This window comes from Rhipicephalus microplus, chromosome 1, assembly GCF_043290135.1.
Source record: "Rhipicephalus microplus isolate Deutch F79 chromosome 1, USDA_Rmic, whole genome shotgun sequence".
NCBI lineage: Eukaryota > Metazoa > Arthropoda > Arachnida > Ixodida > Ixodidae > Rhipicephalus > Rhipicephalus microplus.
The window spans coordinates 39,971,014-40,043,102 of NC_134700.1; the positions used below are offsets into that span (position 1 = coordinate 39,971,014).

General features: G+C 42.2%; 4 non-coding genes across 4 annotated transcripts; all 4 read left to right on the plus strand.

The window, feature by feature from the left end:
- Positions 1-8,101: 8,101 nt before the first annotated feature.
- Positions 8,102-8,174, plus strand: TRNAT-CGU (transfer RNA threonine (anticodon CGU)). The gene has a single exon. It is a non-coding gene; the product is annotated as a tRNA-Thr (tRNA).
- A 12,810-nt stretch (positions 8,175-20,984) lies between these two features.
- TRNAT-CGU (transfer RNA threonine (anticodon CGU)) lies at positions 20,985-21,057 on the plus strand. Its single transcript has one exon. It is a non-coding gene; the product is annotated as a tRNA-Thr (tRNA).
- A 15,239-nt stretch (positions 21,058-36,296) lies between these two features.
- Positions 36,297-36,369, plus strand: TRNAT-CGU (transfer RNA threonine (anticodon CGU)). The gene has a single exon. It is a non-coding gene; the product is annotated as a tRNA-Thr (tRNA).
- An 8,227-nt stretch (positions 36,370-44,596) lies between these two features.
- Positions 44,597-44,669, plus strand: TRNAT-CGU (transfer RNA threonine (anticodon CGU)). The gene has a single exon. It is a non-coding gene; the product is annotated as a tRNA-Thr (tRNA).
- Positions 44,670-72,089: the final 27,420 nt, after the last annotated feature.

Below are 72,089 nucleotides of genomic sequence, written 5' to 3' on the forward strand. Positions count from 1 at the left end.
CTGTTAGATCTCATTAATAATGTGTTAAAACACGAAAAAACGAGCCCTTAAGTATACACTTCTTTCCCTTATTTCATTGAACGAGGGTCTCGTACAGGCAGACTTAGTGTGTTTAGGTTGTATAAGAGGGACAATTATTCAGCTGCCCGCTCATAATAAGTTCACGTGCTACGTGACGCCAAACATGCGAATAAGAGTGTTTTTACACTCGTTTTTTGGCTTATAAATGGCGCTGACTGTCACTTCTACTTCTAAATTCACATATAAACCCAAAAAAGTGGATGGAGGGAAGGCCGTTGTGATAGCTCATAGGTTAGAGCATCGAACGCGTTATTCAAAGGTCGTAGGTTCGATTCCTGCTCACGGTTGGTTATTTTTTCTTCCACTTTTCTTTCTTCTTATTTACATTCCATTGGTTCTAATAAATTCCCCTGTACATTCCCTGGCATTACTGTTTGTTAGATCTCATTAATATTGTGTTAAAGCACGGAAAAACGAGCCCATAGGTATATACTTCTTCCTTTTATTTCATTGAACGAGGGTCTCGTACTGGCAGGTTTGGTGTGTTTAGGTTGTATAAGAGGGACAATTATTCAGCTGCCCGCTCATAATAAGTTCACGTGATACGTGACGCCAAACATGCGAATAAGAGTGTTTTCACACTCATTCTTTGGCCTATAGATGGCGCTGACTGTCACTGCTACTTCTAAATTCACATATAAACCAAAAACATTAGATGGAGGGAAGGCCGCTGTGATAGCTCAGTGGTTAGAGTATCGAACGCGTTATTCGAAAGTCGTAGGTTCAATTCCTGCTCACGGCTGGTTATTTTTTATCCACTTTTCTTTCTTCTTTCTTCTTATTTAAATTCCAATGGTTCTAATAACTTCCCCTGTACACTCCCTGGCATTACTGTCTCTTAGATCTCATTAATAATGTGTTAAAACACGAAAAAACGAGCCCTTAAGTATACACTTCTTTCCCTTATTTCATTGAACGAGGGTCTCGTACAGGCAGACTTGGTGTGTTTAGGTTGTATAAGAGGGACAATTATTCAGCTGCCCGCTCATAATAAGTTCACGTGCTACGTGACGCCAAACATGCGAATAAGAGTGTTTTCACACTCGTTTTTTGGCTTATAGATGGCGCTGACTGTCACTTCTACTTCTAAATTCACATATAAACCCAAAAAAGTGGATGGAGGGAAGGCCGTTGTGATAGCTCAGTGGTTAGAGCATGGAACGCGTTATTCGAAGGTCGTAGGTTCAATTCCTGCTCACGGCTTGTTATTTTTTTATCAACTTTTCTTTTTTCTTTCTTCTTATTTAAATTCCAATGGTTCTAATAACTTCCCCTGTATATTCCCTGGCATTACTGTCTGTTAGATCTCATTATAATGTGTTAAAACACGAAAAAACGAGCCCTTAAGTATACACTTCTTTTCCTTATTTCATTGAACGAGGGTCTCGTACAGGCAGACTTGGTGTGTTTAGGTTGTATAAGAGGGACAATTATTCAGCTGCCCGCTCATAATAAGTTCACGTGCTACGTGACGCCAAACATGCGAATAAGAGTGTTTTTACACTCGTTTTTTGGCTTATAGATGGCGCTGACTGTCACTTCTACTTCTAAATTCACATATAAACCCAAAAAAGTGGATGGAGGGAAGGCCGTTGTGATAGCTCATAGGTTAGAGCATCGAACGCGTTATTCAAAGGTCGTAGGTTCGATTCCTGCTCACGGTTGGTTATTTTTTCTTCCACTTTTCTTTCTTCTTATTTACATTCCATTGGTTCTAATAACTTCCCCTGTACATTCCCTGGCATTACTGTTTGTTAGATCTCATTATTATTGTGTTAAAGCACGGAAAAACGAGCCCTTAGGTATACACTTCTTCCTTTTATTTCATTGAACGAGGGTCTCGTACTGGCAGACTTGGTGTGTTTAGGTTGTATAGAAGGTACAATTATTCACCTGCCCGCTCATAATAAGTTCACGTTCTACGTGACGCTATACATGCGAATAAGAGTGTTTTCACACTCGTTCTTTGGCTTATAGATGGCGCTGACTGTCACTCCTACTTCTAAATTCACATTTAAACCAAAAAAGTGGATAGAGGGAAGGCCGCTGTGATAGCTCAGTGGTTAAAGTATCGAACGCGTAAATCGAAGGTCGTAGGTTCGATTCCTGCTCACGGCGGGTTATTTTTTCATCCACTTTTCTTTCTTCTTTCTTCTTTTTACATTCCATTGGTTCTAATAACTTCCCCTGTACATTCCCTGGCATTACTGTCTGTTAGATCTCATTGATATTGTGTTAAAACACGGAAAAACGAGCCCTTAGGTATGCACTTCTTTCGCTTATTTCATTGAACGAGGGCCTCGTACTGGAAGACTTGGTGTGTTTAGGAAGAAGGACAATTATTCAGCTGCCCGCTCATAATAGGTTCACGTGCTACGTAACGCCAAACATTCGAATAAGAGTGTTTTCACACTCGTTCTTTGGCTTATAGATGGCGCTGACTGTCACTCCTACTTCTAAATTCACATATAAACACAAAAAAGTGGATGGAGGGAAGGCCGCTGTGATTGCTCAGTGGTTAGAGCATTGAACGCGTTATTCGAAGGTCGTAGTTGCGATTCCTGCTCACGGCTGGTTATTTTTTCATCCACTTTTCTTTCTTCTTTCTTCTTATTTACATTCCATTGGTTCTAATAACTTCCCCTGTACATTCCCTGGCATTACTGTCTGTTAGATCTCATTGATATTGTGTTAAAACACGGAAAAACGAGCCCTTAGGTATGCACTTCTTTCGTTTATTTCATTGAACGAGGGCCTCGTACTGGAAGACTTGGTGTGTTTAGGAAGAAGGACAATTATTCAGCTGCCCGCTCATAATAGGTTCACGTGCTACGTAACGCCAAACATGCGAATAACAGTGTTTTCACACTCGTTCTTTGGCTTATAGATGGCGCTCACTGTCACTCCTACTTCTAAATTCACATTTAAACCAAAAAAGTGGATAGAGGGAAGGCCGCTGTGATAGCTCAGTGGTTAAAGTAGCGAACGCGTAATTCGAAGGTCGTAGGTTCGATTCCTGCTCACGGCGGGTTATTTTTTCATCCACTTTTCTTTCTTCTTTCTTCTTATTTACATTCCATTGGTTCTCTTAACTTCTCCTGTACATTTCCTGGCATTACTGTCTGTTAGATCTCATTATTATTGTGTTAAAACACGGAAAAACGAGCCCTTGGGTATACACTTCTTTCCCTTATTTCGATGAACGAGGGTCTCGTACAGGCGGACTTGGTGTGTTTAAGTTGTATAAGAGGGACAATTATTCGGCTGCCCGCTCATAATAAGTTCACGTGCTACGTGACGCCAAACATGCGAATAAGAGTGTTTTCACACTCGTTCTTTGGCTTATAGATGGCGCTGACTGTGACTCCTACTTCTGAATTCACATATAAACCCAAAAAAGTAGATGCAGGCAAGGCCGCTGTGATAGCTCAGTGGCTAGAGCATCGAACGCGTTCTTCGAAGGTCGTAGGTGCGATTCCTCCTCACGGCTGGTTATTTTTTCATCCACTTTTCTTTCTTCTTTCTTCTTATTTACATTCCATTGGTTCTAATACCTTGCCCTGTACATTCCCTGGCATTACTGTCTGTTAGATCTTATTATAATTGTGTTAAAACACGGAAAAACGAGTCGTTAGGTATACACTTCTTTTCCTGATTTCATTGAACGGGGGTCTCGTACAGGCAGACTTGGTGTGTTTAAGTTGTATAAGAGGGACAATTATTCAGCTGCCCGCTCATAATAAGTTCACGTGCTACGTGACGCCAAACATGCGAATAAGAGTGTTTTCACACTCGTTCTTTGGCTTATAGATGGCGCTGACTGTCACTTATACTTCTAAATTCACATATAAACCCAAAAAAGTGGATGAGAGAAGGCCCTTGTGATAGCTTAGTGGTTAGAGCATCGAACGCGTTATTCGAAGGTCGTTGGTTCGATTCCTGCTCACGGCTGGTAATTTTCTCATCCACTTTTCTTTCTTCTTTCTTCCTATTTACATTCCATTGGTTCTAATAACTTCCCCTGTACATTCCCTGGCATTACTGTCTGTTAGATCTCATTATTATTGTGTTAAAACACGGAAAAACGAGCCCTTAGGTATACACTTCTTTCCCTTATTTCATTGAACGAGGGTCTCGTACTGGCAGACTTGGTGTGTTTAGGTTCTATAAGAGGGACAATTATTCTGCTGCCGGCTCATAATAAGTTCACGTGCTACGTGACGCCAAACATGCGAATAAGAGTGTTTTCACACTCGTTCTTTGGCTTATAGATGGCGCTGACTGTCACTCCTACTTCTAAATTCACATATAAACCCAAAAAAGTGGATGGAGGGAAGGCCGTTGTAGTAGCTCTGTGATTAAAGCATCGAACGCGTTATTCGAAGGTCGTAGGTTCGATTCCTGCTCACGGCGGGTTATTTTTTCATCCACTTTTCTTTCTTCTTTCTTTTTATTTACATTCCATTGGTTCTAATAACTTCTCCTGTACATTTCCTGGCATTACTGTCTGTTAGATCTCATTATTAATGTGTTCAAAACACGAAAAAAACGAGCCCTTAGGTATACACCTCTTTCCCTTATTTCATTGAACGAGGGTCTCGTACAGGCGGACGTGGTGTGTTTAAGTTGTATAAGAGGGACAATTATTCAGCTGCCCGCTCATAATAAGTTCACGTGCTACGTGACGCCAAACATGCGAATAAGAGTGTTTTCACACTCGTTCTTTGGCTTATAGACGGCGCTGACTGTCACTCTTACTTCTAAATTCACATATAAACCCAAAAAGTGGATGGAGGGAAGGCCGTTGTGATAGCTCAGTGGTTAGCGCATGGAACGCGTTATTCGAATGTCGTAGGTTCGATTCCTGCTCACGGCTGTTTATTTTTTCATCCACTTTTCTTTCTTCTTTCTTCTTATTTACATTCAATTGGTTCTAATAACTTCCCCTGTACATTCCCTGGCATTACTGTCTGTTAGATCTCATTATTATTGTGTTAAAACACGGAAAAACGAGCCCTTAGGTATACACTTCTTTCCCTTATTTCATTGAACGAGGGTCTCGTACTGGCAGACTTGGTGTGTTTAGGTTCTATAAGAGGGACAATTATTCTGCTGCCGGCTCATAATAGGTTCACGTGCTACGTGACGCCAAACATGCGAATAAGAGTGTTTTCACACTCGTTCTTTGGCTTATAGATGGCGCTGACTGTCACTCCTACTTCTAAATTCACATATAAACCCAAAAAAGTGGATGGAGGGAAGGCCGCTGTGATTGCTCAGTGGTTAGAGCATTGAACGCGTTATTCGAAGGTCGTAGTTGCGATTCCTGCTCACGGCTGGTTATTTTTTCATCCACTTTTCTTTCTTCTTTCTTCTTATTTACATTCCATTGGTTCTCTTAACTTCTCCTGTACATTTCCTGGCATTACTGTCTGTTAGATCTCATTATTATTGTGTTAAAACACGGAAAAACGAGCCCTTGGGTATACACTTCTTTCCCTTATTTCGATGAACGAGGGTCTCGTACAGGCGGACTTGGTGTGTTTAAGTTGTATAAGAGGGACAATTATTCGGCTGCCCGCTCATAATAAGTTCACGTGCTACGTGACGCCAAACATGCGAATAAGAGTGTTTTCACACTCGTTCTTTGGCTTATAGATGGCGCTGACTGTGACTCCTACTTCTGAATTCACATATAAACCCAAAAAAGTAGATGCAGGCAAGGCCGCTGTGATAGCTCAGTGGCTAGAGCATCGAACGCGTTCTTCGAAGGTCGTAGGTGCGATTCCTCCTCACGGCTGGTTATTTTTTCATCCACTTTTCTTTCTTCTTTCTTCTTATTTACATTCCATTGGTTCTAATACCTTGCCCTGTACATTCCCTGGCATTACTGTCTGTTAGATCTTATTATAATTGTGTTAAAACACGGAAAAACGAGTCGTTAGGTATACACTTCTTTTCCTGATTTCATTGAACGGGGGTCTCGTACAGGCAGACTTGGTGTGTTTAAGTTGTATAAGAGGGACAATTATTCAGCTGCCCGCTCATAATAAGTTCACGTGCTACGTGACGCCAAACATGCGAATAAGAGTGTTTTCACACTCGTTCTTTGGCTTATAGATGGCGCTGACTGTCACTTATACTTCTAAATTCACATATAAACCCAAAAAAGTGGATGAGAGAAGGCCCTTGTGATAGCTTAGTGGTTAGAGCATCGAACGCGTTATTCGAAGGTCGTTGGTTCGATTCCTGCTCACGGCTGGTAATTTTCTCATCCACTTTTCTTTCTTCTTTCTTCCTATTTACATTCCATTGGTTCTAATAACTTCCCCTGTACATTCCCTGGCATTACTGTCTGTTAGATCTCATTATTATTGTGTTAAAACACGGAAAAACGAGCCCTTAGGTATACACTTCTTTCCCTTATTTCATTGAACGAGGGTCTCGTACTGGCAGACTTGGTGTGTTTAGGTTCTATAAGAGGGACAATTATTCTGCTGCCGGCTCATAATAGGTTCACGTGCTACGTGACGCCAAACATGCGAATAAGAGTGTTTTCACACTCGTTCTTTGGCTTATAGATGGCGCTGACTGTCACTCCTACTTCTAAATTCACATATAAACCCAAAAAAGTGGATGGAGGGAAGGCCGCTGTGATTGCTCAGTGGTTAGAGCATTGAACGCGTTATTCGAAGGTCGTAGGTTCAATTCCTGCTCACGGCTTGTTATTTTTTTATCAACTTTTCTTTTTTCTTTCTTCTTATTTAAATTCCAATGGTTCTAATAACTTCCCCTGTATATTCCCTGGCATTACTGTCTGTTAGATCTCATTATAATGTGTTAAAACACGAAAAAACGAGCCCTTAAGTATACACTTCTTTTCCTTATTTCATTGAACGAGGGTCTCGTACAGGCAGACTTGGTGTGTTTAGGTTGTATAAGAGGGACAATTATTCAGCTGCCCGCTCATAATAAGTTCACGTGCTACGTGACGCCAAACATGCGAATAAGAGTGTTTTTACACTCGTTTTTTGGCTTATAGATGGCGCTGACTGTCACTTCTACTTCTAAATTCACATATAAACCCAAAAAAGTGGATGGAGGGAAGGCCGTTGTGATAGCTCATAGGTTAGAGCATCGAACGCGTTATTCAAAGGTCGTAGGTTCGATTCCTGCTCACGGTTGGTTATTTTTTCTTCCACTTTTCTTTCTTCTTATTTACATTCCATTGGTTCTAATAACTTCCCCTGTACATTCCCTGGCATTACTGTTTGTTAGATCTCATTATTATTGTGTTAAAGCACGGAAAAACGAGCCCTTAGGTATACACTTCTTCCTTTTATTTCATTGAACGAGGGTCTCGTACTGGCAGACTTGGTGTGTTTAGGTTGTATAGAAGGTACAATTATTCACCTGCCCGCTCATAATAAGTTCACGTTCTACGTGACGCTATACATGCGAATAAGAGTGTTTTCACACTCGTTCTTTGGCTTATAGATGGCGCTGACTGTCACTCCTACTTCTAAATTCACATTTAAACCAAAAAAGTGGATAGAGGGAAGGCCGCTGTGATAGCTCAGTGGTTAGAGCATCGAACGCGTTATTCGAAGGTCGTAGGTTCGATTCCTGCTCACGGCTGTTTATTTTTTCATCCACTTTTCTTTCTTCTTTCTTCTTATTTACATTCAATTGGTTCTAATAACTTCCCCTGTACATTCCCTGGCATTACTGTCTGTTAGATCTCATTGATATTGTGTTAAAACACGGAAAAACGAGCCCTTAGGTATGCGCTTCTTTCGCTTATTTCATTGAACGAGGGCCTCGTACTGGCAGACTTGGTGTGTTTAGGAAGAAGGACAATTATTCAGCTGCCCGCTCATAATGAGTTCACGTGCTACGTAACGCCAAACATGCGAATAACAGTGTTTTCACACTCGTTCTTTGGCTTATAGATGGCGCTGACTGTCACTCCTACTTCTAAATTCACATTTAAACCAAAAAAGTGGATAGAGGGAAGGCCGCTGTGATAGCTCAGTGGTTAAAGTATCGAACGCGTAATTCGAAGGTCGCAGGTTCGATTCCTGCTCACGGCGGGTTATTTTTTCATCCACTTTTCTTTCTTCTTTCTTCTTATTTACATTCCATTGGTTCTCTTAACTTCTCCTGTACATTTCCTGGCATTACTGTCTGTTAGATTCTATTATAATTGTGTTAAAACACGGAAAAACGAGTCGTTAGGTATACACTTCTTTTCCTGATTTCATTGAACGGGGGTCTCGTACAGGCAGACTTGGTGTGTTTAAGTTGTATAAGAGGGACAATTATTCAGCTGCCCGCTCATAATAAGTTCACGTGCTACGTGACGCCAAACATGCGAATAAGAGTTTTCACACTCGTTCTTTTGCTTATAGATGGCGCTGACTGTCACTTATACTTCTAAATTCACATATAAACCCAACAAAGTGGATGAGGGAAGGCCCTTGTGATAGCTTAGTGGTTAGAGCATCGAACGCGTTATTCGAAGGTCGTAGGTTCGATTCCTGCTCACGGCTGGTAATTTTCTCATCCACTTTTCTTTCTTCTTTCTTCCTATTTACATTCCATTGGTTCTAATAACTTCCCCTGTACATTCCCTGGCATTACTGTCTGTTAGATCTCATTATTATTGTGTTAAAACACGGAAAAACGAGCCCTTAGGTATACACTTCTTCTCTTATTTCATTGAACGAGGGTCTCGTACTGGCAGACTTGGTGTGTTTAGGTTCTATAAGAGGGACAATTATTCTGCTGCCGGCTCATAATAAGTTCACGTGCTACGTGACGCCAAACATGCGAATAAGAGTGTTTTCACACTCGTTCTTTGGCTTATAGATGGCGCTGACTGTCACTCCTACTTCTAAAGTCACATATAAACCCAAAAAAGTGAATGAAGGGAAGGCCGTTGTAATAGCTCTGTGGTTAAAGCATCGAACGCGTTATTTTAAGGTCGTAGGTTCGATTCCTGCTCACGGCGGGTTATTTTTTCATCCACTTTTCTTTCTTCTTTCTTTTTATTTACATTCCATTGGTTCTAATAACTTCTCCTGTACATTTCCTGGCATTACTGTCTGTTAGATCTCATTATTATTGTGTTCAAAACACGAAAAAACGAGCCCTTAGGTATACACTTCTTTCCCTTATTTCATTGAACGAGGGTCTCGTACAGGCGGACTTGGTGTGTTTAAGTTGTATAAGAGGGACAATTATTCGGCTGCCCGCTCATAATAAGTTCACGTGCTACGTGACGCCAAACATGCGAATAAGAGTGTTTTCACACTCGTTCCTTGGCTTATAGATGGCGCTGACTGTCACTCCTACTTTTAAATTCACATATAAACCCAAAAAAGTGGATGGAGGGAAGGCCGCTGTGATTGCTCAGTGGTTAGAGCATCGAACGCGTTATTCGAAGGTCGTAGTTGCGATTCCTGCTCACGGCTGGTTATTTTTTCATCCACTTTTCTTTCTTCTTTCTTCCTATTTACATTCCATTGGTTTTAATAACTTCCCCTGTACATTGCCTGGCATTACTGTCTGTTAGATCTCATTGATATTGTGTTAAAACACGGAAAAACGAGCCCTTAGGTATACACTTCTCTTATTTCATTGAACGAGGGTCTCGTACTGGCAGACTTGGTGTGTTTAGGTTCTATAAGAGGGACAATTATTCTGCTGCCGGCTCATAATAAGTTCACGTGCTACGTGACGCCAAACATGCGAATAAGAGTGTTTTCACCCTTGTTCTTTGGCTTATAAATGGCGCTGACTGTCACTCCTACTTCTAAAGTCACATATAAACCCAAAAAAGTGGATGGAGGGAAGGCCGTTGTAATAGCTCTGTGGTTAAAGCATCGAACGCGTTATTCGAAGGTCGTAGGTTCGATTCCTGCTCACGGCGGGTTATTTTTTCATCCACTTTTCTTTCTTCTTTCTTTTTATTTACATTCCATTGGTTCTAATAACTTCTCCTGTACATTTCCTGGCATTACTGTCTCTTAGATCTCATTATTATTGTGTTCAAAACACGAAAAAACGAGCCCTTAGGTATACACTTCTTTCCCTTATTTCATTGAACGAGGGTCTCGTACAGGCGGACTTGGTGTGTTTAAGTTGTATAAGAGGGACAATTATCGGCTGCCCGCTCATAATAAGTTCACGTGCTACGTGACGCCAAACATGCGAATAAGAGTGTTTTCACACTCGTTCTTTGGCCTATAGATGGCGCTGACTGTCACTCCTACTTCTAGATTCACATATAAACCCAAAATAGTGAATGGAGGGAAGGCCGCTGTGATAGCTCAGTGGTTAGAGCATCGAACGCGTTATTCGAAGGTGGTAGGTGCGATTCCTGCTCACAGCTGGTTATTTTTTCATCCACTTTTCTTTCTTCTTTCTTCCTATTTACATTCCATTGGTTCTGATAAATTTCCTGTACATTCCCTGGCATTACTGTCTGTTAGATCTTATTATTATTGTGTTAAAACACGGAAAAACGAGCCTTTAGGTATACACTTCTTTCCCTTATTTCATTTAACGAGGGTCTTGTACAGGCAGACTTGGTGTGTTTAGGTTGTAAAAGAGGGACAATTATTCAGCTGCATGCTCATATTGAGTTCACGTGCTACGTGACGCCAAACATGCGAATAAGAGTGTTTTCACACTCGTTCTTTGGCTTATAGACGGCGCTGACTGTCACTCTTACTTCTAAATTCACATATAAACCCAAAAAGTGGATGGAGGGAAGGCCGTTGTGATAGCTCAGTGGTTAGCGCATCGAACGCGTTATTCGAAGGTCGTAGGTTCGATTCCTGCTCACGGCTGTTTATTTTTTCATCCACTTTTCTTTCTTCTTTCTTCTTATTTACAATCAATTGGTTCTAATAACTTCCCCTGTACATTCCCTGGCATTACTGTCTGTTAGATCTCATTAATATTGTGTTAAAACACGGAAAAACAAGCCCTTAGGTACACACTTCTTTCCCTTATTTCATAGAACGAGGGTCTCGTACTAGCAGACTTGGTGTGTTTAGGTTCTATAAGAGGGACAATTATTCAGCTGCCCGCTCATAATATGTTCACGTGCTACGTGACGCCAAACATTCGAATAAGAGTGTTTTCACACTCGTTCCTTGGCTTATAGATGGCGCTGACTGTCACTCCTACTTCTAAATTCACATATAAACCCAAAAAAGTGGATGGAGGGAAGGCCGCTGTGATTGCTCAGTGGTTAGAGCATCGAACGCGTTATTCGAAGGTCGTAGTTGCGATTCCTGCTCAAGGCTGGTTATTTTTTCATCCACTTTTCTTTCTTCTTTCTTCCTATTTACATTCCATTGGTTCTAATAACTTCCCCTGTACATTGCCTGGCATTACTGTCTGTTAGATCTCATTGATATTGTGTTAAAACACGGAAAAACGAGCCCTTTGGTATGCACTTCTTTCGCTTATTTCATTGAACGAGGGCCTCGTACTGGCAGACTTGGTGTGTTTAGGAAGAAGGACAATTATTCAGCTGCCCGCTCATAATAAGTTCACGTGCTACGTGACGCCAAACATTCAAATAAGAGTGTTTTCACACTCAATTCCTTGGCTTATAGATGGCGCTGACTGTCACTCCTACTTTTAAATTCACATATAAACCCAAAAAAGTGGATGGAGGGAAGGCCGCTGTGATTGCTCAGTGGTTAAAGTATCGAACGCGTTATTCGAAGGTCGTAGGTTCGATTCCTGCTCACGGCGGGTTATTTTTTCATCCACTTTTCTTTCTTCTTTTTATTTATTTACATTCCATTGGTTCTCTTAACTTCTCCTGTACATTTCCTGGCATTACTGTCTGTTAGATCTCATTATTATTGTGTTCAAAACACGAAAAAACGAGCCCTTAGGTATACACTTCTTTCCCTTATTTCGTTGAACGAGGGTCTCGTACTGGCAGACTTGGTGTGTTTAGGTTGTATAAGAGGGACAATTATTCAGCTGCCCGCTCATACTAGGTTCACGTGCTACGTGACGCCAACCATGCGAATAAGAGTGTTTTCACACTCGTTCTTTGGCTTATATATGGCGCTGACTGTGACTCCTACTTCTGAATTCACATATAAACCCAAAAAAGTGGATGCAGGCAAGGCCGCTGTGATAGCTGAGTGGCTAGAGCATCGAACGCGTTCTTCGAAGGTCGTAGGTGCGATTCCTGCTCACGGCTGGTTATTTTTTTATCCACTTTTTTTCTTCTTTCTTCTTATTTACATTCCATTGGTTCTAATACCTTGCCCTGTACATTCCCTGGCATTACTGTCTGTTAGATCTTATTATATTTGTGTTAAAACACGGAAAAACGAGTCGTTAGGTATACACTTCTTTTCCTGATTTCATTGAACGGGGGTCTCGTACAGGCAGACTTGGTGTGTTTAAGTTGTATAAGAGGGACAATTATTCAGCTGCCCGCTCATAATAAGTTCACGTGCTACGTGACGCCAAACATGCGAATAAGAGTGTTTTCACACTCGTTCTTTGGCCTATAGATGGCGCTGACTGTCACTTATACTTCTAAATTCACATATAAACCCAAAAAAGTGGATGAGGGAAGGCCCTTGTGATAGCTTAGTGGTTAGAGCATCGAACGCGTTATTCGAAGGTCGTAGGTTCGATTCCTGCTCACGGCGGGTTATTTTTTCATCCACTTTTCTTTCTTCTTTCTTTTTATTTACATTCCATTGGTTCTAATAACTTCTCCTGTACATTTCCTGGCATTACTGTCTGTTAGATCTCATTGATAATGTGTTCAAAACACGAAAAAATGAGCCCCTAGGTATACACTTCTTTCCCTTATTTCATTGAACGAGGGTCTCGTACAGGCGGACTTGGTGTGTTTAAGTTGTATAAGAGGGACAATTATTCGGCTGCCCGCTCATAATAAGTTCACGTGCTACGTGACGCCAAACATGCGAATAAGAGTGTTTTCACACTCGTTCTTTGGCTTATAGATGGCGCTGACTGTCACTCCTACTTCTAAATTCACATATAAACCCAAAATAGTGAATGGAGGGAAGGCCGCTGTGATAGCTCAGTGGTTAAAGCATCGAACGCATTATTCGAAGGTCGTAGGTGCGATTCCTGCTCACAGCTGGTTATTTTTTCATCCACTTTTCTTTCTTCTTTCTTCCTATTTACATTCCATTGGTTCTGATAACTTCCCCTGTACATTCCCTGGCATTACTGTCTGTTAGATCTTATTATTATTGTGTTAAAACACGGAAAAACGAGCCCTTAGGTATACACTTCTTGCCCTTATTTCATTTAACGAAGGTCTTGTACAGGCAGACTTGGTGTGTTTAGGTTGTAAAAGAGGGACAATTATTCAGCTGCACGCTCATATTGAGTTCACGTGCTACGTGACGCCAAACATGCGAATAACAGTGTTTTCACACTCGTTCTTTGGCTTATAGGCGGCGCTGACTGTCACTCTTACTTCTAAATTCACATATAAACCCAAAAAGTGGATGGAGGGAAGGCCGTTGTGATAGCTCAGTGGTTAGCGCATCGAACGCGTTATTCGAAGGTCGTAGGTTCGATTCCTGCTCACGGCTGTTTATTTTTTCATCCACTTTTCTTTCTTCTTTCTTCTTATTTACATTCAATTGGTTCTAATAACTTCCCCTGTACATTCCCAGGCATTACTGTCTGTTAGATCTCATTAATTTTGTGTTAAAACACGGAAAAACAAGCCCTTAGGTATACACTTCTTTCCCTTTTTCATAGAACGAGGGTCTCGTACTGGCAGACTTGGTGTGTTTAGGTTGTATAAAGGGGACAATTATTCAGCTGCCCGCTCATAATTAGTTCACGTGCTACGTGACGCCAAACATGCGAATAAGAGTGTTTTCACAATCGTTCTTTGGCTTATAGATGGCGCTGACTGTCACTCCTACTTCTAAATTCACATATAAACCCAAAAAAGTGGATGGAGGGAAGGCCGTTGTAATAGCTCTGTGGTTAAAGCATCGAACGCGTTATTCGAAGGTCGTAGGTTTGATTCCTGCTCACGGCGGGTTATTTTTTCATCCACTTTTCTTTCTTCTTTCTTTTTATTTACAATCCATTGGTTTGAATAACTTCTCCTGTACATTTCCTGGCATTACTGTCTGTTAGATCTCATTACTAATGTGTTCAAAACACGAAAAAACGAGCCCCTAGGTACACACTTCTTTCCCTTATTTCATTGAACGAGGGTCTCGTACTGGCAGACTTGGTGTGTTTAGGTTGTATAAGAGGGACAATTATTCAGCTGCCCGCTCATAATAAGTTCACGTGCTACGTGACGCCAAACATGCGAATAAGAGTGTTTTCACACTCGTTCTTTGGCTTATAGACGGCGCTGACTGTCACTCTTACTTCTAAATTCACATATAAACCCAAAAAGTGGATGGAGCGAAGGCCGTTGTGATAGCTCAGTGGTTAGCGCATCGAACGCGTTATTCGAAGGTTGTAGGTTCGATTCCTGCTCACGGCTGTTTATTTTTTCATCCTCTTTTCTTTCTTCTTTCTTCTTATTTACATTCAATTGGTTCTAATAACTTCCCCTGTACATTCCCTGGCATTACTGTCTGTTATATCTCATTAATATTGTGTTAAAACACGGAAAAACAAGCCCTTAGGTACACACTTCTTTCCCTTATTTCATAGAACGAGGGTCTCGTACTAGCAGACTTGGTGTGTTTAGGTTCTATAGGAGGGACAATTATTCAGCTGCCCGCTCATAATATGTTCACGTGCTACGTGACGCCAAACATTCGAATAAGAGTGTTTTCACACTCGTTCTTTGGCTTATAGATGGCGCTGACTGTCACTCCTACTTCTAAATTCACATATAAACCCAAAAAAGTGGATGGAGGGAAGGCCGCTGTGATTGCTCAGTGGTTAGAGCATCGAACGCGTTATTCGAAGGTCGTAGTGGCGATTCCTGCTCACGGCTGGTTATTTTTTCATCCACTTTTCTTTCTTCTTTCTTCCTATATACATTCCATTGGTTTTAATAACTTCCCCTGTACATTGCCTGGCATTACTGTCTGTTAGATCTCATTGATATTGTGTTAAAACACGGAAAAACGAGCCCTTAGGTATGCACTTCTTTCGCTTATTTCATTGAACGAGGGCCTCGTACTGGCAGACTTGGTGTGTTTAGGAAGAAGGACAATTATTCAGCTGCCCGCTCATAATGAGTTCACGTGCTACGTAACGCCAAACATGCGAATAACAGTGTTTTCACACTAGTTCTTTGGCTTATAGATGGCGCTGACTGTCACTCCTACTTCTAAATTCACATTTAAACCAAAAAAGTGGATAGAGGGAAGGCCGTTGTGATAGCTCAGTGGTTAAAGTATCGAACGCGTAATTCGAAGGTCGCAGGTTCGATTCCTGCTGACGGCGGGTTATTTTTTCATCCACTTTTCTTTCTTCTTTCTTCTTATTTACATTCCATTGGTTCTCTTAACTTCTCCTGTACATTTCCTGGCATTACTGTCTGTTAGATCCTATTATAATTGTGTTAAAACACGGAAAAACGAGTCGTTAGGTATACACTTCTTTTCCTGATTTCATTGAACGGGGGTCTCGTACAGGCAGACTTGGTGTGTTTAAGTTGTATAAGAGGGACAATTATTCAGCTGCCCGCTCATAATAAGTTCACGTGCTACGTGACGCCAAACATGCGAATAAGAGTTTTCACACTCGTTCTTTTGCTTATAGATGGCGCTGACTGTCACTTATACTTCTAAATTCACATATAAACCCAACAAAGTGGATGAGGGAAGGCCCTTGTGATAGCTAAGTGGTTAGAGCATCGAACGCGTTATTCGAAGGTCGTAGGTTCGATTCCTGCTCACGGCTGGTAATTTTCTCATCCACTTTTCTTTCTTCTTTCTTCCTATTTACATTCCATTGGTTCTAATAACTTCCCCTGTACATTCCCTGGCATTACTGTCTGTTAGATCTCATTATTATTGTGTTAAAACACGGAAAAACGAGCCCTTAGGTATACACTTCTCTTATTTCATTGAACGAGGGTCTCGTACTGGCAGACTTGGTGTGTTTAGGTTCTCTAAGAGGGACAATTATTCTGCTGCCGGCTCATAATAAGTTCACGTGCTACGTGACGCCAAACATGCGAATAAGAGTGTTTTCACCCTTGTTCTTTGGCTTATAGATGGCGCTGACTGTCACTCCTACTTCTAAAGTCACATATAAACCCAAAAAAGTGGATGGAGGGAAGGCCGTTGTAATAGCTCTGTGGTTAAAGCATCGAACGCGTTATTCGAAGGTCGTAGGTTCGATTCCTGCTCACGGCGGGTTATTTTTTCATCCACTTTTCTTTCTTCTTTCTTTTTATTTACATTCCATTGGTTCTAATAACTTCTCCTGTACATTTCCTGGCATTACTGTCTCTTAGATCTCATTATTATTGTGTTCAAAACACGAAAAAACGAGCCCTTAGGTATACACTTCTTTCCCTTATTTCATTGAACGAGGGTCTCGTACAGGCGGACTTGGTGTGTTTAAGTTGTATAAGAGGGACAATTATTCGGCTGCCCGCTCATAATAGGTTCACGTGCTACGTGACGCCAAACATGCGAATAAGAGTGTTTTCACACTCGTTCTTTGGCCTATAGATGGCGCTGACTGTCACTCTTACTTCTAGATTCACATATAAACCCAAAATAGTGAATGGAGGGAAGGCCGCTGTGATTGCTCAGTGGTTAGAGCATCGAACGCGTTATTCGAAGGTCGTAGTTGCGATTCCTGCTCACGGCTGGTTATTTTTTCATCCACTTTTCTTTCTTCTTTCTTCCTATTTACATTCCATTGGTTTTAATAACTTCCCCTGTACATTGCCTGGCATTACTGTCTGTTATATCTCATTGATATTGTGTTAAAACACGGAAAAACGAGCCCTTAGGTATGCAATTCTTTCGCTTATTTCATTGAACGAGGGCCTCGTACTGGCAGACTTGGTGTGTTTAGGAAGAAGGACAAATATTCAGCTGCCCGCTCATAATGAGTTCACGTGCTACGTAACGCCAAACATGCGAATAACAGTGTTTTCACACTCGTTCTTTGGCTTATAGACGGCGCTGACTGTCACTCTTACTTCTAAATTCACATATAAACCCAAAAAGTGGATGGAGGGAAGGCCGTTGTGAAAGCTCAGTGGTTAGCGCATCGAAAGCGTTATTCGAAGGTCGTAGGTTCGATTCCTGCTCATGGTTGGTTATTTTTTCATCCACTTTTCTCTCTTCTTTCTTTTTATTTACAATCCATTGGTTTGAATAACTTCTCCTGTACATTTCCTGGCATTACTGTCTGTTAGATCTCATTACTAATGTGTTCAAAACACGAAAAAACGAGCCCCTAGGTACACACTTCTTTCCCTTATTTCATTGAACGAGGGTCTCGTACTGGCAGACTTGGTGTGTTTAGGTTGTATAAGAGGGACAATTATTCAGCTGCCCGCTCATAATAAGTTCACGTGCTACGTGACGCCAAACATGCGAATAAGAGTGTTTTCACACTTGTTTTTTGGCTTATAGATGGCGCTGACTGTCAATTCTACTTCTAACTTCACATATAAACCCAAAAAAGTGGATGGAGGGAGGGCCGTTGTGATAGCTCGGTGGTTAGAGCATCGAACGCGTTATTCCAAGGTCGTAGGTTCGATTCCTGCTCACGGCGGGTTATTTTTTCATCCACTTTTCTTTCTTCTTTCTTTTTATTTACATTCCATTGGTTCTAATAACTTCTCCTGTACATTTCCTGGCATTACTGTCTGTTAGATCTCATTATTAATGTGTTCAAAACACGAAAAAACGAGCCCTTAGGTATACACTTATTTCCCTTATTTCATTGAACGAGGGTCTCGTACAGGCGGACTTGGTGTGTTTGAGTTGTATAAGAGGGACAATTATTCGGCTGCCCGCTCATAATAAGTTCACGTGCTACGTGACGCCAAACATGCGAATAAGAGTGTTTTCACACTCGTTCTTTGGCTTATAGACGGCGCTGACTGTCACTCTTACTTCTAAATTCACATATAAACCCAAAAAGTGGATGGAGCGAAGGCCGTTGTGATAGCTCAGTGGTTAGCGCATCGAACGCGTTATTCGAAGGTCGTAGGTTCGATTCCTGCTCACGGCTGTTTATTTTTTCATCCTCTTTTCTTTCTTCTTTCTTCTTATTTACATTCAATTGGTTCTAATAACTTCCCCTGTACATTCCCTGGCATTACTGTCTGTTAGATATCATTAATATTGTGTTAAAACACGGAAAAACAAGCCCTTAGGTACACACTTCTTTCCCTTATTTCATAGAACGAGGGTCTCGTACTAGCAGACTTGGTGTGTTTAGGTTCTATAGGAGGGACAATTATTCAGCTGCCCGCTCATAATATGTTCACGTGCTACGTGACGCAAAACATTCGAATAAGAGTGTTTTCACACTCGTTCTTTGGCTTATAGATGGCGCTGACTGTCACTCCTACTTCTAAATTCACATATAAACCCAAAAAAGTGGATGGAGGGAAGGCCGCTGTGATTGCTCAGTGGTTAGAGCATCGAACGCGTTATTCGAAGGTCGTAGTGGCGATTCCTGCTCACGACTGGTTATTTTTTCATCCACTTTTCTTTCTTCTTTCTTCTTATTTACATTCCATTGGTTCTAATAACTTCCCCTGTACATTCCCTGGCATTACTGTCTGTTAGATCTCATTGATATTGTGTTAAAACACGGAAAAACGAGCCCTTAGGTATGCACTTCTTTCGCTTATTTCATTGAACGAGGGCCTCGTACTGGCAGACTTGGTGTTTAAGGAAGAAGGACAATTATTCAGCTGCCCGCTCATAATGAGTTCACGTGCTAGGTAACGCCAAACATGCGAATAACAGTGTTTTCACACTCGTTCTTTGGCTTATAGATGGCGCTGACTGTCACTCCTACTTCTAAATTCACATTTAAACCAAAAAAGTGGATAGAGGGAAGGCCGCTGTGATAGCTCAGTGGTTAAAGTATCGAACGCGTAATTCGAAGGTCGTAGGTTCGATTCCTGCTCACGGCGGGTTATTTTTTCATCCACTTATCTTTCTTCTTTCTTCTTATTTACATTCCATTGGTTCTCTTAATTTCTCCTGTACATTTCCTGGCATTACTGTCTGTTAGATTCTATTATAATTGTGTTAAAACACGGAAAAACGGGTCGTTAGGTATACACTTCTTCTCCTGATTTCATTGAACGGGGGTCTCGTACAGGCAGACTTGGTGTGTTTAAGTTGTATAAGAGGGACAGTTATTCAGCTGCCCGCTCATAATAAGTTCACGTGCTACGTGACGCCAAACATGCGAATAAGAGTTTTCCCACTCGTTCTTCGGCTTATAGATGGCGCTGACTGTCACTTATACTTCTAAATTCACATATAAACCCAACAAAGTGGATGAGGGAAGGCCCTTGTGATAGCTTAGTGGTTAGATCATCGAACGCGTTATTCGAAGGTCGTAGGTTCGATTCCTGCTCACGGCTGGTAATTTTCTCATCCACTTTATTTCTTCTTTCTTCCTATTTACATTCCATTGGTTCTAATAACTTCCCCTGTACATTCCCTGGCATTACTGTCTGTTAGATCTCATTATTATTGTGTTAAAACACGGAAAAACGAGCCCTTAGGTATACACTTCTTTCCCTTATTTCATTGAACGAGGGTCTTGTACTGGCAGACTTGGTGTGTTTAGGTTCTATAAGAGGGACAATTATTCTGCTGCTGGCTCATAATAAGTTCACGTGCTACGTGACGCCAAACATGCGAATAAGAGTGTTTACACACTCGTTCTTTGGCTTATAGATGGCGCTGACTGTCACTCCTACTTCTAAAGTCACATATAAACCCAAAAAAGTGGAGGGAGGGAAGGCCGTTGTAATAGCTCTGTGGTTAAAGCATCGAACGCGTTATTCGAAGGTCGTAGGTTCGATTCCTGCTCACGGTGGGTTATTTTTTCATCCACTTTTCTTTCTTCTTTCTTTTTATTTACATTCTATTGGTTCTAATAACTTCTCCTGTACATTTCCTGGCATTACTGTCTGTTAGATCTCATTATTATTGTGTTCAAAACACGAAAAAACGAGCCCTTAGGTATACACTTCTTTCCCTTATTTCATTGAACGAGGGTCTCGTACAGGCGGACTTGGTGTGTTTAAGTTGTATAAGAGGGACAATTATTCGGCTGGCCGCTCATAATAAGTTCACGTGCTACGTGACGCCAAACATGCGAATAAGAGTGTTTTCACACTCGTTCTTTGGCTTATAGATGGCGCTGACTGTCACTCCTACTTCTAAATTCACATATAAACCCAAAATAGTGAATGGAGGGAAGGCCGCTCTGATAGCTCAGTGGTTAGAGCATCGAACGCGTTATTCGAAGGTCGTAGTGGCGATTCCTGCTCACGGCTGGTTATTTTTTCATCCACTTTTCTTTCTTCTTTCTTCCTATTTACATTCCATTGGTTTTAATAACTTCCCCTGTACATTGCGTGGCATTACTGTCTGTTAGATCTCATTGATATTGTGTTAAAACACGGAAAAACGAGCCCTTAGGTATGCACTTCTTTCGCTTATTTCATTGAACGAGGGCCTCGTACTGGCAGACTTGGTGTGTTTAGGAAGAAGGACAATTATTCAGCTGCCCGCTCATAATGAGTTCACGTGCTACGTAACGCCAAACATGCGAATAACAGTGTTTTCACACTAGTTCTTTGGCTTATAGATGGCGCTGACTGTCACTCCTACTTCTAAATTCACATTTAAACCAAAAAAGTGGATAGAGGGAAGGCCGCTGTGATAGCTCAGTGGTTAAAGTATCGAACGCGTAATTCGAAGGTCGCAGGTTCGATTCCTGCTCACGGCGGGTTATTTTTTCATCCACTTTTCTTTCTTCTTTCTTCTTATTTACATTCCATTGGTTCTCTTAACTTCTCCTGTACATTTCCTGGCATTACTGTCTGTTAGATCCTATTATAATTGTGTTAAAACACGGAAAAACGAGTCGTTAGGTATACACTTCTTTTCCTGATTTCATTGAACGGGGGTCTCGTACAGGCAGACTTGGTGTGTTTAAGTTGTATAAGAGGGACAATTATTCAGCTGCCCGCTCATAATAAGTTCACGTGCTACGTGACGCCAAACATGCGAATAAGAGTTTTCACACTCGTTCTTTTGCTTATAGATGGCGCTGACTGTCACTTATACTTCTAAATTCACATATAAACCCAACAAAGTGGATGAGGGAAGGCCCTTGTGATAGCTAAGTGGTTAGAGCATCGAACGCGTTATTCGAAGGTCGTAGGTTCGATTCCTGCTCACGGCTGGTAATTTTCTCATCCACTTTTCTTTCTTCTTTCTTCCTATTTACATTCCATTGGTTCTAATAACTTCCCCTGTACATTCCCTGGCATTACTGTCTGTTAGATCTCATTATTATTGTGTTAAAACACGGAAAAACGAGCCCTTAGGTATACACTTCTCTTATTTCATTGAACGAGGGTCTCGTACTGGCAGACTTGGTGTGTTTAGGTTCTCTAAGAGGGACAATTATTCTGCTGCCGGCTCATAATAAGTTCACGTGCTACGTGACGCCAAACATGCGAATAAGAGTGTTTTCACCCTTGTTCTTTGGCTTATAGATGGCGCTGACTGTCACTCCTACTTCTAAAGTCACATATAAACCCAAAAAAGTGGATGGAGGGAAGGCCGTTGTAATAGCTCTGTGGTTAAAGCATCGGACGCGTTATTCGAAGGTCGTAGGTTCGATTCCTGCTCACGGCGGGTTATTTTTTCATCCACTTTTCTTTCTTCTTTCTTTTTATTTACATTCCATTGGTTCTAATAACTTCTCCTGTACATTTCCTGGCATTACTGTCTCTTAGATCTCATTATTATTGTGTTCAAAACACGAAAAAACGAGCCCTTAGGTATACACTTCTTTCCCTTATTTCATTGAACGAGGGTCTCGTACAGGCGGACTTGGTGTGTTTAAGTTGTATAAGAGGGACAATTATTCGGCTGCCCGCTCATAATAGGTTCACGTGCTACGTGACGCCAAACATGCGAATAAGAGTGTTTTCACACTCGTTCTTTGGCCTATAGATGGCGCTGACTGTCACTCTTACTTCTAGATTCACATATAAACCCAAAATAGTGAATGGAGGGAAGGCCGCTGTGATTGCTCAGTGGTTAGAGCATCGAACGCGTTATTCGAAGGTCGTAGTTGCGATTCCTGCTCACGGCTGGTTATTTTTTCATCCACTTTTCTTTCTTCTTTCTTCCTATTTACATTCCATTGGTTTTAATAACTTCCCCTGTACATTGCCTGGCATTACTGTCTGTTAGATCTCATTGATATTGTGTTAAAACACGGAAAAACGAGCCCTTAGGTATGCACTTCTTTCGCTTATTTCATTGAACGAGGGCCTCGTACTGGCAGACTTGGTGTGTTTAGGAAGAAGGACAATTATTCAGCTGCCCGCTCATAATGAGTTCACGTGCTACGTAACGCCAAACATGCGAATAACAGTGTTTTCACACTCGTTCTTTGGCTTATAGACGGCGCTGACTGTCACTCTTACTTCTAAATTCACATATAAACCCAAAAAGTGGATGGAGGGAAGGCCGTTGTGATAGCTCAGTGGTTAGCGCATCGAACGCGTTATTCGAAGGTCGTAGGTTCGATTCCTGCTCATGGTTGGTTATTTTTTCATCCACTTTTCTCTCTTCTTTCTTTTTATTTACAATCCATTGGTTTGAATAACTTCTCCTGTACATTTCCTGGCATTACTGTCTGTTAGATCTCATTACTAATGTGTTCAAAACACGAAAAAACGAGCCCCTAGGTACACACTTCTTTCCCTTATTTCATTGAACGAGGGTCTCGTACTGGCAGACTTGGTGTGTTTAGGTTGTATAAGAGAGACAATTATTCAGCTGCCCGCTCATAATAAGTTCACGTGCTACGTGACGCCAAACATGCGAATAAGAGTGTTTTCACACTTGTTTTTTGGCTTATAGATGGCGCTGACTGTCAATTCTACTTCTAACTTCACATATAAACCCAAAAAAGTGGATGGAGGGAGGGCCGTTGTGATAGCTCGGTGGTTAGAGCATCGAACGCGTTATTCCAAGGTCGTAGGTTCGATTCCTGCTCACGGCGGGTTATTTTTTCATCCACTTTTCTTTCTTCTTTCTTTTTATTTACATTCCATTGGTTCTAATAACTTCTCCTGTACATTTCCTGGCATTACTGTCTGTTAGATCTCATTATTAATGTGTTCAAAACACGAAAAAACGAGCCCTTAGGTATACACTTGTTTCCCTTATTTCATTGAACGAGGGTCTCGTACAGGCGGACTTGGTGTGTTTGAGTTGTATAAGAGGGACAATTATTCGGCTGCCCGCTCATAATAAGTTCACGTGCTACGTGACGCCAAACATGCGAATAAGAGTGTTTTCACACTCGTTCTTTGGCTTATAGACGGCGCTGACTGTCACTCTTACTTCTAAATTCACATATAAACCCAAAAAGTGGATGGAGCGAAGGCCGTTGTGATAGCTCAGTGGTTAGCGCATCGAACGCGTTATTCGAAGGTCGTAGGTTCGATTCCTGCTCACGGCTGTTTATTTTTTCATCCTCTTTTCTTTCTTCTTTCTTCTTATTTACATTCAATTGGTTCTAATAACTTCCCCTGTACATTCCCTGGCATTACTGTCTGTTAGATCTCATTAATATTGTGTTAAAACACGGAAAAACAAGCCCTTAGGTACACACTTCTTTCCCTTATTTCATAGAACGAGGGTCTCGTACTAGCAGACTTGGTGTGTTTAGGTTCTATAGGAGGGACAATTATTCAGCTGCCCGCTCATAATATTGCCACGAGGAATTGTTAAGGCGCAGTACAACGCAGACGTTGTTAAAAGAGGAACGCTGACGGCATCGCTACGACTCATGAAGCCCGCCGGAAGGCACGAGCCGGCCCAGCCTGTGCACGAGCTGCTACCGAGCAGCGGAAAAGAAGAGAAGAAGAGGACGACGAGCGTTCGCTGCTTTCTCCCAGCTACTGTGTAGTTCTTTTGGCTTTGGGCACAAGTTCGCCCTTATTAAACCTTGTAAATAGGACGTCCCGGTTGTGAGGTTGTTATATCCGTTACATTTTCTGGTGGAGGTGCGGGGTACATGATTCCGAGCCCCACGCAAGAGCGAAGTCCAAGCACTGACCAGCCGCAACCAGTGGAGCTTACACCGGTGCACCAACGAGTCAGCCGCCGTATCCGAGGAGAGTTGCCAGAATTTGGGCCACTCCCTTCTGTATCAAGGGCATCGGTGACGGAGACAAGCGCCGCCACCACCATGACGAGCCAAGTTACGCCGGCACAACTCATCGTAAGCCAACCGGTCATCCCAAAGGTGTTTCATGGTGACCCATACGAGGACGCCGAAGACTGGTTAGAGCATTTCGAGAGAGTGGGAAATCTAAATCAGTGGAACGAGGAAGGCAAGCTGCGTAACGTCTACATTGCGTTGGAAGACTCTGCACGAGTGTGGTACGAAAACCACGAGGCATCTCTGACGTCGTGGCAAGAGTTTCGGCGGCAGCTACTGAGTACGTTCGCCAACAGTGATCGCCGGGAAAAGGCGGAAGCAGCTCTCCGCACACGGATTCAACGAACGAACGAAACTGTCGCGATGTACATCGAAGACATGTCCCGCCTTTTCAAGCGAGCTGATCCTGGCATGACGGAAGACAAGAAAGTGCGCCACCTCATGCACGGGGTAAAGCAAGAATTGTTCGCGGGACTCATCCGCAATCCGCCCCGTACTGTTGCTGAGTTTCGGTCGGAAGCAACAACCATCGAAACGACGCTTCAGCAGAGAGCCCGACAGTACAACCGCGACGTAGCCGGTGCATCCGCAGGAGTCTACTCAGCAGGCGTCGTGGATAATCTTGACACATTGCGCGAGCTCGTCCGGTCTGTTGTCAGGGAAGAATTAAGGAAACTGCAGTCACCTGATGTCACCCCCGAGCTGTCTCTTGCTGAAGTTGTCCGAGACGAAATTCGACAGGCCATGCGGGAGCCGCGGAGTGATGTGCCGGCGACACGACGGGCGGTAACGTACTCCGAGGTGCTCAGGCGACCTACTCTGCACTGTTCGCCGATCGAGACACCAAGTACTTATGTGCAGACAATGCGCAGCCCGCCTGAAATCGTAGAGGCAACACGCACTCCACCTCGTGCGAGAGAGATGATGCCACGGAAGAGCGATGTGTGGCGAGATGCCACACGTAGGCCCTTGTGTTTCCACTGTGGAGAGGCTGGCCACCTGTACCGATTCTGCCGATATCGTCAAGCTGGTCTTAGGGGATTCGCCATCAATGCACCGTGTCCGCGAAACGGCGAAAGACCTTCCGAGATTGAAGAATACCTATGCTCACGTCGGGAATTTGACCCGCCTCGTCGTCATCAACCACGCTCACCATCCCCTATGCGCTACCGCTCGTCTAGCCCACGTCCCTTCCCAAGCACGTCTAGGCAGCGTTCGCCTAGCCCAAATCCGGGAAACTGAAGAGGGCGACCTGTGGAGGTGAGGCCGCTGGCGACTTGGGATGTGAAGATCCTCCACTGCGGTACGAGCCTGATAACGACGACTGTTTCCAGGTAAAGGAGTGCAGTACAGAGAAAATTACTTCAGACTTGCCGTTGGTGATTGACGGACTAGAGCTCAATGCTTTGATCGATACTGGTGCGGATTATTCTGTGATAAGTTACGAATTAGCGAAGCGACTCAAGAAAGTTCTGACCGAATGGGGTGGACCTCAAGTACGTACTGCAGGTGGTCACCTCATAACCCCTTCCGGCCGATGTACCGCAAGGGTCATGATACGGGGCTTCACTTACGTCGGTGACTTTGTCGTCCTGCCTGTGTGCTCGAGGGAAGTGATACTGGGAATGGATTTCCTACAAGCTAATGGTGCGATTATCAATTTACAGAGGTCGAGCGTGTCCTTTTCGACGGAGCAAGCTTTAAAGGTAGCACGATCAGATGAACGATGTACCACTCCACTGCGCGTCGTCGACGATGATGTGACTGTACCGCCACGGAGCAGTATAATGGTTCTCGTGCATAATGATGCATTCAGCGACTACGAGGGTGTGGCGGAGAGCAACGTGGATGTTTTCTTGAAAAGAGGCGTTTGTGTGGCACGAGGGATTATCCAGCTGCGAAACGGGTGCACAGACATCCTCTTGACGAATTTCGGTAACGAATTCCAGCACATCGCAAAAGGGACGGCAATAGCGTTTCTTCATGAGTTCTGTGAAGTGACAGAAATATGCAGTCTTGAAACGACGTCACCGAATGTGAAACTTCCATCTGATGCCTGCGACACAATATACGTAAATCCTAATCTTTCAGAGATTCAACGTCAACAGCTATACGACCTCGTGCGGGAATTTGGCAGCTGTTTCTCCAACAGTTCAAAGGTACGGCGCACGAGCATTACAAAACACAGGATCATAACGGACGAGACAACCAGGCCGGTATGCCAGCACCCGTATCGTGTTTCCCCTAAGGAAAGGGAAGTCATCAAGAAGCAGGTACGAGAAATGCTTGAAGATGATGTTATCCAGCCTTCTAACAGCCCGTGGTCATCTCCCGTGGTGCTTGTCAAGAAGAAGGATAACACGCTACGGTTTTGTGTCGACTACAGGAAACTGAATGCTGTGACTAAACGGGATGTATATCCCCTTCCACGCATCGACGACACGTTAGATCGACTTCGGTGTGCCAAGTTCTTCTCATCACTAGATCTGAAAAGTGGATACTGGCAGATCGAGGTTGATGAACGTGATCGCGAAAAGACTGCTTTTGTTACCCCGGACGGACTTTACGAATTTAAGGCTCTCCCGTTTGGTCTCTGTTGTGCGCCGGCAACGTTCCAACGCATGATGGACACTGTGCTTTCCGGATTGAAGTGGCAGTGTTGCCTAGTGTACCTAGACGACGTGGTCATCTTCGCGGCTACATTTGAGGAGCACATCAAGCGCCTTCGGTCAGTGTTAGAGGCAATCCGTTCGGCAGATTTGACAATCAAGCCAGAGAAGTGCCGATTAGCTTTCGAAGAGCTTCGTTTTCTTGGGCATGTCGTCAGCGCCCAAGGTGTTCGCCCTGATCCTGATAAGACGGCCGCCGTCGCAAGGTTTCCGGTGCCAACAGACAAAAAGTCAGTACGGAGATTTCTAGGTCTATGTGCGTACTATAGACGATTTGTGAGAAATTTTTCAAAGATCGCAGAACCCTTAACGAGACTTACGAGAGAAGATGTGCCTTTCCAGTGGCAAAACGAGCAACAAAGCGCCTTCAACGAATTGAGAAAGAGGTTAGAAAACCCCCCGATTCTTTCTCACTTTGATGAGACAGCCGACACGGAAATACACACAGATGCCAGTAACATCGGCCTTGGATGCGTTCTAATACAGTGGCAGAAAGGTGAAGAAAAAGTGATAGCTTATGCCAGTCGGACTCTAACAAAAGCAGAGACAAACTATTCGGCCACGGAAAAAGAATGCCTTGCCGTCGTCTGGGCCATCAGTAAATTTCGGCCGTACCTATATGGTAGACCATTCAAGGCAGTCAGCGATCACCATGCGCTTTGCTGGCTGGCGAACATAAAGGAACCATCTGGACGACTAGCAAGGTGGAGCCTCAGACTGCAAGAATACGATATAACCGTCGTATACCGATCTGGCAAAAAACATACCGATGCCGACTGTTTGTCACGGGCTCCTACAGACACACCACTATCAGAAGAAGACGACTTTCCGTTCGTAGGAATTGTCGAGACCACTCAAATAGCCGAACTCCAACGTACAGACAAAGAATTACTCCCGCTTATCGAACACCTGCAAGGAATTGACGTACAAGTACCCCGTATATTTTCTCGAAGCCTCGCATTGTTCTGCCTCCGAGGAAACGTTCTCTACAAGAGAAACTTCAAGCCCAACCGCGAAAAGTTCCTGCTTGTCGTTCCAGCAACTATGCGACAAGAAATACTTCGAGCGTGTCACGATGAGCCCACATCTGGACATTTGGGTGTGACGCGAACGCTTGCAACGATCAGTCTCCATTATTATTGGCCCAAGCTACTAGCTTCAGTGCAACACTACGTCAAAACATGCCGCGAGTGCCAAAGACGAAAAACACCACGTTCTAAACCAGCGGGCCTTCTACAACCTATAGATCCACCGAAAGCGCCTTTCCGCCAAGTTGGAATGGACCTCCTTGGACCCTTCCCGACATCTTTACTCGGCAAGAAATGGATCGTTGTGGCCACTGATTATTTAACTAGATACGCCGAAACAGACTCTTTGGAACGAGGAACGGCAGCAGAAGTGGCCCAATTCTTCGTACACAAAATAGTCCTGCGACATGGCGCTCCAACGGTTGTAATCACCGATCGCGGAACGGCTTTCACGGCGCAACTTTTGAAGTGCCTGCTCAACATGACTCACACTGTTCATAGGAAAACCACTGCATATCATCCTCAATGCAATGGCCTGACCGAACGCCTTAACAGAACTTTAGCGGACATGATATCCATGTATGTGGATGTCGAGCACAAAAAGTGGGACGAAATTTTACCATACGTCACTTTCGCCTACAATACGGCTGTGCAAGAGACCACCAAAATCACCCCATTTGAACTAGTTTACGGTCGTGCTGTTACCACAACACTGGATGCTATGTTACCAATAGACCAAGATGACTACCCCCCCGATCTTGACGACTTTCTACAAAGAGCGGAAGAAGCCCGCCAGTTAGCAAGATACCGAATACGCCACCAACACCGCATCGATGCCGACCGCTACAACCGAGGAAGACTTGACACGCGATATGACGTTGGCGACAAAGTGTGGATATGGACTCCAGTACGACGACGAGGCCTCTCCGAAAAACTCATTTCACGGTATTTTGGCCCCTACGAGATCGTACAGCGACACAATGACCTCGTCTACGAAGTCAAGCCTGCAGGCCACCTGCATTCGAGGCGACGCAATCCCACGGAGCGTGTACACATTGTACGGATGAAACCGTACTACGACCGATTCCAAACCTAGCCACCCCAATACCTTGACGTACTGCAACCTCATTTTTACAAACTTGCACACACAAAAAAAAAACAGCCTCATCGCAAGCATCGGGGCGATGCCGCTTGAGAGGGGGGATAATGCCACGAGGAATTGTTAAGGCGCAGTACAACGCAGACGTTGTTAAAAGAGGAACGCTGACGGCATCGCTACGACTCATGAAGCCCGCCGGAAGGCACGAGCCGGCCCAGCCTGTGCACGAGCTGCTACCGAGCAGCGGAAAAGAAGAGAAGAAGAGGACGACGAGCGTTCGCTGCTTTCTCCCAGCTACTGTGTAGTTCTTTTGGCTTTGGGCACAAGTTCGCCCTTATTAAACCTTGTAAATAGGACGTCCCGGTTGTGAGGTTGTTATATCCGTTACAATATGTTCACGTGCTACGTGACGCCAAACATTCGAATAAGAGTGTTTTCACACTCGTTCTTTGGCTTATAGATGGCGCTGACTGTCACTCCTACTTCTAAATTCACATATAAACCCAAAAAAGTGGATGGAGGGAAGGCCGCTGTGATTGCTCAGTGGTTAGAGCATCGAACGCGTTATTCGAAGGTCGTAGTGGCGATTCCTGCTCACGGCTGGTTATTTTTTCATCCACTTTTCTTTCTTCTTTCTTCTTATTTACATTCCATTGGTTCTAATAACTTCCCCTGTACATTCCCTGGCATTACTGTCTGTTAGATCTCATTGATATTGTGTTAAAACACGGAAAAACGAGCCCTTAGGTATGCACTTCTTTCGCTTATTTCATTGAACGAGGGCCTCGTACTGGCAGACTTGGTGTGTTTAGGAAGAAGGACAATTATTCAGCTGCCCGCTCATAATGAGTTCACGTGCTAGGTAACGCCAAACATGCGAATAACAGTGTTTTCACACTCGTTCTTTGGCTTATAGATGGCGCTGACTGTCACTCCTACTTCTAAATTCACATTTAAACCAAAAAAGTGGATAGAGGGAAGGCCGCTGTGATAGCTCAGTGGTTAAAGTATCGAACGCGTAATTCGAAGGTCGTAGGTTCGATTCCTGCTCACGGCGGGTTATTTTTTCATCCACTTATCTTTCTTCTTTCTTCTTATTTACATTCCATTGGTTCTCTTAACTTCTCCTGTACATTTCCTGGCATTACTGTCTGTTAGATTCTATTATAATTGTGTTAAAACACGGAAAAACGGGTCGTTAGGTATACACTTCTTTTCCTGATTTCATTGAACGGGGGTCTCGTACAGGCAGACTTGGTGTGTTTAAGTTGTATAAGAGGGACAGTTATTCAGCTGCCCGCTCATAATAAGTTCACGTGCTACGTGACGCCAAACATGCGAATAAGAGTTTTCCCACTCGTACTTCGGCTTATAGATGGCGCTGACTGTCACTTATACTTCTAAATTCACATATAAACCCAACAAAGTGGATGAGGGAAGGCCCTTGTGATAGCTTAGTGGTTAGATCATCGAACGCGTTATTCGAAGGTCGTAGGTTCGATTCCTGCTCACGGCTGGTAATTTTCTCATCCACTTTTATTTCTTCTTTCTTCCTATTTACATTCCATTGGTTCTAATAACTTCCCCTGTACATTCCCTGGCATTACTGTCTGTTAGATCTCATTATTATTGTGTTAAAACACGGAAAAACGAGCCCTTAGGTATACACTTCTTTCCCTTATTTCATTGAACGAGGGTCTTGTACTGGCAGACTTGGTGTGTTTAGGTTCTATAAGAGGGACAATTATTCTGCTGCTGGCTCATAATAAGTTCACGTGCTACGTGACGCCAAACATGCGAATAAGAGTGTTTACACACTCGTTCTTTGGCTTATAGATGGCGCTGACTGTCACTCCTACTTCTGAAGTCACATATAAACCCAAAAAAGTGGAGGGAGGGAAGGCCGTTGTAATAGCTCTGTGGTTAAAGCATCGAACGCGTTATTCGAAGGTCGTAGGTTCGATTCCTGCTCACGGCGGGTTATTTTTTCATCCACTTTTCTTTCTTCTTTCTTTTTATTTACATTCTATTGGTTCTAATAACTTCTCCTGTACATTTCCTGGCATTACTGTCTGTTAGATCTCATTATTATTGTGTTCAAAACACGAAAAAACGAGCCCTTAGGTATACACTTCTTTCCCTTATTTCATTGAACGAGGGTCTCGTACAGGCGGACTTGGTGTGTTTAAGTTGTATAAGAGGGACAATTATTCGGCTGGCCGCTCATAATAAGTTCACGTGCTACGTGACGCCAAACATGCGAATAAGAGTGTTTTCACACTCGTTCTTTGGCTTATAGATGGCGCTGACTGTCACTCCTACTTCTAAATTCACATATAAACCCAAAATAGTGAATGGAGGGAAGGCCGCTCTGATAGCTCAGTGGTTAGAGCATCGAACGCGTTATTCGAAGGTCGTAGGTGCGATTCCTGCTCACAGCTGGTTATTTTTTCATCCACTTTTCTTTCTTATTTCTTCCTATTTACATTCCATTGGTTCTGATAACTTCCCCTGTACATTCCCTGGCATTACTGTCTGTTAGATCTTATTATTATTGTGTTAAAACACGGAAAAACGAGCCCTTAGGTATACACTTCTTTCCCTTATTTCATTTAACGAGGGTCTTGTACAGGCAGACTTGGTGTGTTTAGGTTGTAAAAGAGGGACAATTATTCAGCTGCACGCTCATATTGAGTTCACGTGCTACGTGACGCCAAACATGCGAATAAGTGTGTTTTCACACTCGTTCTTTGGCTTATAGACGGCGCTGACTGTCACTCTTACTTCTAAATTCACATATAAACCCAAAAAGTGAATGGAGGGAAGGCCGTTGTGATAGCTCAGTGGTTAGCGCATCGAACGCGTTATTCGAAGGTCCTAGGTTCGATTCCTGCTCACGGCTGTTTATTTTTTCATCCACTTTTCTTTCTTCTTTCTTCTTGTTTACAATCAATTGGTTCTAATAACTTCCCCTGTACATTCCCTGGCATTACTGTCTGTTAGATCTCATTAATATTGTGTTAAAACACGGAAAAACAAGCCCTTAGGTACACACTTCTTTCCCTTATTTCATAGAACGAGGGTCTCGTACTAGCAGACTTGGTGTGTTTAGGTTGTATGAGAGGGACAATTATTCAGCTGCCCGTACCTAATAAGTTCACGTGATACGTGACGCCAAACATGCGAATAAGAGTGTTTTCACACTCGTTCTTTGGCTTATAGATGGCGCTGACTGCGACTCCTACTTCTGAATTCACATATAAACCCAAAAAAGTAGATGCAGGCAAGGCCGCTGTGATAGCTCAGTGGCTAGAGCATCGAACGCGTTCTTCGAAGGTCGTAGGTGCGATTCCTGCTCACGGCTGGTTATTTTTTCATCCACTTTTCTTTCTTCTTTCTTCTTATTTACATTCCATTGGTTCTAATACCTTGCCCTGTACATTCCCTGGCATTACTGTCTGCTAGATCTTATTATAATTGTGTTAAAACACGGAAAAACGAGTCGTTAGGTATACACTTCTTTTCCTGATTTCATTGAACGGGGGTCTCGTACAGGCAGACTTGGTGTGTTTAAGTTGTATAAGAGGGACAATTATTCAGCTGCCCGCTCATAATAAGTTCACGTGCTACGTGACGCCAAACATGCGAATAAGAGTGTTTTCACACTCGTTCTTTGGCTTATAGATGGCGCTGACTGTCACTTATACTTCTAAATTCACATATAAACCCAAAAAAGTGGATGAGGGAAGGCCCTTGTGATAGCTTAGTGGTTAGAGCATCGAACGCGTTATTCGAAGGTCGTAGGTTCGATTCCTGCTCACGGCTGGTAATTTTCTCATCCACTTTTCTTTCTTCTTTTTTCCTATTTACATTCCATTGGTTCTAATAACTTCCCCTGTACATTCCCTGGCATTACTGTCTGTTAGATCTCATTATTATTGTGTTAAAACACGGAAAAACGAGCCCTTAGGTATACACTTCTTTCCCTTATTTCATTGAACGAGGGTCTCGTACTGGCAGACTTGGTGTGTTTAGGTTCTATAAGAGGGACAATTATTCTGCTGCTGGCTCATAATAAGTTCACGTGCTACGTGACGCCAAACATGCGAATAAGAGTGTTTACACACTCGTTCTTTGGCTTATAGATGGCGCTGACTGTCACTCCTACTTCTAAAGTCACATATAAACCCAAAAAAGTGGAGGGAGGGAAGGCCGTTGTAATAGCTCTGTGGTTAAAACATCGAACGCGTTATTCGAAGGTCGTAGATTCGATTCCTGCTCACGGCGGGTTATTTTTTCATCCACTTTTCTTTCTTCTTTCTTTTTATTTACATTCTATTGGTTCTAATAACTTCTCCTGTACATTTCCTGGCATTACTGTCTGTTAGATCTCATTATTATTGTGTTCAAAACACGAAAAAACGAGCCCTTAGGTATACACTTCTTTCCCTTATTTCATTGAACGAGGGTCTCGTACAGGCGGACTTGGTGTGTTTAAGTTGTATAAGAGGGACAATTATTCGGCTGGCCGCTCATAATAAGTTCACGTGCTACGTGACGCCAAACATGCGAATAAGAGTGTTTTCACACTCGTTCTTTGGCTTATAGATGGCGCTGACTGTCACTCCTACTTCTAAATTCACATATAAACCCAAAATAGTGAATGGAGGGAAGGCCGCTCTGATAGCTCAGTGGTTAGAGCATCGAACGCGTTATTCGAAGGTCGTAGGTGCGATTCCTGCTCACAGCTGGTTATTTTTTCATCCACTTTTCTTTCTTATTTCTTCCTATTTACATTCCATTGGTTCTGATAACTTCCCCTGTAGATTCCCTGGCATTACTGTCTGTTAGATCTTATTATTATTGTGTTAAAACACGGAAAAACGAGCCCTTAGGTATACACTTCTTTCCCTTATTTCATTTAACGAGGGTCTTGTACAGGCAGACTTGGTGTGTTTAGGTTGTAAAAGAGGGACAATTATTCAGCTGCACGCTCATATTGAGTTCACGTGCTACGTGACGCCAAACATGCGAATAAGTGTGTTTTCACACTCGTTCTTTGGCTTATAGACGGCGCTGACTGTCACTCTTACTTCTAAATTCACATATAAACCCAAAAAGTGAATGGAGGGAAGGCCGTTGTGATAGCTCAGTGGTTAGCGCATCGAACGCGTTATTCGAAGGTCCTAGGTTCGATTCCTGCTCACGGCTGTTTATTTTTTCGTCCACTTTTCTTTCTTCTTTCTTCTTGTTTACAATCAATTGGTTCTAATAACTTCCCCTGTACATTCCCTGGTATTACTGTCTGTTAGATCTCATTAATATTGTGTTAAAACACGGAAAAACAAGCCCTTAGGTACACACTTCTTTCCCTTATTTCATAGAACGAGGGTCTCGTACTAGCAGACTTGGTGTGTTTAGGTTGTATAAGAGGGACAATTATTCAGCTGCCCGTACCTAATAAGTTCACGTGATACGTGACGCCAAACATGCGAATAAGAGTGTTTTCACACTCGTTCTTTGGCTTATAGATGGCGCTGACTGCGACTCCTACTTCTGAATTCACATATAAACCCAAAAAAGTAGATGCAGGCAAGGCCGCTGTGATAGCTCAGTGGCTAGAGCATCGAACGCGTTCTTCGAAGGTCGTAGGTGCGATTCCTGCTCACGGCTGGTTATTTTTTCATCCACTTTTCTTTCTTCTTTCTTCTTATTTACATTCCATTGGTTCTAATACCTTGCCCTGTACATTCCCTGGCATTACTGTCTGTTAGATCTTATTATAATTGTGTTAAAACACGGAAAAACGAGTCGTTAGGTATACACTTCTTTTCCTGATTTCATTGAACGGGGGTCTCGTACAGGCAGACTTGGTGTGTTTAAGTTGTATAAGAGGGACAATTATTCAGCTGCCCGCTCATAATAAGTTCACGTGCTACGTGACGCCAAACATGCGAATAAGAGTGTTTTCACACTCGTTCTTTGGCCCATAGATGGCGCTGACTGTCACTTATACTTCTAAATTCACATATAAACCCAAAAAAGTGGATGAGGGAAGGCCCTTGTGATAGCTTAGTGGTTAGAGCATCGAACGCGTTATTCGAAGGTCGTAGGTTCGATTCCTGCTCACGGCTGGTAATTTTCTCATCCACTTTTCTTTCTTCTTTCTTCCTATTTACATTCCATTGGTTCTAATAACTTCCCCTGTACATTCCCTGGCATTACTGTCTGTTAGATCTCATTATTATTGTGTTAAAACACGGAAAAACGAGCCCTTAGGTATACACTTCTTTCCCTTATTTCATTGAACGAGGGTCTCGTACTGGCAGACTTGGTGTGTTTAGGTTCTATAAGAGGGACAATTATTCTGCTGCCGGCTCATAATAAGTTCACGTGCTACGTGACGCCAAACATGCGAATAAGAGTGTTTTCACACTCGTTCTTTGGCTTATAGATGGCGCTGACTGTCACTCCTACTTCTAAATTCACATATAAACCCAAAAAAGTGGATGGAGGGAAGGCCGTTGTGATAGCTCAGTGGTTAGAGCATCGAACGCGTTATTCGAAGGTCGTAGGTTCGATTCCTGCTCACGGCTGTTTATTTTTTCATCCACTTTTCTTTCTTCTTTCTTCTTATTTACATTCAATTGGTTCTAATAACTTCCCCTGTACATTCCCTGGCATTACTGTCTGTTAGATCTCATTGATATTGTGTTAAAACACGGAAAAACGAGCCCTTAGGTATGCGCTTCTTTCGCTTATTTCATTGAACGAGGGCCTCGTACTGGCAGACTTGGTGTGTTTAGGAAGAAGGACAATTATTCAGCTGCCCGCTCATAATGAGTTCACGTGCTACGTAACGCCAAACATGCGAATAACAGTGTTTTCAAACTCGTTCTTTGGCTTATAGATGGCGCTGACTGTCACTCCTACTTCTAAATTCACATTTAAACCAAAAAAGTGGATAGAGGGAAGGCCGCTGTGATAGCTCAGTGGTTAAAGTATCGAACGCGTAATTCGAAGGTCGCAGGTTCGATTCCTGCTCACGGCGGGTTATTTTTTCATCCACTTTTCTTTCTTCTTTCTTCTTATTTACATTCCATTGGTTCTCTTAACTTCTCCTGTACATTTCCTGGCTTTACTGTCTGTTAGATTCTATTATAATTGTGTTAAAACACGGAAAAACGAGTCGTTAGGTATACACTTCTTTTCCTGATTTCATTGAACGGGGGTCTCGTACAGGCAGACTTGGTGTGTTTAAGTTGTATAAGAGGGACAATTATTCAGCTGCCCGCTCATAATAAGTTCACGTGCTACGTGACGCCAAAGATGCGAATAAGAGTTTTCACACTCGTTCTTTTGCTTATAGATGGCGCTGACTGTCACTTATACTTCTAAATTCACATATAAACCCAACAAAGTGGATGAGGGAAGGCCCTTGTGATAGCTTAGTGGTTAGAGCATCGAACGCGTTATTCGAAGGTCGTAGGTTCGATTCCTGCTCACGGCTGGTAATTTTCTCATCCACTTTTATTTCTTCTTTCTTCCTATTTACATTCCATTGGTTCTAATAACTTCCCCTGTACATTCCCTGGCATTACTGTCTGTTAGATCTCATTATTATTGTGTTAAAACACGGAAAAACGAGCCCTTAGGTATACACTTCTTCTCTTATTTCATTGAACGAGGGTCTCGTACTGGCAGACTTGGTGTATTTAGGTTCTATAAGAGGGACAATTATTCTGCTGCCGGCTCATAATAAGTTCACGTGCTACGTGACGCCAAACATGCGAATAAGAGTGTTTTCACACTCGTTCTTTGGCTTATAGATGGCGCTGACTGTCACTCCTACTTCTAAAGTCACATATAAACCCAAAAAAGTGAATGAAGGGAAGGCCGTTGTAATAGCTCTGTGGTTAAAGCATCGAACGCGTTATTTTAAGGTCGTAGGTTCGATTCCTGCTCACGGCGGGTTATTTTTTCATCCACTTTTCTTTCTTCTTTCTTTTTATTTACATTCCATTGGTTCTAATAACTTCTCCTGTACATTTCCTGGCATTACTATCTGTTAGATCTCATTATTATTCTGTTCAAAACACGAAAAAACGAGCCCTTAGGTATACACTTCTTTCCCTTATTTCATTGAACGAGGGTCTCGTACAGGCGGACTTGGTGTGTTTAAGTTGTATAAGAGGGACAATTATTCGGCTGCCCGCTCATAATAAGTTCACGTGCTACGTGACGCCAAACATGCGATAAAGAGTGTTTTCACACTCGTTCTTTGGCCTATAGATGGCGCTGACTGTCACTCCTACTTCTAGATTCACATATAAACCCAAAATAGTGAATGGAGGGAAGGCCGCTGTGATAGCTCAGTGGTTAGAGCATCGAACGCGTTATTCGAAGGTGGTAGGTGCGATTCCTGCTCACAGCTGGTTATTTTTTCATCCACTTTTCTTTCTTCTTTCTTCTTATTTACATTTCATTGGTTCTGATAAATTTCCTGTACATTCCCTGGCATTACTGTCTGTTAGATCTTATTATTATTGTGTTAAAACACGGAAAAACGAGCCCTTAGGTATACACTTCTTTCCCTTATTTCATTTAACGAGGGTCTTGTACAGGCAGACTTGGCGTGTTTAGGTTGTAAAAGAGGGACAATTATTCAGCTGCACGCTCATATTGAGTTCACGTGCTACGTGACGCCAAATATGCGAATAAGAGTGTTTTCACACTCGTTCTTTGGCTTATAGACGGCGCTGACTGTCACTCTTACTTCTAAATTCACATATAAACCCAAAAAGTGGATGGAGGGAAGGCCGTTGTGATAGCTCAGTGGTTAGCGCATCGAACGCGTTATTCGAAGGTCGTAGGTTCGATTCCTGCTCACGGCTGTTTATTTTTTCATCCACTTTTCTTTCTTCTTTCTTCTTATTTACAATCAATTGGTTCTAATAACTTCCCCTGTACATTCCCTGGCATTACTGTCTGTTAGATCTCATTAATATTGTGTTAAAACACGGAAAAACAAGCCCTTAGGTACACACTTCTTTCCCTTATTTCATAGAACGAGGGTCTCGTACTAGCAGACTTGGTGTGTTTAGGTTCTATAAGAGGGACAATTATTCAGCTGCCCGCTCATAATATGTTCACGTGCTACGTGACGCCAAACATTCGAATAAGAGTGTTTTCACACTCGTTCCTTGGCCTATAGATGGCGCTGACTGTCACTCCTACTTCTAAATTCACATATAAACCCAAAAAAGTGGATGGAGGGAAGGCCGCTGTGATTGCTCAGTGGTTAGAGCATCGAACGCGTTATTCGAAGGTCGTAGGTTCGATTCCTGCTCACGGCGGGTTATTTTTTCATCCACTTTTCTTTCTTCTTTCTATTTATTTACATTCCATTGGTTCTCTTAACTTCTCCTGTACATTTCCTGGCATTACTGTCTGTTAGATCTCATTATTATTGTGTTCAAAACACGAAAAAACGAGCCCTTAGGTATACACTTCTTTCCCTTATTTCGTTGAACGAGGGTCTCGTACTGGCAGACTTGGTGTGTTTAGGTTGTATAAGAGGGACAATTATTCAGCTGCCCGCTCATACTAGGTTCACGTGCTACGTGACGCCAACCATGCGAATAAGAGTGTTTTCACACTCGTTCTTTGGCTTATATATGGCGCTGACTGTGACTCCTACTTCTGAATTCACATATAAACCCAAAAAAGTGGATGCAGGCAAGGCCGCTGTGATAGCTGAGTGGCTAGAGCATCGAACGCGTTCTTCGAAGGTCGTAGGTGCGATTCCTGCTCACGGCTGGTTATTTTTTCATCCACTTTTTTTTCTTCTTTCTTCTTATTTACATTCCATTGGTTCTAATACCTTGCCCTGTACATTCCCTGGCATTATTGTCTGTTAGATCTTATTATATTTGTGTTAAAACACGGAAAAACGAGTCGTTAGGTATACACTTCTTTTCCTGATTTCATTGAACGGGGGTCTCGTACTGGCAGACTTGGTGTGTTTAGGTTGTATAAAGGGGACAATTATTCAGCTGCCCGCTCATAATTAGTTCACGTGCTACGTGACGCCAAACATGCGAATAAGAGTGTTTTCACAATCGTTCTTTGGCTTATAGATGGCGCTGACTGTCACTCCTACTTCTAAATTCACATATAAACCCAAAAAAGTGGATGGAGGGAAGGCCGTTGTAATAGCTCTGTGGTTAAAGCATCGAACGCGTTATTCGAAGGTCGTAGGTTTGATTCCTGCTCACGGCGGGTTATTTTTTCATCCACTTTTCTTTCTTCTTTCTTTTTATTTACAATCCATTGGTTTGAATAACTTCTCCTGTACATTTCCTGGCATTACTGTCTGTTAGATCTCATTACTAATGTGTTCAAAACACGAAAAAACGAGCCCCTAGGTACACACTTCTTTCCCTTATTTCATTGAACGAGGGTCTCGTACTGGCAGACTTGGTGTGTTTAGGTTGTATAAGAGGGACAATTATTCAGCTGCCCGCTCATAATAAGTTCACGTGCTACGTGACGCCAAACATGCGAATAAGAGTGTTTTCACACTTGTTTTTTGGCTTATAGATGGCGCTGACTGTCAATTCTACTTCTAACTTCACATATAAACCCAAAAAAGTGGATGGAGGGAGGGCCGTTGTGATAGCTCGGTGGTTAGAGCATCGAACGCGTTATTCGAAGGTCGTAGGTTCGATTCCTGCTCACGGCGGGTTATTTTTTCATCCACTTTTCTTTCTTCTTTCTTTTTATTTACATTCCATTGGTTCTAATAACTTCTCCTGTACATTTCCTGGCATTACTGTCTGTTAGATCTCATTATTAATGTGTTCAAAACACGAAAAAACGAGCCCTTAGGTATACACTTCTTTCCCTTATTTCATTGAACGAGGGTCTCGTACAGGCGGACTTGGTGTGTTTGAGTTGTATAAGAGGGACAATTATTCGGCTGCCCGCTCATAATAAGTTCACGTGCTACGTGACGCCAAACATGCGAATAAGAGTGTTTTCACACTCGTTCTTTGGCTTATAGACGGCGCTGACTGTCACTCTTACTTCTAAATTCACATATAAACCCAAAAAGTGGATGGAGCGAAGGCCGTTGTGATAGCTCAGTGGTTAGCGCATCGAACGCGTTATTCGAAGGTCGTAGGTTCGATTCCTGCTCACGGCTGTTTATTTTTTCATCCTCTTTTCTTTCTTCTTTCTTCTTATTTACATTCAATTGGTTCTAATAACTTCCCCTGTACATTCCCTGGCATTACTGTCTGTTAGATCTCATTAATATTGTGTTAAAACACGGAAAAACAAGCCCTTAGGTACACACTTCTTTCCCTTATTTCATAGAACGAGGGTCTCGTACTAGCAGACTTGGTGTGTTTAGGTTCTATAGGAGGGACAATTATTCAGCTGCCCGCTCATAATATGTTCACGTGCTACGTGACGCCAAACATTCGAATAAGAGTGTTTTCACACTCGTTCTTTGGCTTATAGATGGCGCTGACTGTCACTCCTACTTCTAAATTCACATTTAAACCAAAAAAGTGGATAGAGGGAAGGCCGCTGTGATAGCTCAGTGGTTAAAGTATCGAACGCGTAATTCGAAGGTCGTAGGTTCGATTCCTGCTCACGGCGGGTTATTTTTTCATCCACTTATCTTTCTTCTTTCTTCTTATTTACATTCCATTGGTTCTCTTAACTTCTCCTGTACATTTCCTGGCATTACTGTCTGTTAGAGTCTATTATAATTGTGTTAAAACACGGAAAAACGAGTCGTTAGGTATACACTTCTTTTCCTGATTTCATTGAACGGGGGTCTCGTACAGGCAGACTTGGTGTGTTTAAGTTGTATAAGAGGGACAGTTTTTCAGCTGCCCGCTCATAATAAGTTCACGTGCTACGTGACGCCAAACATGCGAATAAGAGTTTTCCCACTCGTTCTTCGGCTTATAGATGGCGCTGACTGTCACTTATACTTCTAAATTCACATATAAACCCAACAAAGTGGATGAGGGAAGGCCCTTGTGATAGCTTAGTGGTTAGATCATCGAACGCGTTATTCGAAGGTCGTAGGTTCGATTCCTGCTCACGGCTGGTAATTTTCTCATCCACTTTTCTTTCTTCTTTCTTCCTATTTACATTCCATTGGTTCTAATAACTTCCCCTGTACATTCCCTGGCATTACTGTCTGTTAGATCTCATTATTATTGTGTTAAAACACGGAAAAACGAGCCCTTAGGTATACACTTCTTTCCCTTATTTCATTGAACGAGGGTCTCGTACTGGCAGACTTGGTGTGTTTAGGTTCTATAAGAGGGACAATTATTCTGCTGCCGGCTCATAATAAGTTCACGTGCTACGTGACGCCAAACATGCGAATAAGAGTGTTTACACACTCGTTCTTTGGCTTATAGATGGCGCTGACTGTCACTCCTACTTCTAAAGTCACATATAAACCCAAAAAGTGGAGGGAGGGAAGGCCGTTGTAATAGCTCTGTGGTTAAAGCATCGAACGCGTTATTCGAAGGTCGTAGGTTCGATTCCTGCTCACGGCGGGTTATTTTTTCATCCACTTTTCTTTCTTCTTTCTTTTTATTTACATTCTATTGGTTCTAATAACTTCTCCTGTACATTTCCTGGCATTACTGTCTGTTAGATCTCATTATTATTGTGTTCAAAACACGAAAAAACGAGCCCTTAGGTATACACTTCTTTCCCTTATTTCATTGAACGAGGGTCTCGTACAGGCGGACTTGGTGTGTTTAAGTTGTATAAGAGGGACAATTATTCGGCTGGCCGCTCATAATAAGTTCACGTGCTACGTGACGCCAAACATGCGAATAAGAGTGTTTTCACACTCGTTCTTTGGCTTATAGATGGCGCTGACTGTCACTCCTACTTCTAAATTCACATATAAACCCAAAATAGTGAATGGAGGGAAGGCCGCTCTGATAGCTCAGTGGTTAGAGCATCGAACGCGTTATTCGAAGGTCGTAGGTGCGATTCCTGCTCACAGCTGGTTATTTTTTCATCCACTTTTCTTTCTTCTTTCTTCCTATTTACATTCCATTGGTTCTGATAACTTCCCCTGTACATTCCCTGGCATTACTGTCTGTTAGATCTTATTATTATTGTGTTAAAACACGGAAAAACGAGCCCTTAGGTATACACTTCTTTCCCTTATTTCATTTAACGAGGGTCTTGTACAGGCAGACTTGGTGTGTTTAGGTTGTAAAAGAGGGACAATTATTCAGCTGCACGCTCATATTGAGTTCACGTGCTACGTGACGCCAAACATGCGAATAAGTGTGTTTTCACACTCGTTCTTTGGCTTATAGACGGCGCTGACTGTCACTCTTACTTCTAAATTCACATATAAACCCAAAAAGTGAATGGAGGGAAGGCCGTTTTGATAGCTCAGTGGTTAGCGCATCGAACGCGTTATTCGAAGGTCGTAGGTTCTATTCCTGCTCACGGCTGTTTATTTTTTCATCCACTTTTCTTTCTTCTTTCTTCTTGTTTACAATCAATTGGTTCTAATAACTTCCCCTGTACATTCCCTGGCATTACTGTCTGTTAGATCTCATTAATATTGTGTTAAAACACGGAAAAACAAGCCCTTAGGTACACACTTCTTTCCCTTATTTCATAGAACGAGGGTCTCGTACTAGCAGACTTGGTGTGTTTAGGTTCTATAAGAGGGACAATTATTCAGCTGCCCGCTCATAATATGTTCACGTGCTACGTGACGCCAAACATTCGAATAAGAGTGTTTTCACACTCGTTCTTTGGCTTATAGATGGCGCTGACTGTCACTCCTACTTCTAAATTCACATATAAACCCAAAAAAGTGGATGGAGGGAAGGCCGCTGTGATTTCTCAGTGGTTAGAGCATCGAACGCGTTATTCGAAGGTCGTAGGTTCGATTCCTGCTCACGGCTGGTTATTTTTTCATCCACTTTTCTCTCTTCTTTCTTCTTATTTACAATCCATTGGTTCTAATACCTTGCCCTGTACATTCCCTGGCATTACTGTCTGTTAGATCTTATTATAATTGTGTTAAAACACGGAAAAACGAGTCGTTAGGTATACACTTCTTTTCCTGATTTCATTGAACGGGGGTCTCGTACAGGCAGACTTGGTGTGTTTAAGTTGTATAAGAGGGACAATTATTCAGCTGCCCGCTCATAATAAGTTCACGTGCTACGTGACGCCAAACATGCGAATAAGAGTGTTTTCACACTCGTTCTTTGGCCCATAGATGGCGCTGACTGTCACTTATACTTCTAAATTCACATATAAACCCAAAAAAGTGGATAAGGGAAGGCCCTTGTGATAGCTTAGTGGTTAGAGCATCGAACGCGTTATTCGAAGGTCGTAGGTTCGATTCCTGCTCACGGCTGGTAATTTTCTCATCCACTTTTTTTTCTTCTTTCTTCCTATTTACATTCCATTGGTTCTAATAACTTCCCCTGTACATTCCCTGGCATTACTGTCTGTTAGATCTCATTATTATTGTGTTAAAACACGGAAAAACGAGCCCTTAGGTATACACTTCTTTCCCTTATTTCATTGAACGAGGGTCTCGTACTGGCAGACTTGGTGTGTTTAGGTTCTATAAGAGGGACAATTATTCTGCTGCCGGCTCATAATAAGTTCACGTGCTACGTGACGCCAAACATGCGAATAAGAGTGTTTTCACACTCGTTCTTTGGCTTATAGATGGCGCTGACTGTCACTCCTACTTCTAAATTCACATATAAACCCAAAAAAGTGGATGGAGGGAAGGCCGTTGTGATAGCTCAGTGGTTAGAGCATCGAACGCGTTATTCGAAGGTCGTAGGTTCGATTCCTGCTCACGGCTGTTTATTTTTTCATCCACTTTTCTTTCTTCTTTCTTCTTATTTACATTCAATTGGTTCTAATAACTTCCCCTGTACATTCCCTGGCATTACTGTCTGTTAGATCTCATTGATATTGTGTTAAAACACGGAAAAACGAGCCCTTAGGTATGCGCTTCTTTCGCTTATTTCATTGAACGAGGGCCTCGTACTGGCAGACTTGGTGTGTTTAGGAAGAAGGACAATTATTCAGCTGCCCGCTCATAATGAGTTCACGTGCTACGTAACGCCAAACATGCGAATAACAGTGTTTTCACACTCGTTCTTTGGCTTATAGATGGCGCTGACTGTCACTCCTACTTCTAAATTCACATTTAAACCAAAAAAGTGGATAGAGGGAAGGCCGCTGTGATAGCTCAGTGGTTAAAGTATCGAACGCGTAATTCGAAGGTCGCAGGTTCGATTCCTGCTCACGGCGGGTTATTTTTTCATCCACTTTTCTTTCTTCTTTCTTCTTATTTACATTCCATTGGTTCTCTTAACTTCTCCTGTACATTTCCTGGCATTACTGTCTGTTAGATTCTATTATAATTGTGTTAAAACACGGAAAAACGAGTCGTTAGGTATACACTTCTTTTCCTGATTTCATTGAACGGGGGTCTCGTACAGGCAGACTTGGTGTGTTTAAGTTGTATAAGAGGGACAATTATTCAGCTGCCCGCTCATAATAAGTTCACGTGCTACGTGACGCCAAACATGCGAATAAGAGTTTTCACACTCGTTCTTTTGCTTATAGATGGCGCTGACTGTCACTTATACTTCTAAATTCACATATAAACCCAACAAAGTGGATGAGGGAAGGCCCTTGTGATAGCTTAGTGGTTAGAGCATCGAACGCGTTATTCGAAGGTCGTAGGTTCGATTCCTGCTCACGGCTGGTAATTTTCTCATCCACTTTTCTTTCTTCTTTCTTCCTATTTACATTCCATTGGTTCTAATAACTTCCCCTGTACATTCCCTGGCATTACTGTCTGTTAGATCTCATTATTATTGTGTTAAAACACGGAAAAACGAGCCCTTAGGTATACACTTCTTCTCTTATTTCATTGAACGAGGGTCTCGTACTGGCAGACTTGGTGTATTTAGGTTCTATAAGAGGGACAATTATTCTGCTGCCGGCTCATAATAAGTTCACGTGCTACGTGACGCCAAACATGCGAATAAGAGTGTTTTCACACTCGTTCTTTGGCTTATAGATGGCGCTGACTGTCACTCCTACTTCTAAAGTCACATATAAACCCAAAAAAGTGAATGAAGGGAAGGCCGTTGTAATAGCTCTGTGGTTAAAGCATCGAACGCGTTATTTTAAGGTCGTAGGTTCGATTCCTGCTCACGGCGGGTTATTTTTTCATCCACTTTTCTTTCTTCTTTCTTTTTATTTACATTCCATTGGTTCTAATAACTTCTCCTGTACATTTCCTGGCATTACTGTCTGTTAGATCTCATTATTATTGTGTTCAAAACACGAAAAAACGAGCCCTTAGGTATACACTTCTTTCCCTTATTTCATTGAACGAGGGTCTCGTACAGGCGGACTTGGTGTGTTTAAGTTGTATAAGAGGGACAATTATTCGGCTGCCCGCTCATAATAAGTTCACGTGCTACGTGACGCCAAACATGCGATAAAGAGTGTTTTCACACTCGTTCTTTGGCCTATAGATGGCGCTGACTGTCACTCCTACTTCTAGATTCACATATAAACCCAAAATAGTGAATGGAGGGAAGGCCGCTGTGATAGCTCAGTGGTTAGAGCATCGAACGCGTTATTCGAAGGTGGTAGGTGCGATTCCTGCTCACAGCTGGTTATTTTTTCATCCACTTTTCTTTCTTCTTTCTTCCTATTTACATTCCATTGGTTCTGATAAATTTCCTGTACATTCCCTGGCATTACTGTCTGTTAGATCTTATTATTATTGTGTTAAAACACGGAAAAACGAGCCCTTAGGTATACACTTCTTTCCCTTATTTCATTTAACGAGGGTCTTGTACAGGCAGACTTGGTGTGTTTAGGTTGTAAAAGAGGGACAATTATTCAGCTGCACGCTCATATTGAGTTCACGTGCTACGTGACGCCAAATATGCGAATAAGAGTGTTTTCACACTCGTTCTTTGGCTTATAGACGGCGCTGACTGTCACTCTTACTTCTAAATTCACATATAAACCCAAAAAGTGGATGGAGGGAAGGCCGTTGTGATAGCTCAGTGGTTAGCGCATCGAACGCGTTATTCGAAGGTCGTAGGTTCGATTCCTGCTCACGGCTGTTTATTTTTTCATCCACTTTTCTTTCTTCTTTCTTCTTATTTACAATCAATTGGTTCTAATAACTTCCCCTGTACATTCCCTGGCATTACTGTCTGTTAGATCTCATTAATATTGTGTTAAAACACGGAAAAACAAGCCCTTAGGTACACACTTCTTTCCCTTATTTCATAGAACGAGGGTCTCGTACTAGCAGACTTGGTGTGTTTAGGTTCTATAAGAGGGACAATTATTCAGCTGCCCGCTCATAATATGTTCACGTGCTACGTGACGCCAAACATTCGAATAAGAGTGTTTTCACACTCGTTCCTTGGCTTATAGATGGCGCTGACTGTCACTCCTACTTCTAAATTCACATATAAACCCAAAAAAGTGGATGGAGGGAAGGCCGCTGTGATTGCTCAGTGGTTAGAGCATCGAACGCGTTATTCGAAGGTCGTAGTTGCGATTCCTGCTCAAGGCTGGTTATTTTTTCATCCACTTTTCTTTCTTCTTTCTTCCTATTTACATTCCATTGGTTCTAATAACTTCCCCTGTACATTGCCTGGCATTACTGTCTGTTAGATCTCATTGATATTGTGTTAAAACACGGAAAAACGAGCCCTTAGGTATGCACTTCTTTCGCTTATTTCATTGAACGAGGGCCTCGTACTGGCAGACTTGGTGTGTTTAGGAAGAAGGACAATTATTCAGCTGCCCGCTCATAATAAGTTCACGTGCTACGTGACGCCAAACATTCGAATAAGAGTGTTTTCACACTCAATTCCTTGGCTTATAGATGGCGCTGACTGTCACTCCTACTTTTAAATTCACATATAAACCCAAAAAAGTGGATGGAGGGAAGGCCGCTGTGATTGCTCAGTGGTTAAAGTATCGAACGCGTTATTCGAAGGTCGTAGGTTCGATTCCTGCTCACGGCGGGTTATTTTTTCATCCACTTTTCTTTCTTCTTTCTATTTATTTACATTCCATTGGTTCTCTTAACTTCTCCTGTACATTTCCTGGCATTACTGTCTGTTAGATCTCATTATTATTGTGTTCAAAACACGAAAAAACGAGCCCTTAGGTATACACTTCTTTCCCTTATTTCGTTGAACGAGGGTCTCGTACTGGCAGACTTGGTGTGTTTAGGTTGTATAAGAGGGACAATTATTCAGCTGCCCGCTCATACTAGGTTCACGTGCTACGTGACGCCAACCATGCGAATAAGAGTGTTTTCACACTCGTTCTTTGGCTTATATATGGCGCTGACTGTGACTCCTACTTCTGAATTCACATATAAACCCAAAAAAGTGGATGCAGGCAAGGCCGCTGTGATAGCTGAGTGGCTAGAGCATCGAACGCGTTCTTCGAAGGTCGTAGGTGCGATTCCTGCTCACGGCTGGTTATTTTTTCATCCACTTTTTTTTCTTCTTTCTTCTTATTTACATTCCATTGGTTCTAATACCTTGCCCTGTACATTCCCTGGCATTATTGTCTGTTAGATCTTATTATATTTGTGTTAAAACACGGAAAAACGAGTCGTTAGGTATACACTTCTTTTCCTGATTTCATTGAACGGGGGTCTCGTACAGGCAGACTTGGTGTGTTTAAGTTGTATAAGAGGGACAATTATTCAGCTGCCCGCTCATAATAAGTTCACGTGCTACGTGACGCCAAACATGCGAATAAGAGTGTTTTCACACTCGTTCTTTGGCCTATAGATGGCGCTGACTGTCACTTATACTTCTAAATTCACATATAAACCCAAAAAAGTGGATGAGGGAAGGCCCTTGTGATAGCTTAGTGGTTAGAGCATCGAACGCGTTATTCGAAGGTCGTAGGTTCGATTCCTGCTCACGGCGGGTTATTTTTTCATCCACTTTTCTTTCTTCTTTCTTTTTATTTACATTCCATTGGTTCTAATAACTTCTCCTGTACATTTCCTGGCATTACTGTCTGTTAGATCTCATTGATAATGTGTTCAAAACACGAAAAAATGAGCCCCTAGGTATACACTTCTTTCCCTTATTTCATTGAACGAGGGTCTCGTACAGGCGGACTTGGTGTGTTTAAGTTGTATAAGAGGGACAATTATTCGGCTGCCCGCTCATAATAAGTTCACGTGCTACATGACGCCAAACATGCGAATAAGAGTGTTTTCACACTCGTTCTTTGGCTTATAGATGGCGCTGACTGTCACTCCTACTTCTAAATTCACATATAAACCCAAAATAGTGAATGGAGGGAAGGCCGCTGTGATAGCTCAGTGGTTAGAGCATCGAACGCATTATTCGAAGGTCGTAGGTGCGATTCCTGCTCACAGCTGGTTATTTTTTCATCCACTTTTCTTTCTTCTTTCTTCCTATTTACATTCCATTGGTTCTGATAAATTTCCTGTACATTCCCTGGCATTACTGTCTGTTAGATCTTATTATTATTGTGTTAAAACACGGAAAAACGAGCCCTTAGGTATACACTTCTTGCCCTTATTTCATTTAACGAAGGTCTTGTACAGGCAGACTTGGTGTGTTTAGGTTGTAAAAGAGGGACAATTATTCAGCTGCACGCTCATATTGAGTTCACGTGCTACGTGACGCCAAACATGCGAATAACAGTGTTTTCACACTCGTTCTTTGGCTTATAGACGGCGCTGACTGTCACTCTTACTTCTAAATTCACATATAAACCCAAAAAGTGGATGGAGGGAAGGCCGTTGTGATAGCTCAGTGGTTAGCGCATCGAACGCGTTATTCGAAGGTCGTAGGTTCGATTCCTGCTCACGGCTGTTTATTTTTTCATCCACTTTTCTTTCTTCTTTCTTCTTATTTACATTCAATTGGTTCTAATAACTTCCCCTGTACATTCCCAGGCATTACTGTCTGTTAGATCTCATTAATTTTGTGTTAAAACACGGAAAAACAAGCCCTTAGGTATACACTTCTTTCCCTTTTTCATAGAACGAGGGTCTCGTACTGGCAGACTTGGTGTGTTTAGGTTGTATAAAGGGGACAATTATTCAGCTGCCCGCTCATAATTAGTTCACGTGCTACGTGACGCCAAACATGCGAATAAGAGTGTTTTCACAATCGTTCTTTGGCTTATAGATGGCGCTGACTGTCACTCCTACTTCTAAATTCACATATAAACCCAAAAAAGTGGATGGAGGGAAGGCCGTTGTAATAGCTCTGTGGTTAAAGCATCGAACGCGTTATTCGAAGGTCGTAGGTTTGATTCCTGCTCACGGCGGGTTATTTTTTCATCCACTTTTCTTTCTTCTTTCTTTTTATTTACAATCCATTGGTTTGAATAACTTCTCCTGTACATTTCCTGGCATTACTGTCTGTTAGATCTCATTACTAATGTGTTCAAAACACGAAAAAACGAGCCCCTAGGTACACACTTCTTTCCCTTATTTCATTGAACGAGGGTCTCGTACTGGCAGACTTGGTGTGTTTAGGTTGTATAAGAGGGACAATTATTCAGCTGCCCGCTCATAATAAGTTCACGTGCTACGTGACGCCAAACATGGGAATAAGAGTGTTTTCACACTTGTTTTTTGGCTTATAGATGGCGCTGACTGTCAATTCTACTTCTAACTTCACATATAAACCCAAAAAAGTGGATGGAGGGAGGGCCGTTGTGATAGCTCGGTGGTTAGAGCATCGAACGCGTTATTCGAAGGTCGTAGGTTCGATTCCTGCTCACGGCGGGTTATTTTTTCATCCACTTTTCTTTCTTCTTTCTTTTTATTTACATTCCATTGGTTCTAATAACTTCTCCTGTACATTTCCTGGCATTACTGTCTGTTAGATCTCATTATTAATGTGTTCAAAACACGAAAAAACGAGCCCTTAGGTATACACTTCTTTCCCTTATTTCATTGAACGAGGGTCTCGTACAGGCGGACTTGGTGTGTTTGAGTTGTATAAGAGGGACAATTATTCGGCTGCCCGCTCATAATAAGTTCACGTGCTACGTGACGCCAAACATGCGAATAAGAGTGTTTTCACACTCGTTCTTTGGCTTATAGACGGCGCTGACTGTCACTCTTACTTCTAAATTCACATATAAACCCAAAAAGTGGATGGAGCGAAGGCCGTTGTGATAGCTCAGTGGTTAGCGCATCGAACGCGTTATTCGAAGGTCGTAGGTTCGATTCCTGCTCACGGCTGTTTATTTTTTCATCCTCTTTTCTTTCTTCTTTCTTCTTATTTACATTCAATTGGTTCTAATAACTTCCCCTGTACATTCCCTGGCATTACTGTCTGTTAGATCTCATTAATATTGTGTTAAAACACGGAAAAACAAGCCCTTAGGTACACACTTCTTTCCCTTATTTCATAGAACGAGGGTCTCGTACTAGCAGACTTGGTGTGTTTAGGTTCTATAGGAGGGACAATTATTCAGCTGCCCGCTCATAATATGTTCACGTGCTACGTGACGCCAAACATTCGAATAAGAGTGTTTTCACACTCGTTCTTTGGCTTATAGATGGCGCTGACTGTCACTCCTACTTCTAAATTCACATTTAAACCAAAAAAGTGGATAGAGGGAAGGCCGCTGTGATAGCTCAGTGGTTAAAGTATCGAACGCGTAATTCGAAGGTCGTAGGTTCGATTCCTGCTCACGGCGGGTTATTTTTTCATCCACTTATCTTTCTTCTTTCTTCTTATTTACATTCCATTGGTTCTCTTAACTTCTCCTGTACATTTCCTGGCATTACTGTCTGTTAGATTCTATTATAATTGTGTTAAAACACGGAAAAACGAGTCGTTAGGTATACACTTCTTTTCCTGATTTCATTGAACGGGGGTCTCGTACAGGCAGACTTGGTGTGTTTAAGTTGTATAAGAGGGACAGTTATTCAGCTGCCCGCTCATAATAAGTTCACGTGCTACGTGACGCCAAACATGCGAATAAGAGTTTTCCCACTCGTTCTTCGGCTTATAGATGGCGCTGACTGTCACTTATACTTCTAAATTCACATATAAACCCAACAAAGTGGATGAGGGAAGGCCCTTGTGATAGCTTAGTGGTTAGATCATCAAACGCGTTATTCGAAGGTCGTAGGTTCGATTCCTGCTCACGGCTGGTAATTTTCTCATCCACTTTTCTTTCTTCTTTCTTCCTATTTACATTCCATTGGTTCTAATAACTTCCCCTGTACATTCCCTGGCATTACTGTCTGTTAGATCTCATTATTATTGTGTTAAAACACGGAAAAACGAGCCCTTAGGTATACACTTCTTTCCCTTATTTCATTGAACGAGGGTCTCGTACTGGCAGACTTGGTGTGTTTAGGTTCTATAAGAGGGACAATTATTCTGCTGCCGGCTCATAATAAGTTCACGTGCTACGTGACGCCAAACATGCGAATAAGAGTGTTTACACACTCGTTCTTTGGCTTATAGATGGCGCTGACTGTCACTCCTACTTCTAAAGTCACATATAAACCCAAAAAAGTGGAGGGAGGGAAGGCCGTTGTAATAGCTCTGTGGTTAAAGCATCGAACGCGTTATTCGAAGGTCGTAGGTTCGATTCCTGCTCACGGCGGGTTATTTTTTCATCCACTTTTCTTTCTTCTTTCTTTTTATTTACATTCTATTGGTTCTAATAACTTCTCCTGTACATTTCCTGGCATTACTGTCTGTTAGATCTCATTATTATTGTGTTCAAAACACGAAAAAACGAGCCCTTAGGTATACACTTCTTTCCCTTATTTCATTGAACGAGGGTCTCGTACAGGCGGACTTGGTGTGTTTAAGTTGTATAAGAGGGACAATTATTCGGCTGGCCGCTCATAATAAGTTCACGTGCTACGTGACGCCAAACATGCGAATAAGAGTGTTTTCACACTCGTTCTTTGGCTTATAGATGGCGCTGACTGTCACTCCTACTTCTAAATTCACATATAAACCCAAAATAGTGAATGGAGGGAAGGCCGCTCTGATAGCTCAGTGGTTAGAGCATCGAACGCGTTATTCGAAGGTCGTAGGTGCGATTCCTGCTCACAGCTGGTTATTTTTTCATCCACTTTTCTTTCTTCTTTCTTCCTATTTACATTCCATTGGTTCTGATAACTTCCCCTGTACATTCCCTGGCATTACTGTCTGTTAGATCTTATTATTATTGTGTTAAAACACGGAAAAACGAGCCCTTAGGTATACACTTCTTTCCCTTATTTCATTTAACGAGGGTCTTGTACAGGCAGACTTGGTGTGTTTAGGTTGTAAAAGAGGGACAATTATTCAGCTGCACGCTCATATTGAGTTCACGTGCTACGTGACGCCAAACATGCGAATAAGTGTGTTTTCACACTCGTTCTTTGGCTTATAGACGGCGCTGACTGTCACTCTTACTTCTAAATTCACATATAAACCCAAAAAGTGAATGGAGGGAAGGCCGTTGTGATAGCTCAGTGGTTAGCGCATCGAACGCGTTATTCGAAGGTCGTAGGTTCGATTCCTGCTCACGGCTGTTTATTTTTTCCTCCACTTTTCTTTCTTCTTTCTTCTTGTTTACAATCAATTGGTTCTAATAACTTCCCCTGTACATTCCCTGGCATTACTGTCTGTTAGATCTCATTAATATTGTGTTAAAACACGGAAAAACAAGCCCTTAGGTACACACTTCTTTCCCTTATTTCATAGAACGAGGGTCTCGTACTAGCAGACTTGGTGTGTTTAGGTTCTATAAGAGGGACAATTATTCAGCTGCCCGCTCATAATATGTTCACGTGCTACGTGACGCCAAACATTCGAATAAGAGTGTTTTCACACTCGTTCTTTGGCTTATAGATGGCGCTGACTGTCACTCCTACTTCTAAATTCACATATAAACCCAAAAAAGTGGATGGAGGGAAGGCCGCTGTGATTTCTCAGTGGTTAGAGCATCGAACGCGTTATTCGAAGGTCGTAGTTGCGATTCCTGCTCACGGCTGGTTATTTTTTCATCCACTTTTCTTTCTTCTTTCTTCTTATTTACAATCCATTGGTTCTAATAACTTCCCCTGTACATTGCCTGGCATTACTGTCTGTTAGATCTCATTGATATTGTGTTAAAACACGGAAAAACGAGCCCTTAGGTATGCACTTCTTTCGCTTATTTCATTGAACGAGGGCCTCGTACTGGCAGACTTGGTGTGTTTAGGAAGAAGGACAATTATTCAGCTGCCCGCTCATAATAGGTTCACGTGCTACGTAACGCCAAACATGCGAATAACAGTGTTTTCACACTCGTTCTTTGGCTTATAGATGGCGCTGACTGTCACTCCTACTTCTAAATTCACATTTAAACCAAAAAAGTGGATAGAGGGAAGGCCGCTGTGATAGCTCAGTGTTTAAAGTATCGAACGCGTTATTCGAAGGTCGTAGGTTCGATTCCTGCTCACGGCGGGTTATTTTTTCATCCACTTTTCTTTCTTCTTTCTTCTTATTTACATTCCATTGGTTCTCTTAACTTCTGTACATTTCCTGGCATTACTGTTTGTTAGATCTCATTATTATTGTGTTCAAAACACGAAAAAACGAGCCCTTAGGTATACACTTCTTTCCCTTATCTCGTTGAACGAGGGTCTCGTACTGGCAGACTTGGTGTGTTTAGGTTGTATAAGAGGGACAATTATTCTGCTGCCGGCTCATAATAAGTTCACGTGCTACGTGACGCCAAACATGCGAATAAGAGTGTTTACACACTCGTTCTTTGGCTTATAGATGGCGCTGACTGTCACTCCTACTTCTAAAGTCACATATAAACCCAAAAAAGTGGAGGGAGGGAAGGGCGTTGTAATAGCTCTGTGGTTAAAGCATCGAACGCGTTATTCGAAGGTCGTAGGTTCGATTCCTGCTCACGGCGGGTTATTTTTTCATCCACTTTTCTTTCTTCTTTCTTTTTATTTACATTCTATTGGTTCTAATAACTTCTCCTGTACATTTCCTGGCTTTACTGTCTGTTAGATCTCATTATTATTGTGTTCAAAACACGAAAAAACGAGCCCTTAGGTATACACTTCTTTCCCTTATTTCATTGAACGAGGGTCTCGTACAGGCGGACTTGGTGTGTTTAAGTTGTATAAGAGGGACAATTATTCGGCTGGCCGCTCATAATAAGTTCACGTGCTACGTGACGCCAAACATGCGAATAAGAGTGTTTTCACACTCGTTCTTTGGCTTATAGATGGCGCTGACTGTCACTCCTACTTCTAAATTCACATATAAACCCAAAATAGTGAATGGAGGGAAGGCCGCTCTGATAGCTCAGTGGTTAGAGCATCGAACGCGTTATTCGAAGGTCGTAGGTTCGATTCCTGCTCACGGCTGTTTATTTTTTCATCCACTTTTCTTTCTTCTTTCTTCTTGTTTACAATCAATTGGTTCTAATAACTTCCCCTGTACATTCCCTGGCATTACTGTCTGTTAGATCTCATTAATATTGTGTTAAAACACGGAAAAACAAGCCCTTAGGTACACACTTCTTTCCCTTATTTCATAGAACGAGGGTCTCGTACTAGCAGACTTGGTGTGTTTAGGTTCTATAAGAGGGACAATTATTCAGCTGCCCGCTCATAATATGTTCACGTGCTACGTGACGCCAAACATTCGAATAAGAGTGTTTTCACACTCGTTCTTTGGCTTATAGATGGCGCTGACTGTCACTCCTACTTCTAAATTCACATATAAACCCAAAAAAGTGGATGGAGGGAAGGCCGCTGTGATTTCTCAGTGGTTAGAGCATCGAACGCGTTATTCGAAGGTCGTAGTTGCGATTCCTGCTCACGGCTGGTTATTTTTTCATCCACTTTTCTTTCTTCTTTCTTCTTAATTACAATCCATTGGTTCTAATAACTTCCCCTGTACATTGCCTGGCATTACTGTCTGTTAGATCTCATTGATATTGTGTTAAAGCACGGAAAAACGAGCCCTTAGGTATGCACTTCTTCCGCTTATTTCATTGAACGAGGGCCTCGTACTGGCAGACTTGGTGTGTTTAGGAAGAAGGACAATTATTCAGCTGCCCGCTCATAATAGGTTCACGTGCTACGTAACGCCAAACATGCGAATAACAGTGTTTTCACACTCGTTCTTTGGCTTATAGATGGCGCTGACTTTCACTCCTACTTCTAAATTCACATTTAAACCAAAAAAGTGGATAGAGGGAAGGCCGCTGTGATAGCTCAGTGTTTAAAGTATCGAACGCGTTATTCGAAGGTCGTAGGTTCGATTCCTGCTCACGGCTGTTTATTTTTTCATCCACTTTTCTTTCTTCTTTCTTCTTATTTACATTCAATTGGTTCTAATAACTTCCCCTGTACATTCCCAGGCATTACTGTCTGTTAGATCTCATTAATTTTGTGTTAAAACACGGAAAAACAAGCCCTTAGGTATACACTTCTTTCCCTTTTTCATAGAACGAGGGTCTCGTACTGGCAGACTTGGTGTGTTTAGGTTGTATAAAGGGGACAATTATTCAGCTGCCCGCTCATAATTAGTTCACGTGCTACGTGACGCCAAACATGCGAATAAGAGTGTTTTCACAATCGTTCTTTGGCTTATAGATGGCGCTGACTGTCACTCCTACTTCTAAATTCACATATAAACCCAAAAAAGTGGATGGAGGGAAGGCCGTTGTAATAGCTCTGTGGTTAAAGCATCGAACGCGTTATTCGAAGGTCGTAGGTTTGATTCCTGCTCACGGCGGGTTATTTTTTCATCCACTTTTCTTTCTTCTTTCTTTTTATTTACAATCCATTGGTTTGAATAACTTCTCCTGTACATTTCCTGGCATTACTGTCTGTTAGATCTCATTACTAATGTGTTCAAAACACGAAAAAACGAGCCCCTAGGTACACACTTCTTTCCCTTATTTCATTGAACGAGGGTCTCGTACTGGCAGACTTGGTGTGTTTAGGTTGTATAAGAGGGACAATTATTCAGCTGCCCGCTCATAATAAGTTCACGTGCTACGTGACGCCAAACATGCGAATAAGAGTGTTTTCACACTTGTTTTTTGGCTTATAGATGGCGCTGACTGTCAATTCTACTTCTAACTTCACATATAAACCCAAAAAAGTGGATGGAGGGAGGGCCGTTGTGATAGCTCGGTGGTTAGAGCATCGAACGCGTTATTCGAAGGTCGTAGGTTCGATTCCTGCTCACGGTGGGTTATTTTTTCATCCACTTTTCTTTCTTCTTTCTTTTTATTTACATTCCATTGGTTCTAATAACTTCTCCTGTACATTTCCTGGCATTACTGTCTGTTAGATCTCATTATTAATGTGTTCAAAACACGAAAAAACGAGCCCTTAGGTATACACTTCTTTCCCTTATTTCATTGAACGAGGGTCTCGTACAGGCGGACTTGGTGTGTTTGAGTTGTATAAGAGGGACAATTATTCGGCTGCCCGCTCATAATAAGTTCACGTGCTACGTGACGCCAAACATGCGAATAAGAGTGTTTTCACACTCGTTCTTTGGCTTATAGACGGCGCTGACTGTCACTCTTACTTCTAAATTCACATATAAACCCAAAAAGTGGATGGAGCGAAGGCCGTTGTGATAGCTCAGTGGTTAGCGCATCGAACGCGTTATTCGAAGGTCGTAGGTTCGATTCCTGCTCACGGCTGTTTATTTTTTCATCCTCTTTTCTTTCTTCTTTCTTCTTATTTACATTCAATTGGTTCTAATAACTTCCCCTGTACATTCCCTGGCATTACTGTCTGTTAGATCTCATTAATATTGTGTTAAAACACGGAAAAACAAGCCCTTAGGTACACACTTCTTTCCCTTATTTCATAGAACGAGGGTCTCGTACTAGCAGACTTGGTGTGTTTAGGTTCTATAGGAGGGACAATTATTCAGCTGCCCGCTCATAATATGTTCACGTGCTACGTGACGCCAAACATTCGAATAAGAGTGTTTTCACACTCGTTCTTTGGCTTATAGATGGCGCTGACTGTCACTCCTACTTCTAAATTCACATTTAAACCAAAAAAGTGGATAGAGGGAAGGCCGCTGTGATAGCTCAGTGGTTAAAGTATCGAACGCGTAATTCGAAGGTCGTAGGTTCGATTCCTGCTCACGGCGGGTTATTTTTTCATCCACTTATCTTTCTTCTTTCTTCTTATTTACATTCCATTGGTTCTCTTAACTTCTCCTGTACATTTCCTGGCATTACTGTCTGTTAGATTCTATTATAATTGTGTTAAAACACGGAAAAACGAGTCGTTAGGTATACACTTCTTTTCCTGATTTCATTGAACGGGGGTCTCGTACAGGCAGACTTGGTGTGTTTAAGTTGTATAAGAGGGACAGTTATTCAGCTGCCCGCTCATAATAAGTTCACGTGCTACGTGACGCCAAACATGCGAATAAGAGTTTTCCCACTCGTTCTTCGGCTTATAGATGGCGCTGACTGTCACTTATACTTCTAAATTCACATATAAACCCAACAAAGTGGATGAGGGAAGGCCCTTGTGATAGCTTAGTGGTTAGATCATCGAACGCGTTATTCGAAGGTCGTAGGTTCGATTCCTGCTCACGGCTGGTAATTTTCTCATCCACTTTTCTTTCTTCTTTCTTCCTATTTACATTCCATTGGTTCTAATAACTTCCCCTGTACATTCCCTGGCATTACTGTCTGTTAGATCTCATTATTATTGTGTTAAAACACGGAAAAACGAGCCCTTAGGTATACACTTCTTTCCCTTATTTCATTGAACGAGGGTCTCGTACTGGCAGACTTGGTGTGTTTAGGTTCTATAAGAGGGACAATTATTCTGCTGCCGGCTCATAATAAGTTCACGTGCTACGTGACGCCAAACATGCGAATAAGAGTGTTTACACACTCGTTCTTTGGCTTATAGATGGCGCTGACTGTCACTCCTACTTCTAAAGTCACATATAAACCCAAAAAAGTGGAGGGAGGGAAGGCCGTTGTAATAGCTCTGTGGTTAAAGCATCGAACGCGTTATTCGAAGGTCGTAGGTTCGATTCCTGCTCACGGCGGGTTATTTTTTCATCCACTTTTCTTTCTTCTTTCTTTTTATTTACATTCTATTGGTTCTAATAACTTCTCCTGTACATTTCCTGGCATTACTGTCTGTTAGATCTCATTATTATTGTGTTCAAAACACGAAAAAACGAGCCCTTAGGTATACACTTCTTTCCCTTATTTCATTGAACGAGGGTCTCGTACAGGCGGACTTGGTGTGTTTAAGTTGTATAAGAGGGACAATTATTCGGCTGGCCGCTCATAATAAGTTCACGTGCTACGTGACGCCAAACATGCGAATAAGAGTGTTTTCACACTCGTTCTTTGGCTTATAGATGGCGCTGACTGTCACTCCTACTTCTAAATTCACATATAAACCCAAAATAGTGAATGGAGGGAAGGCCGCTCTGATAGCTCAGTGGTTAGAGCATCGAACGCGTTATTCGAAGGTCGTAGGTGCGATTCCTGCTCACAGCTGGTTATTTTTTCATCCACTTTTCTTTCTTCTTTCTTCCTATTTACATTCCATTGGTTCTGATAACTTCCCCTGTACATTCCCTGGCATTACTGTCTGTTAGATCTTATTATTATTGTGTTAAAACACGGAAAAACGAGCCCTTAGGTATACACTTCTTTCCCTTATTTCATTTAACGAGGGTCTTGTACAGGCAGACTTGGTGTGTTTAGGTTGTAAAAGAGAGCAATTATTCAGCTGCACGCTCATATTGAGTTCACGTGCTACGTGACGCCAAACATGCGAATAAGTGTGTTTTCACACTCGTTCTTTGGCTTATAGACGGCGCTGACTGTCACTCTTACTTCTAAATTCACATATAAACCCAAAAAGTGAATGGAGGGAAGGCCGTTGTGATAGCTCAGTGGTTAGCGCATCGAACGCGTTATTCGAAGGTCGTAGGTTCGATTCCTGCTCACGGCTGTTTATTTTTTCATCCACTTTTCTTTCTTCTTTCTTCTTGTTTACAATCAATTGGTTCTAATAACTTCCCCTGTACATTCCCTGGCATTACTGTCTGTTAGATCTCATTAATATTGTGTTAAAACACGGAAAAACAAGCCCTTAGGTACACACTTCTTTCCCTTATTTCATAGAACGAGGGTCTCGTACTAGCAGACGTGGTGTGTTTAGGTTCTATAAGAGGGACAATTATTCAGCTGCCCGCTCATAATATGTTCACGTGCTACGTGACGCCAAACATTCGAATAAGAGTGTTTTCACACTCGTTCTTTGGCTTATAGATGGCGCTGACTGTCACTCCTACTTCTAAATTCACATATAAACCCAAAAAAGTGGATGGAGGGAAGGCCGCTGTGATTTCTCAGTGGTTAGAGCATCGAACGCGTTATTCGAAGGTCGTAGTTGCGATTCCTGCTCACGGCTGGTTATTTTTTCATCCACTTTTCTTTCTTCTTTCTTCTTATTTACAATCCATTGGTTCTAATAACTTCCCCTGTACATTGCCTGGCATTACTGTCTGTTAGATCTCATTGATATTGTGTTAAAACACGGAAAAACGAGCCCTTAGGTATGCACTTCTTTCGCTTATTTCATTGAACGAGGGCCTCGTACTGGCAGACTTGGTGTGTTTAGGAAGAAGGACAATTATTCAGCTGCCCGCTCATAATAGGTTCACGTGCTACGTAACGCCAAACATGCGAATAACAGTGTTTTCACACTCGTTCTTTGGCTTATAGATGGCGCTGACTGTCACTCCTACTTCTAAATTCACATATAAACCCAAAAAAGTGGATGGAGGGAAGGCCGTTGTAATAGCTCTGTGGTTAAAGCATCGAACGCGTTATTCGAAGGTCGTAGGTTTGATTCCTGCTCACGGCGGGTTATTTTTTCATCCACTTTTCTTTCTTCTTTCTTTTTATTTACAATCCATTGGTTTGAATAACTTCTCCTGTACATTTCCTGGCATTACTGTCTGTTAGATCTCATTACTAATGTGTTCAAAACACGAAAAAACGAGCCCCTAGGTACACACTTCTTTCCCTTATTTCATTGAACGAGGGTCTCGTACTGGCAGACTTGGTGTGTTTAGGTTGTATAAGAGGGACAATTATTCAGCTGCCCGCTCATAATAAGTTCACGTGCTACGTGACGCCAAACATGCGAATAAGAGTGTTTTCACACTTGTTTTTTGGCTTATAGATGGCGCTGACTGTCAATTCTACTTCTAACTTCACATATAAACCCAAAAAAGTGGATGGAGGGAGGGCCGTTGTGATAGCTCGGTGGTTAGAGCATCGAACGCGTTATTCGAAGGTCGTAGGTTCGATTCCTGCTCACGGCGGGTTATTTTTTCATCCACTTTTCTTTCTTCTTTCTTTTTATTTACATTCCATTGGTTCTAATAACTTCTCCTGTACATTTCCTGGCATTACTGTCTGTTAGATCTCATTATTAATGTGTTCAAAACACGAAAAAACGAGCCCTTAGGTATACACTTCTTTCCCTTATTTCATTGAACGAGGGTCTCGTACAGGCGGACTTGGTGTGTTTGAGTTGTATAAGAGGGACAATTATTCGGCTGCCCGCTCATAATAAGTTCACGTGCTACGTGACGCCAAACATGCGAATAAGAGTGTTTTCACACTCGTTCTTTGGCTTATAGACGGCGCTGACTGTCACTCTTACTTCTAAATTCACATATAAACCCAAAAAGTGGATGGAGCGAAGGCCGTTGTGATAGCTCAGTGGTTAGCGCATCGAACGCGTTATTCGAAGGTCGTAGGTTCGATTCCTGCTCACGGCTGTTTATTTTTTCATCCTCTTTTCTTTCTTCTTTCTTCTTATTTACATTCAATTGGTTCTAATAACTTCCCCTGTACATTCCCTGGCATTACTGTCTGTTAGATCTCATTAATATTGTGTTAAAACACGGAAAAACAAGCCCTTAGGTACACACTTCTTTCCCTTATTTCATAGAACGAGGGTCTCGTACTAGCAGACTTGGTGTGTTTAGGTTCTGTAGGAGGGACAATTATTCAGCTGCCCGCTCATAATATGTTCACGTGCTACGTGACGCCAAACATTCGAATAAGAGTGTTTTCACACTCGTTCTTTGGCTTATAGATGGCGCTGACTGTCACTCCTACTTCTAAATTCACATTTAAACCAAAAAAGTGGATAGAGGGAAGGCCGCTGTGATAGCTCAGTGGTTAAAGTATCGAACGCGTAATTCGAAGGTCGTAGGTTCGATTCCTGCTCACGGCGGGTTATTTTTTCATCCACTTATCTTTCTTCTTTCTTCTTATTTACATTCCATTGGTTCTCTTAACTTCTCCTGTACATTTCCTGGCATTACTGTCTGTTAGATTCTATTATAATTGTGTTAAAACACGGAAAAACGAGTCGTTAGGTATACACTTCTTTTCCTGATTTCATTGAACGGGGGTCTCGTACAGGCAGACTTGGTGTGTTTAAGTTGTATAAGAGGGACAGTTATTCAGCTGCCCGCTCATAATAAGTTCACGTGCTACGTGACGCCAAACATGCGAATAAGAGTTTTCCCACTCGTTCTTCGGCTTATAGATGGCGCTGACTGTCACTTATACTTCTAAATTCACATATAAACCCAACAAAGTGGATGAGGGAAGGCCCTTGTGATAGCTTAGTGGTTAGATCATCGAACGCGTTATTCGAAGGTCGTAGGTTCGATTCCTGCTCACGGCTGGTAATTTTCTCATCCACTTTTCTTTCTTCTTTCTTCCTATTTACATTCCATTGGTTCTAATAACTTCCCCTGTACATTCCCTGGCATTACTGTCTGTTAGATCTCATTATTATTGTGTTAAAACACGGAAAAACGAGCCCTTAGGTATACACTTCTTTCCCTTATTTCATTGAACGAGGGTCTCGTACTGGCAGACTTGGTGTGTTTAGGTTCTATAAGAGGGACAATTATTCTGCTGCCGGCTCATAATAAGTTCACGTGCTACGTGACGCCAAACATGCGAATAAGAGTGTTTACACACTCGTTCTTTGGCTTATAGATGGCGCTGACTGTCACTCCTACTTCTAAAGTCACATATAAACCCAAAAAAGTGGAGGGAGGGAAGGCCGTTGTAATAGCTCTGTGGTTAAAGCATCGAACGCGTTATTCGAAGGTCGTAGGTTCGATTCCTGCTCACGGCGAGTTATTTTTTCATCCACTTTTCTTTCTTCTTTCTTTTTATTTGCATTCTATTGGTTCTAATAACTTCTCCTGTACATTTCCTGGCATTACTGTCTGTTAGATCTCATTATTATTGTGTTCAAAACACGAAAAAACGAGCCCTTAGGTGTACACTTCTTTCCCTTATTTCATTGAACGAGGGTCTCGTACAGGCGGACTTGGTGTGTTTAAGTTGTATAAGAGGGACAATTATTCGGCTGGCCGCTCATAATAAGTTCACGTGCTACGTGACGCCAAACATGCGAATAAGAGTGTTTTCACACTCGTTCTTTGGCTTATAGATGGCGCTGACTGTCACTCCTACTTCTAAATTCACATATAAACCCAAAATAGTGAATGGAGGGAAGGCCGCTCTGATAGCTCAGTGGTTAGAGCATCGAACGCGTTATTCGAAGGTCGTAGGTGCGATTCCTGCTCACAGCTGGTTATTTTTTCATCCACTTTTCTTTCTTCTTTCTTCCTATTTACATTCCATTGGTTCTGATAACTTCCCCTGTACATTCCCTGGCATTACTGTCTGTTAGATCTTATTATTATTGTGTTAAAACACGGAAAAACGAGCCCTTAGGTATACACTTCTTTCCCTTATTTCATTTAACGAGGGTCTTGTACAGGCAGACTTGGTGTGTTTAGGTTGTAAAAGAGGGACAATTATTCAGCTGCACGCTCATATTGAGTTCACGTGCTACGTGACGCCAAACATGCGAATAAGTGTGTTTTCACACTCGTTCTTTGGCTTATAGACGGCGCTGACTGTCACTCTTACTTCTAAATTCACATATAAACCCAAAAAGTGAATGGAGGGAAGGCCGTTGTGATAGCTCAGTGGTTAGCGCATCGAACGCGTTATTCGAAGGTCGTAGGTTCGATTCCTGCTCACGGCTGTTTATTTTTTCATCCACTTTTCTTTCTTCTTTCTTCTTGTTTACAATCAATTGGTTCTAATAACTTCCCCTGTACATTCCCTGGCATTACTGTCTGTTAGATCTCATTAATATTGTGTTAAAACACGGAAAAACAAGCCCTTAGGTACACACTTCTTTCCCTTATTTCATAGAACGAGGGTCTCGTACTAGCAGACTTGGTGTGTTTAGGTTCTATAAGAGGGACAATTATTCAGCTGCCCGCTCATAATATGTTCACGTGCTACGTGACGCCAAACATTCGAATAAGAGTGTTTTCACACTCGTTCTTTGGCTTATAGATGGCGCTGACTGTCACTCCTACTTCTAAATTCACATATAAACCCAAAAAAGTGGATGGAGGGAAGGCCGCTGTGATTTCTCAGTGGTTAGAGCATCGAACGCGTTATTCGAAGGTCGTAGTTGCGATTCCTGCTCACGGCTGGTTATTTTTTCATCCACTTTTCTTTCTTCTTTCTTCTTATTTACAATCCATTGGTTCTAATAACTTCCCCTGTACATTGCCTGGCATTACTGTCTGTTAGATCTCATTGATATTGTGTTAAAACACGGAAAAACGAGCCCTTAGGTATGCACTTCTTTCGCTTATTTCATTGAACGAGGGCCTCGTACTGGCAGACTTGGTGTGTTTATGAAGAAGGACAATTATTCAGCTGCCCGCTCATAATAGGTTCACGTGCTACGTAACGCCAAACATGCGAATAACAGTGTTTTCACACTCGTTCTTTTGCTTATAGATGGCGCTGACTGTCACTCCTACTTCTAAATTCACATTTAAACCAAAAAAGTGGATAGAGGGAAGGCCGCTGTGATAGCTCAGTGTTTAAAGTATCGAACGCGTTATTCGAAGGTGGTAGGTTCGATTCCTGCTCACGGCGGGTTATTTTTTCATCCACTTTTCTTTCTTCTTTCTTCTTATTTACATTCCATTGGTTCTCTTAACTTCTCCTGTACATTTCCTGGCATTACTGTCTATTAGATCTCATCATTATTGTGTTCAAAACACGAAAAAACGAGCCCTTAGGTATACACTTCTTTCCCTTATCTCGTTGAACGAGGGTCTCGTACTGGCAGACTTGGTGTGTTTAGGTTGTATAAGAGGGACAATTATTCTGCTGCCGGCTCATAATAAGTTCACGTGCTACGTGAGGCCAAACATGCGAATAAGAGTGTTTACACACTCGTTCTTTGGCTTATAGATGGCGCTGACTGTCACTCCTACTTCTAAAGTCACATATAAACCCAAAAAAGTGGAGGGAGGGAAGGCCGTTGTAATAGCTCTGTGGTTAAAGCATCGAACGCGTTATTCGAAGGTCGTAGGTTCGATTCCTGCTCACGGCGGGTTATTTTTTCATCCACTTTTCTTTCTTCTTTCTTTTTATTTACATTCTATTGGTTCTAATAACTTCTCCTGTACATTTCCTGGCTTTACTGTCTGTTAGATCTCATTAATATTGTGTTAAAACACGGAAAAACAAGCCCTTAGGTACACACTTCTTTCCCTTATTTCATAGAACGAGGGTCTCGTACTAGCAGACTTGGTGTGTTTAGGTTCTATAGGAGGGACAATTATTCAGCTGCCCGCTCATAATATGTTCACGTGCTACGTGACGCCAAACATTCGAATAAGAGTGTTTTCACACTCGTTCTTTGGCTTATAGATGGCGCTGACTGTCACTCCTACTTCTAAATTCACATTTAAACCAAAAAAGTGGATAGAGGGAAGGCCGCTGTGATAGCTCAGTGGTTAAAGTATCGAACGCGTAATTCGAAGGTCGTAGGTTCGATTCCTGCTCACGGCGGGTTATTTTTTCATCCACTTATCTTTCTTCTTTCTTCTTATTTACATTCCATTGGTTCTCTTAACTTCTCCTGTACATTTCCTGGCATTACTGTCTGTTAGATTCTATTATAATTGTGTTAAAACACGGAAAAACGAGTCGTTAGGTATACACTTCTTTTCCTGATTTCATTGAACGGGGGTCTCGTACAGGCAGACTTGGTGTGTTTAAGTTGTATAAGAGGGACAGTTATTCAGCTGCCCGCTCATAATAAGTTCACGTGCTACGTGACGCCAAACATGCGAATAAGAGTTTTCCCACTCGTTCTTCGGCTTATAGATGGCGCTGACTGTCACTTATACTTCTAAATTCACATATAAACCCAACAAAGTGGATGAGGGAAGGCCCTTGTGATAGCTTAGTGGTTAGATCATCGAACGCGTTATTCGAAGGTCGTAGGTTCGATTCCTGCTCACGGCTGGTAATTTTCTCATCCACTTTTCTTTCTTCTTTCTTCCTATTTACATTCCATTGGTTCTAATAACTTCCCCTGTACATTCCCTGGCATTACTGTCTGTTAGATCTCATTATTATTGTGTTAAAACACGGAAAAACGAGCCCTTAGGTATACACTTCTTTCCCTTATTTCATTGAACGAGGGTCTCGTACTGGCAGACTTGGTGTGTTTAGGTTCTATAAGAGGGACAATTATTCTGCTGCCGGCTCATAATAAGTTCACGTGCTACGTGACGCCAAACATGCGAATAAGAGTGTTTACACACTCGTTCTTGGGCTTATAGATGGCGCTGACTGTCACTCCTACTTCTAAAGTCACATATAAACCCAAAAAAGTGGAGGGAGGGAAGGCCGTTGTAATAGCTCTGTGGTTAAAGCATCGAACGCGTTATTCGAAGGTCGTAGGTTCGATTCCTGCTCACGGCGGGTTATTTTTTCATCCACTTTTCTTTCTTCTTTCTTTTTATTTACATTCTATTGGTTCTAATAACTTCTCCTGTACATTTCCTGGCATTACTGTCTGTTAGATCTCATTATTATTGTGTTCAAAACACGAAAAAACGAGCCCTTAGGTATACACTTCTTTCCCTTATTTCATTGAACGAGGGTCTCGTACAGGCGGACTTGGTGTGTTTAAGTTGTATAAGAGGGACAATTATTCGGCTGGCCGCTCATAATAAGTTCACGTGCTACGTGACGCCAAACATGCGAATAAGAGTGTTTTCACACTCGTTCTTTGGCTTATAGATGGCGCTGACTGTCACTCCTACTTCTAAATTCACATATAAACCCAAAATAGTGAATGGAGGGAAGGCCGCTCTGATAGCTCAGTGGTTAGAGCATCGAACGCGTTATTCGAAGGTCGTAGGTGCGATTCCTGCTCACAGCTGGTTATTTTTTCATCCACTTTTCTTTCTTCTTTCTTCCTATTTACATTCCATTGGTTCTGATAACTTCCCCTGTACATTCCCTGGCATTACTGTCTGTTAGATCTTATTATTATTGTGTTAAAACACGGAAAAACGAGCCCTTAGGTATACACTTCTTTCCCTTATTTCATTTAACGAGGGTCTTGTACAGGCAGACTTGGTGTGTTTAGGTTGTAAAAGAGAGCAATTATTCAGCTGCACGCTCATATTGAGTTCACGTGCTACGTGACGCCAAACATGCGAATAAGTGTGTTTTCACACTCGTTCTTTGGCTTATAGACGGCGCTGACTGTCACTCTTACTTCTAAATTCACATATAAACCCAAAAAGTGAATGGAGGGAAGGCCGTTGTGATAGCTCAGTGGTTAGCGCATCGAACGCGTTATTCGAAGGTCGTAGGTTCGATTCCTGCTCACGGCTGTTTATTTTTTCATCCACTTTTCTTTCTTCTTTCTTCTTGTTTACAATCAATTGGTTCTAATAACTTCCCCTGTACATTCCCTGGCATTACTGTCTGTTAGATCTCATTAATATTGTGTTAAAACACGGAAAAACAAGCCCTTAGGTACACACTTCTTTCCCTTATTTCATAGAACGAGGGTCTCGTACTAGCAGACGTGGTGTGTTTAGGTTCTATAAGAGGGACAATTATTCAGCTGCCCGCTCATAATATGTTCACGTGCTACGTGACGCCAAACATTCGAATAAGAGTGTTTTCACACTCGTTCTTTGGCTTATAGATGGCGCTGACTGTCACTCCTACTTCTAAATTCACATATAAACCCAAAAAAGTGGATGGAGGGAAGGCCGCTGTGATTTCTCAGTGGTTAGAGCATCGAACGCGTTATTCGAAGGTCGTAGTTGCGATTCCTGCTCACGGCTGGTTATTTTTTCATCCACTTTTCTTTCTTCTTTCTTCTTATTTACAATCCATTGGTTCTAATAACTTCCCCTGTACATTGCCTGGCATTACTGTCTGTTAGATCTCATTGATATTGTGTTAAAACACGGAAAAACGAGCCCTTAGGTATGCACTTCTTTCGCTTATTTCATTGAACGAGGGCCTCGTACTGGCAGACTTGGTGTGTTTAGGAAGAAGGACAATTATTCAGCTGCCCGCTCATAATAGGTTCACGTGCTACGTAACGCCAAACATGCGAATAACAGTGTTTTCACACTCGTTCTTTGGCTTATAGATGGCGCTGACTGTCACTCCTACTTCTAAATTCACATTTAAACCAAAAAAGTGGATAGAGGGAAGGCCGCTGTGATAGCTCAGTGTTTAAAGTATCGAACGCGTTATTCGAAGGTCGTAGGTTCGATTCCTGCTCACGGCGGGTTATTTTTTCATCCACTTTTCTTTCTTCTTTCTTCTTATTTACATTCCATTGGTTCTCTTAACTTCTGTACATTTCCTGGCATTACTGTCTGTTAGATCTCATTATTATTGTGTTCAAAACACGAAAAAACGAGCCCTTAGGTATACACTTCTTTCCCTTATCTCGTTGAACGAGGGTCTCGTACTGGCAGACTTGGTGTGTTTAGGTTGTATAAGAGGGACAATTATTCTGCTGCCGGCTCATAATAAGTTCACGTGCTACGTGACGCCAAACATGCGAATAAGAGTGTTTACACACTCGTTCTTTGGCTTATAGATGGCGCTGACTGTCACTCCTACTTCTAAAGTCACATATAAACCCAAAAAAGTGGAGGGAGGGAAGGCCGTTGTAATAGCTCTGTGGTTAAAGCATCGAACGCGTTATTCGAAGGTCGTAGGTTCGATTCCTGCTCACGGCGGGTTATTTTTTCATCCACTTTTCTTTCTTCTTTCTTTTTATTTACATTCTATTGGTTCTAATAACTTCTCCTGTATATTTCCTGGCTTTACTGTCTGTTAGATCTCATTATTATTGTGTTCAAAACACGAAAAAACGAGCCCTTAGGTATACACTTCTTTCCCTTATTTCATTGAACGAGGGTCTCGTACAGGCGGACTTGGTGTGTTTAAGTTGTATAAGAGGGACAATTATTCGGCTGGCCGCTCATAATAAGTTCACGTGCTACGTGACGCCAAACATGCGAATAAGAGTGTTTTCACACTCGTTCTTTGGCTTATAGATGGCGCTGACTGTCACTCCTACTTCTAAATTCACATATAAACCCAAAATAGTGAATGGAGGGAAGGCCGCTCTGATAGCTCAGTGGTTAGAGCATCGAACGCGTTATTCGAAGGTCGTAGGTTCGATTCCTGCTCACGGCTGTTTATTTTTTCATCCACTTTTCTTTCTTCTTTCTTCTTGTTTACAATCAATTGGTTCTAATAACTTCCCCTGTACATTCCCTGGCATTACTGTCTGTTAGATCTCATTAATATTGTGTTAAAACACGGAAAAACAAGCCCTTAGGTACACACTTCTTTCCCTTATTTCATAGAACGAGGGTCTCGTACTAGCAGACTTGGTGTGTTTAGGTTCTATAAGAGGGACAATTATTCAGCTGCCCGCTCATAATATGTTCACGTGCTACGTGACGCCAAACATTCGAATAAGAGTGTTTTCACACTCGTTCTTTGGCTTATAGATGGCGCTGACTGTCACTCCTACTTCTAAATTCACATATAAACCCAAAAAAGTGGATGGAGGGAAGGCCGCTGTGATTTCTCAGTGGTTAGAGCATCGAACGCGTTATTCGAAGGTCGTAGTTGCGATTCCTGCTCACGGCTGGTTATTTTTTCATCCACTTTTCTTTCTTCTTTCTTCTTATTTACAATCTATTGGTTCTAATAACTTCCCCTGTACATTGCCTGGCATTACTGTCTGTTAGATCTCATTGATATTGTGTTAAAACACGGAAAAACGAGCCCTTAGGTATGCACTTCTTTCGCTTATTTCATTGAACGAGGGCCTCGTACTGGCAGACTTGGTGTGTTTAGGAAGAAGGACAATTATTCAGCTGCCCGCTCCTAATAGGTTCACGTGCTACGTAACGCCAAACATGCGAATAACAGTGTTTTCACACTCGTTCTTTGGCTTATAGATGGCGCTGACTGTCACTCCTACTTCTAAATTCACATATAAACCCAAAAAAGTGGATGGAGGGAAGGCCGTTGTAATAGCTCTGTGGTTAAAGCATCGAACGCGTTATTCGAAGGTCGTAGGTTTGATTCCTGCTCACGGCGGGTTATTTTTTCATCCACTTTTCTTTCTTCTTTCTTTTTATTTACAATCCATTGGTTTGAATAACTTCTCCTGTACATTTCCTGGCATTACTGTCTGTTAGATCTCATTACTAATGTGTTCAAAACACGAAAAAACGAGCCCCTAGGTACACACTTCTTTCCCTTATTTCATTGAACGAGGGTCTCGTACTGGCAGACTTGGTGTGTTTAGGTTGTATAAGAGGGACAATTATTCAGCTGCCCGCTCATAATAAGTTCACGTGCTACGTGACGCCAAACATGCGAATAAGAGTGTTTTCACACTTGTTTTTTGGCTTATAGATGGCGCTGACTGTCAATTCTACTTCTAACTTCACATATAAACCCAAAAAAGTGGATGGAGGGAGGGCCGTTGTGATAGCTCGGTGGTTAGAGCATCGAACGCGTTATTCGAAGGTCGTAGGTTCGATTCCTGCTCACGGCGGGTTATTTTTTCATCCACTTTTCTTTCTTCTTTCTTTTTATTTACATTCCATTGGTTCTAATAACTTCTCCTGTACATTTCCTGGCATTACTGTCTGTTAGATCTCATTATTAATGTGTTCAAAACACGAAAAAACGAGCCCTTAGGTATACACTTCTTTCCCTTATTTCATTGAACGAGGGTCTCGTACAGGCGGACTTGGTGTGTTTGAGTTGTATAAGAGGGACAATTATTCGGCTGCCCGCTCATAATAAGTTCACGTGCTACGTGACGCCAAACATGCGAATAAGAGTGTTTTCACACTCGTTCTTTGGCTTATAGACGGCGCTGACTGTCACTCTTACTTCTAAATTCACATATAAACCCAAAAAGTGGATGGAGCGAAGGCCGTTGTGATAGCTCAGTGGTTAGCGCATCGAACGCGTTATTCGAAGGTCGTAGGTTCGATTCCTGCTCACGGCTGTTTATTTTTTCATCCTCTTTTCTTTCTTCTTTCTTCTTATTTACATTCAATTGGTTCTAATAACTTCCCCTGTACATTCCCTGGCATTACTGTCTGTTAGATCTCATTAATATTGTGTTAAAACACGGAAAAACAAGCCCTTAGGTACACACTTCTTTCCCTTATTTCATAGAACGAGGGTCTCGTACTAGCAGACTTGGTGTGTTTAGGTTCTATAGGAGGGACAATTATTCAGCTGCCCGCTCATAATATCTTCACGTGCTACGTGACGCCAAACATTCGAATAAGAGTGTTTTCACACTCGTTCTTTGGCTTATAGATGGCGCTGACTGTCACTCCTACTTCTAAATTCACATTTAAACCAAAAAAGTGGATAGAGGGAAGGCCGCTGTGATAGCTCAGTGGTTAAAGTATCGAACGCGTAATTCGAAGGTCGTAGGTTCGATTCCTGCTCACGGCGGGTTATTTTTTCGTCCACTTATCTTTCTTCTTTCTTCTTATTTACATTCCATTGGTTCTCTTAACTTCTCCTGTACATTTCCTGGCATTACTGTCTGTTAGATTCTATTATAATTGTGTTAAAACACGGAAAAACGAGTCGTTAGGTATACACTTCTTTTCCTGATTTCATTGAACGGGGGTCTCGTACAGGCAGACTTGGTGTGTTTAAGTTGTATAAGAGGGACAGTTATTCAGCTGCCCGCTCATAATAAGTTCACGTGCTACGTGACGCCAAACATGCGAATAAGAGTTTTCCCACTCGTTCTTCGGCTTATAGATGGCGCTGACTGTCACTTATACTTCTAAATTCACATATAAACCCAACAAAGTGGATGAGGGAAGGCCCTTGTGATAGCTTAGTGGTTAGATCATCGAACGCGTTATTCGAAGGTCGTAGGTTCGATTCCTGCTCACGGCTGGTAATTTTCTCATCCACTTTTCTTTCTTCTTTCTTCCTATTTACATTCCATTGGTTCTAATAACTTCCCCTGTACATTCCCTGGCATTACTGTCTGTTAGATCTCATTATTATTGTGTTAAAACACGGAAAAACGAGCCCTTAGGTATACACTTCTTTCCCTTATTTCATTGAACGAGGGTCTCGTACTGGCAGACTTGGTGTGTTTAGGTTCTATAAGAGGGACAATTATTC